Genomic DNA, 54,718 nt, shown 5'->3' with positions numbered 1-54,718 from the left:
GTTCTTTTAGTTTCAATGAAAATAATGATGAAGATCTTAAAGTTATTGATGTGTCCCCTATTAGATCTTTGTTTTGCAATATGAATCTTGATAATAATGGGACTGGAGATGAGTCAACTTTAGTTAGAAGGCGTCCCAATAATTCGGAGTTTTTAGATCTTGATGCTAAATTTGGTAAAAGTGGGATTGGAGAGGTCATGACTTTAAATAGCATTGAACCCACTATCTCGGATTTCAAGGAATTTGATTATGATAATTGTTCTTTAGAAGGTTGTATTTCCTTGTTGCAATCCGTTGTTAATTCTCCTCATGCTTATACTCAACATAAAGCTTTTACCAAATATATCGTTGATGCCTTGATGCAATCTTATGATGAAAAACTTAATTTGGAAGTTTCTATACCTAGAAAACTTAATGATGAGTGGGAACCTACTATAAAGATTAGAATTAAAGATCATGAGTGTTTTGCTTTGTGTGATTTGGGTGCTAGTGTTTCCACGATTCCGAAAACTTTATGTGATATTCTAGGTTTCCATGATCTTGATGATTGCTCTTTAAATTTGCACCTTGCGTATTCCACCTTTAAAAAGCCAATGGGAAGGATCAATGATGTTCTCATTGTTGCAAATAGAAATTTGGTGCCCGTAGATTTTATCGTTCTTGATATAGATTGCAATCTTTCTTGCCCTATTATTCTTGGTAGACCTTTCCTTAGAACGATTGGTGCGATTATTGATATGAAGGAAGGGGATATTATATTCCAATTTCCATTAAGGAAAGGCATGGAGCACTTTCCAAGAAAGGAAGTAAAATTACCTTATGAATCTATCATGCGATCTACTTATGAATTGAGTGCCAAAGATGGCACTACTTAGATCTATGTTCGCTTTTATGCCTAGCTAGGGGCGTTAAACGGTAGCGCTAGTTGGGAGGCAACCCAATTTTATTTGTGTTTTTTGTTTTTTGTTCCTGTTTAGTAATAAATTTTGCATCTACCTTCTGTTTAGATGTGTTTTTATCTTTTAATTAGTGTTTGTGCCAAGTAGAACCTATAGGATAACCTATGATGATAGTTGATTTGATTCTGCTGAAAAATAGAAACTTTGCACGCACAAATTTAGTTTTGTTAAATCACAGAAACGTGCTTTTGCGTTGATTCTTTTTCTGCTGATCAATAGGCAAATTTTTCAGGACTTCCTATTTTGGTAGTATTTTTAGAGTTCCAGAAGTTTGAGTTAGTTATAGATTGCTACAGATTGTTCTGTTTTTGATAGATTCTGTTTTTCGTGTGTTGTTTGCTTATTTTGATGCATCTATGGCTAGTAAAATAGTTTATAAACCATAGAGAAGTTGGAATACAGTAGGTTTAACACCAAAATAAATAAAGAATGAGTTCATTATAGTACCTTATGTGGTGGTTTTGTTTTCTTTCACTAATGGAGCTTATAAGATTTCCTGTTGAGTTTTGTGTTGTGAAGTTTTCAAGTTTTGGGTAAGCTTTGATGGACTATGGAATAAGGAGTGGAAAAAGCCTAAGCTTGGGGATGACCATGGCACCCCAAGATATTCAAGAATAGCCAAAAGCCTAAGCTTGGGGATGCCCCGGGAAGGCATCCCCTTTTTCGTCTTCGTTCATTGGTAAATTTACTTGGAGCTATATTTTTATTCGCCACATGATATGTGTTTTGCTTGGAGCATCGTGTATTATATTAGTCTTTGCTTTTTAGTTTACCACAATCATCCTTGCTGTACACACCTTTTGGGAGAAGCCCACTTGATTAGAATTTGCTAGAATACTCTATGTGCTTCACTTATATCTTTTGAGCTTGATAGTTTTTGCTCTAGTGCTTCACTTATATCTTTCAGAGCACGGCGGTGGCTTAATTTTGAAGAAATTGCTAGTCTCTCATGCTTCACTTATATTATTTTGAGAGTCTTTTAGAACAGCATGGTATTTGCTATGGTTACAAATTTGGTCCTAGAATGATGAGCATCCAAGTTGGGTATAATAAAAACTATCATAGGAAGTGAATTGGATGCTATGATCAATTTGATGCTTGATAATTGTTTTGAGATATAAAGGTAGTAATGTTAGGGTCATGCTAGTGGGTAATTATGAAATTGAGAAATACTTGTGTTGAAGTTGGCATGTCCCGTAGCATGCACGTATGGTAAAAGTTGTGTGACAAATTTGTTGCATGAGGTGCTCTTTTGATTGTCTTCCTTATGAGTGGAGGTCGGGATCGCGTGATGGTTAACTCCTACCAAACCTTCCCTTAGGATCATGCGTAGTAGTACTTTGCTTCGAGGGCAAGTAGACTTTTGAAATAAGTATATGAGTTCTTTATGACTAATGTGAGTCCATGGATATACGCACACTCATCCTTCCACTTTGCTAGCCTCTATTATACCACGCAACTTTCGCTGGTATCATGCGCCCATTATTTACCTTCCTCAAAACAGCCACCATACCTACCTATTATGGCATTTTCATAGTCATTCCGAGATATATCTCCATGCAACTTTCCACCATTCCATTTATTATAACACGTTCCATCATTGTCATATTGCTCTTTGCATGATCATGTAGTTGACATCGTATTTGTGGCAAGGCCACCTTCATAATTTTCGTACATGTCGCTCTTGATTCATTGCATATCCCGGTACACCGCCGGAGGCATTCATATAGAGTCATAACTTGTTCTAGCTTTGAGTTGTAATTCTTGAGTTGTAAATCAATAAAAGTGTGATGATCTTCATTATTAGAGCATTGTCTCAGTGAGGAAAGGATGATGAAGACTATGATTCCCCCACAAGTCGGGATGAGACTTCGGACTTTACAAAAAGAAAAAAAAAGAAAGAAAAGGAAAAAAAAGGCCAAAAAAAGGCCAAAAAAGAAAAAAAGAAAAAAAGAAGAAAAGAAAAAATAATAAAATGAGAGAAAAAGAGAGAAGGGACAATGCTACTATCTCTTTTTCCACACTTGTGCTTCAAAGTAGCACCATGGTCTTCATGATAGAGAGTCTCCTATGTTGTCACTTTCATATACTAAGTGGGAATATTTCAGTATAGAAATTGACTTGTATATTCCAATGATGGGCTTCCTCAATATGCCCTAGGTCTTCGTGAGCAAGCAAGTTGGATGCACACCCACTTAGTTTCTTTTGTTGAGCTTTTATATATTTATAGCTCTAGTGCATCCGTTGCATCGCAATCCCTACTCACTCACATTGATATCTATTGATGGGCATCTCCATAGCCCGTTGATACGCCTAGTTGATGTGAGACTATCTGCTCCCTCTTTTTGTCCTCACAACCACCACCTTATACCACCATAGTGCTATGTCCATGGCTTGCGCTCATGTATTGCGTAAGAGTTGAAAAAGCTGAAGCGTGTTAAAAAGTATGAACCAATTGCTTGGCTGAAACTGGGGTTGTGCATGATGGGAGTATTTTGTGTAATGAAAATGAAGCATGGCCTAACTATATGATTTTGTAGGGATAAGCTTTCTTTGGCTATGCTATTTTGATAGGACATGATTATTTGTTAGTATGCTTCGAAGCATTATTATTTTTATGTTTTATAAGTTTTTATCTTGAATCATTTGGATCTGAACATTCATGCCACAATAAACAAAATTACATTGAGAATTATGCTAGGTAGCATTCCACATCAAAAATTCTGTTTTTATCATTTACCTACTCGAGGACGAGCAGGAATTAAGCTTGGGGATGCTTGATACGTCTCCAACGTATCTATAATTTTTGATTGTTCCATGCTATTATATTACCCCTTTTGGATGTTTATGGGCTTTATTTTACACATTTATATCATTTTTGGGACTAACCTACTAACCGGGGGCCCAGCCCATATTGCTGTTTTTTTGCCTATTTCAGTATTTCGAAGAAAAGGAATATCAAACGGAGTCCAAACGGAATGAAACCTTCGGGAGCGTGATTTTTGGAACGAACATGATCCGGAGAACTTGGAGTGCAAGTCAAGAAGCTTGCGAGGTGTCCAGGAGACAGGAGGGTGCGCCCACCCCCTCTAGGCGCGCCCCTATCTCCTGGGCCCCACAGGCGGCCATCGACGTACTTCTTCCTCCTATATATACCTACGTACCCTGAAAACATCCAGGGAGCCAACGAAACAGAATTTCCACCATCGTAACCTTCTGTATCTGCGAGATCCCATCTTGGAGCCTTCGTTGGTGCTCCGCCGGAGGGGGAATCGACCATGGAGGGATTCTACATCAACACCATAGCCCCTCCGATGAGTTGTGAGTACTTTACCACAGACCTTCGGGTCCATAGTTATTAGCTAGATGGCTTCTTCTCTCTCTTTGGATCTCAATACAATGTTCTCCCCCTCTCTTGTGGAGATCTATTCGATGTAAACTCTCTTTGTGGTGTGTTTGTCGAGATCCGATGAGTTGTGGGTTTATGATCAAATTTATCTATGAGAAATATTTGAATCTCCTCTGAATTCTTTTATGTATGATTGAGTTATCTTTGCAAGTCTCTTCGAATTATCAGTTTGGTTTGGCCTACTAGATTGATCTTTCTTGCCATGGGAGAAGTGCTTCGCTTTGGGTTCAATTTTGCAGTGTCCTTACCCAGTGATAGCAGGGGCAGCAAGGCACGTATTGTAATGTTGCCATCGAGGATAAAAAGATGAGGTTTATATCATATGCATGAGTTTATCCCTCTACATCATGTCATCTTTCTTAATGTGTTACTCTGTTCTTTATGAACTTAATACTCTAGATGCAGGCAGGAGTCGGTCAATGTGTGGAGTAATAGTAGTAGATACAGGCAGGAGTCGGTCTACTTGTTGCGGACGTGATGCCTATATACATGATCATGCCTAGATAATCTCATAATTATTCGCTTTTCTATCAATTGCTCGACAGTAATTTGTTCACCCACCATAATACTTATGCTATCTTGAGAGAAGCCACTAGTGAAACCTATGGCCCCGGGGTCTATCTTTTATCATATAAAGCTTTCCATCTACTTTTATTTGCATCTTTACTTTTTGCATCTATTTTATAAAATACCAAAAATATATTTATCTTATCATACTATCTCTATCAGATCTCACTTTCGCAAGTGGCCGTGAAGGGATTGACAACCCCTTTATTGCGTTGGTTGCGAGTTCTTCGTTTGTTTGTGTAGGTGCGTGGGACTTTTGAGGAGCCTCCTACTGGATTGATACCTTGGTTCTCAAAAACTGAGGGAAATACTTACGCTACTATTGCTGCATCACCCTTTCCTCTTCAAGGAAAACCAACGCAAGCTCAAGACATAGCACCCCCCCTCCATAGTTACACACCTCAATCATACCATCGTAGTGCTTAGGCGAAGTCCTGCCCGGTAGCATCATCATCACCGTCGCCATGTCGTCGTGCTGAAGGAACTCACCCTCGTCCTCAACTGGATCAAGAGCACGAGGGACGTTGTCGAGATGAACGTGTGCTGAACACAGAGGTGTCGTATGTTCGGTACTTGATCGGTTGGATCGCGAAGAAGTTCGACTACATCAACTGCGTTATTGAAACGCTTTCGCTTTCGGTCTACGAGGGTACGTGGACACACTCTCCCCTCTTATTGTTATGCATCACCTAGATAGATCTTACGTGATTGTAGGAACTTTTCGAAATTATTGTGTTCCCCAACACCAGGTTCCGCCATTGGTTATTGACCGGAGAGGTGTATCAGTCATGTCTGCATAGTTCTCGAACCCATAGGGTCCAAACGTTTAACATTCGTTGACGATATAGTATTATATGAGTTATGTGATTTGGTGACCAAATGTTGTTCGGAGTCTCGGATGAGATCACAGAAATGACGAGGAGTCTTGAAATGGTCGAGAGGTAAAGATCAATATATAGGACGATGGTATTTGGACACCGGAAGTGTTCCGGAGGGTACCAGGTACTTATCGGGTCACCGGAAAGGAGTTTCGGGCACCCCCAGCAAAGATACGGGCCTTATGGGCCAAGAGAGGGAACTCACCAGCCCACAAGGGGCTGCTGCGCCCCTATACAGGCCAGCCCTATGAGTAGGAGAAGGAAAGAGCGGAGGGCTAGGAAAGTGTGGAGTATGACTCCCCTTGATTCCCTCTCCCCCCCCTCTTTCCTTCCACCTTGTTTATACAAGGAAAGGGGGGTGCGGGGCAAGGCAGGAGCCTTAGGGGCCAGCGGCCTGCCCTAGGGCGCGCCTGGCTGCCTCCCCTCTGAAAGGATCAATATAGTTGACTAGAGGGGGTGAATAGGCAACTAACAATTTTTAGCTTTTCTTTACCAAATTAAACTTTGCATCAAAGTAGGTTGTATAGATATGCAACTAGGTGAGCAACCTATATGATGCAACAACAACAAGCACACAAGCAAGCAAGGGATACAGCACAAATAAGCTTGCAAAAGTAAAGACACGAGATAACCAAGAGTGGAGCCGGTGAAGACGAGGATGTGTTACCGAAGTTCCTTCCTTTTGAGGGGAAGTACGTCTCCGTTGGAGCAGTCCGGAGGCACAATGCTCCCCAAGAAGCCACTAGCACCACCGTATTCTCCTCACGCCCTCACACAATGCGAGATGTCGTGATTCCACTATTGGTGCCCTTGAAGGCGGCGACCGAACCTTTACAAACAAGGTTGGGGCAATCTCCACAACTTAATTGGAGGCTCCCAACGACACCACGAAGCTTCACCACAATGGACTATGGCTCCAAGGTGACCTCAACCGTCTAGGGTGCTCAAACACCCAAGAGTAACAAGATCCGCTAGGGATTAGTGGGGGCATCAAATTTCTCTTGGTGGAAGTGTAGACCGGGGCCTTCTCAACCAATCCCGACCAAATCAACAAGTTTGATTGGCTAGGGAGAGAGATCGGGCAAAAATGGAGCTTGGAGCAACAATGGAGCTTTGGGGTGGAAGACGTAGTCAACTAGAGGAAGAAGACACCCCTTATATAGTAGAGAGACAAATCCAACCGTTATCCACTTAACTAGCCCGTGACCTGCGGTACTACCGCCCCAAACAAGCGGTACTACCTCAAGGGCTCACGGTACTACCGCGGAGGACCGCGGTACTACCGCTGCTATGGCAGGAGCTAGTCTAGGCCTGAGCCGCAAAGGCTGAGGGCGGTACTGCCGCTGACGCGGTACTAGCGCTCCCCCTTGCGGTACTACCGCAAGATCGGATTGGACTAACCTGGGCAGGGTGCAGATGAATAAAAATACATCCGTGCCTACTTCCACTGGAAAACAAACAGTGCAAAAATCCGGCACGGTACTACCGCACCTGGCACGTGGTACTACCGTGCAGGGAGCGGATGTAAAAAAATTACATCCGCCCATACTTCCACTCGTGCTGCTGTGCTGGACCAGGACTCACAGTACTACCGCGCACATGGGGTGGTACTACCGCGTAGGGAGCGGATGTAAAAAATTACATCCGCCCCTACAGCCGCATGAGCGGCTGAGTCTGGTCCGAGGCCACGATACTACAGCTCCTTAGGAGCGGTACTACCGTGTGCACCTACGGTACTACCGCAAGGGCGTGCGGTACTACCGCATGCCTCAGAACAGCAACACTAGGAATCTTTCTCTTTGCAAAATATGAAGAAAACGGAGGATGCTCCAAAGCGCAAAGGGAAAGGCAGTGCAAAGGGAGTAAACGTGTACGTGATGATTCCACCCGAACCTTTCAAACGCGGATCCCCTCTTAATTGTACGGCTTTCCTATGACTCAAATCCACCGAAAAGAAACGTAGAAAAACGCCGTCTTCAATAGTCTTCGAGGGGCACCAAACCGTCTTGTGCCTAGTGATGAAGCGTCTGAAATACTCAAGGCACACGATTGGTCCGCAAAAGCATTGTCATCAATCACCAAAACACCTTAGGGATAAATATGCCCTTACAATCTCCCCCTTTTTGGTGGATTGATGACAATACGGGATTTGCACAAGGTAAAAAAAAGAACATGAGCAAACCCCACATCTCTAAAATATAGACGAGCTCCCCCTAGATGTGTGCTATCTAGCTAAGTGCTTTGGACTACACGACACGTATACTAGGATCAACACCCCCCCCCCTATATTTTAGAGACAATGCATATCTTGCAACAATAAGGCTAACACTAAACAAGATAGTAAAAATGAGCAAAACATAACTAGCACAATATATCATAAGCTCAATAAGGTACGATATAGTGCATATGTCTTACACCATATGATAGACCAAGTCTCACGAGCAAACTAAGCCAAAGCAAGCAAGGTTCAACAGAACAAACGCGAGCAAAGCAAACACAAGCACGACACCAGAAGCACGACACACGACTCGCAAATCCCTACACTCTCTCTCCCTTTGGCATCGAGACACCAAAAAGGTAGAGAGGACACCTACAACACAAGTGGTGGCTCAAGCGGAGTAATCAGTCGCACGCTCCTCGTCAGACTCGGCAGCGGGAACGGTCTCCTCGTTGTCCTCCTCAGAATCAGTCCACTTGAAGCCTTGTTTCGCCAACCAATCAGCCTCTGGAGTGATGCGGTCCTCAGAACCGCCAGAAACATCCTCTCCAAATAGGCTCATAATCTTCTTGTCGCGGCGGCGACTCTCCTTGGAGGCAACATGAGTCCTGTACTGCCCCTTTGCCTGCATGTAGAACAAGGTCTTCATCTTGTTCTTCGGCCTCTTAGCCCAAGATGGCTCATAGGTGGGAGGGATGAAACCCTCAGAGCTGTGCTCGTCTGTTGTTAGATTGGGCCGAGGACCCCCATGGCCGTATACTCATGGGCCAGTCCGGACAGCTGCCGCATACAAGGAAGATTCCGCAAGACTTGGCGATCAAGACAAGGACTCCTCCCCCACCGGTGTATTCGGCTATGACTCTTGTTATCCTAGGCCTCTGGTGCATTATATAAACCCAGGCCAGGCTAGTCGATAGAGATATACAACAATCATACCATAGGCTAGCTTCTAGGGTTTAGCCTCTCTGATCTCGTGGTTGATCAACTCTTGTACTACCCATATCATCAATATTAATCAAGCAGGAGTAGGGTTTTACCTCCATCGAGAGGGCCCGAACCTGGGTAAAAACATCGTGTCCCTTGTCTCGAGTTACCATCTGCCTAGACGCACAGTTCGGGACCCCCTACCCGAGATCCTTCGGTTTTGACACCGACAATCTTCCTTCGAGAGATGAACTCAGCAAGTGGCATCTCATCCATGCCCGTGATGGGTTCCTTGTCCTTGGTGGCGGTGGTCTTGGTCCTGCGTTGGGGGGGGCACTGGAGCCCTCTGGAGCTTCATCTTGATTTTGCAGATGCTTGGAGCCCGTGTCATGGCTTGGATTGGAACAGCGAGCAGAGGCACCGGAGCCACCACCTAAGACACAAAACACAAAAACACGCACAAAAAGTGAGAAGGATCAATGCAAAGAACACAACAAAGTAGTGAAAAAAGTAGAACTTGCACTTGATAATTGCCACATGAGAGGTTTGATAACAACGGTACCACTGCTTGGTCGCGCTGTACTAAAATTTTAGTGCCGCTCCAAGTCACGGTAGTACAGCACGGGTGGTAGTACCGCGCTTGAGGTGCGGTAGTACCGCACGGTGTCAGATCCGAAACTGCCAATGGATCTGACTACTACCGTGACAACAAAGCGGTACTATGGTCGATCAAATCTACCATGGGGCAACATATCAAGTACTATCTCTATGCATTACTACTCTCCTACACCCTACTCTTGCAAAGATTTAGCCTAAAATCTCAAGAACTGCATGCATCTCCCCAAAAATCTAGAAGCAAAAGAACGAACCAGCAAGAGAGGGATTTGGGGAGAAACCTTGCTCCATGGCAATAGGACATGGTGGGGAACGATCCCACCGGTCGGAATCCGAGGAGAGAGGCCGGAGACGGAGATCCGGCGAGGGCCTCCGGCGCCGTTCTTGGGCAGGAGAGAGAGAGGCGGTGTGGGGAGAAAGAGTGAATGGGTATGGGGGAGTTAGAACTCCCCCGTCCGCTCTTAACTCCCACGCGCTCGCTACTCCTTGGTAGTACCGCGCGTCCTTGCGGCAGTACCGCCCGGGCAGAAGTACCGCGCCGTGGGCGGTAGTACTACTCCACCAGCGGCAGTAAAAAATTACTGTCGTGCTAGTTGCGGTAGTACCGTGGCATGCCACGGTAGTACCATGAACCCAAGAGAATGCAATTTCAACCAAAGGGAAAATCACCTTTGCGCTGAACCTTCAAGCGAACGAACACACCAACGAGCTAACAAACGAGACACCACAAGCACAAGCTCAGCACGAAGAGAGAAAAGCAAGAGACAACAAGGACCAAAAACGAGACACAACCTCTCCAAGGAGAGGGCGGTGGCCGGAGCCACCTATGTTTGAGTCGATTGGTATGGCACCGCGAAGAATTATCCTTGGGCCCATGACCAAAACTCGTCTTTGAAGCACACATACCATCAAAAATGGCTAATGTGAAAGAGTTGATCAATTTATGCATAATGGGGGGAGGGAGAGTTCATTGAGAGAACAACACTCCCCCTATGTCCATGCCTACACCTAAACTAGACAACAAGTTGAGTGTGGTGGGGTGTGCAAGGGTTCAAGTCACATTGCTCGAATCAATGATATTTAGCTCATGCCTTAACTCGTGAAATCTTGCTTCATCCAAGGGCTTCATCAAAATATCTGCAAGGTTATCATGAGTGTTGACATAGTTGAGCTTGATCTCCCCTCGCCTAATATGATCCTGGATGAAGTGATACCGAATCTCAATATGCTTCATCTTGAAGTGTTGCACCGGATTGAGAGAAATCTTGATGGCACTTTCATTGTCACACAAAAGAGGCACTTTGTCACAAATTACACTGTAATCCTTTAAAGTTTGCCTCATCCATAAGAGTTGTGCACAACAACTACCGGTCGCCACATACTACGCTTCGGTGGATGAGAGAGACACACAACTTTGCTTCTTGGAAGACCAACTCACCAAAGAGCAACCAAGAAATTGGCACCCTCCAGAAGTGGACTTCCTATCCACTTTGTCTCCTGCCCAATCAGAATCCAAATATCCAACAAGCTTGAAGTTTGCTCCTCTTGGGTACCATAAGCCAAAGTTTGGGGTATGAGCCAAATATCAAAAGATTCGCTTGACCTCTACAAAGTGGCTTTCCTTAGGTGCGGCTTGAAACCGTGCACAAATTCCCACACTCAACATGATATCCGGTCTAGATGCACAAAGGTAAAGCAAGGGTCCAATCATAGAGTGATATACCTTTTGATCCACCGCTTTACCATTGGGATCAATGTCAAGTTGGCACTTGGTGGGCATTGGGGTGAAAGTCGGCTTGACATCACTTAGCTTGAATCTCTTTAGCATGTCATGAGTGTATTTAGTTTGGTTGATGAAGGTTCCTTCTCTTCTTTGTTTGACTTCGAAACCAAGGAAGAACTTCAACTCTCCCATTGAAGACATCTTGAACTTAGAGGTCATGAGAGCGGAAAATTAATCATTGAAAGCTTTGTTAGGGGAACCAAATATAATATCATCAACATATAATTGGCACACAAACAACTCCCCTTCGACCTTCTTAGTAAAAAGAGTGGGATCAATTTGCCCAACTTCAAATCCACGATCTTGCAACAACTCGGTAAGGTGGTCATACCACGCACGTGGGGCTTGCTTAAGGCCATAGAGTGCCTTATCGAGTTGATACACATGATCAGGGAAGTAGGGATCCTCGAACCCGGGGGGTTGCTTGACATAAACCAACTCATTAATAGGACCATTAAGAAAAGCACTCTTCACATCCATTTGTTGTAACTTAAAGTTGTGATGGGAAGCATAAGAAATCAACAAACGAATGGATTCAAGGCGAGCAACGAGAGCAAAGGTTTCACCGTAGTCGATACCCTCGACTTGGGAGTAGCCTTGTGCTACCAATCATGCCTTGTTGCGAACGATGGTCCCATGAGCATCTTGCTTGTTCTTGAATATCCACTTGGTTCCAATGATATTTAGGTTCCCCGTTGGCCTTGGCACCAATCTCCACACCTTGTTGTACTCGAAGTTGTTGAGTTCTTCATGCATGGCATTGAGCCAATCCGGGTCATCGAGCTCCTCATAAACCTTTTGGGATTCGACACAAGAAACAAACGCATGATGTTCACAATAGTTTGCTAATTGTCTACGAGTGCTTACCCCCTTTCTTAGGCTTCCAACCACATTCTCCATGAGATGACCTTTGGTAGTGAGCTTGGAAGCAATCTTCACAATGACGCTCTAATTCCCCATTGGATGTGAAAAGAGCAGGGGTAACTTGATCATCTTGAGCACCGTCTTGAGCTTGTTCTTGATCTGAAGCTTTCTCTTGATCTTGAACTTGCTCGAAGGGGAGAACTTGACCTTGGGCATCATTTGGTGGTTCACCACCATCTTGAGGTTGATCTTGCCCTTGATCTTGTTCAATAGGTTGAGGGCCTTCACTTTGTTCTTCGGAAGCATGTGGGTCTTGGGTTGGTGATGGCTCCACTTGAGTGGAGCATTGTCCTTCTCCTTCGGCCACAAGGGGTTCCTTAATGGGTAGGATATGACCCACACCCATTCTTCTTATGGCTTGGGGAGGAATTTCATCACCTACATCACAAGTACCACTTTGCTCCACTTGGGAGCCGTTATTTTCGTCAAACTTCATGTCACACGTCTCCTCAATGAGTCCGGTGGACTTGTTGAGAACACGGTAAACATGAGAGTTTGTAGCATAACCAACAAATATGCCATCATAAGCTCTAGCCTCAAATTTAGACAAACGAACACCTTTCTTGAGAATGAAACACTTACACCTGAACACCCGGAAGTACTTGAGGTTGGGCTTGTTACTGGTAAGTATTTCATAAGGAGTCTTGTTCAAGCCTTTGCGGAGATAGAGCCGATTGGATGCATTACATGCTGTGTTGATGGCTTCGGCCCAAAAGTTGTATGGAGACTTGAACTCTCCCATCATGGTCCTTGCCGCATCCATCAACGTCCGGTTCTTCCTCTCTGCGACACCATTTTGTTGAGGGGTATATGGTGCAGAATATTGATGCTTGATCCCCTCATCACTAAGAAACTCATCCAAGGTGTAGTTCTTGAACTCGGTGCCATTGTCACTACTTATTGTCAAGATCTTTGCATCATGTTGACGTTGATCTTCATTTGCAAAGTCGATGATGGTTTGTTGAGTCTCACTCTTACTCTTGAAGAAGTATACCCAAGTGAATCTTGAATAATCATCCACAATCACCAAGCAATACTTTCTACCTCCAAGACTATCAAAGGATGGAGGCCCAAAGAGATCCATGTGATGGAGCTCCAAGGGTCTCTTCGAGTAGATGATAGTCGTGGGAGGGTGAGCCTTCTCATGAAGCTTTCCTTCGATACAAGCACTGCAAGCACGATCTTTGGCAAAACTAACATTTGTTAGTCCACGGACATGGTCCCCCTTGAGAAGACTTTGCAAAGATCTCATATTGACGTGGGCTAAACGGTGATGCCAAAGCCATCCCACATCAACTTTAGCCATTAGGCATGTCGCGGTCTTAGTGGGTCGCTCCGAAAAGTTAATCACATAAAGACCGTTCTCGACATGCCCAACAAAGGCTACTTTAAGAATCTTGCTCCACAAGAGGGCCACAATATCAATATCAAAGAAAGTGGCAAAGCCCATGAGTGCAATTTGACAAACGGAAAGTAGATTGTAAGCAAGGGACCCAACAAGCATGACTTTCTCGATCGTTAGATCATGAGAAATGACAACCTTGCCAAGATCCAATACCTTAGAAGACAAGGCATCACCCCACTCGACGTTGGTGGGCATAGAAGGGATCTTGTGCACGTCCACCACCAAGTCCTTGCTACCGGTCATATGATTTGTTGCTCCACTATTGAGCAACCATGATCCCCCACCGGAAGCAAACACCTACAAGAGATCAATGCTTGGTTTTAGGTACCCATTTTGTAATGGGTCCTTTGATATTAGTAACAAGGGTCTTAGGAACCCAAAAAGACCATTCAATGTACTCATAAGGAGAACCAACAAATTTAGCATAAACATGCCCATCACTAGCACGGCACAACACATAAGAAGGGTTAAAGTCGCCGGCTTTGTTGGAAGGGGTGGCATTGCCCTTTTTGACATCACCACCCTTCACATTGTTCTTCTACTCCTTAGGTGCACCCTCTCCCTCCTTCACAAAAGTTTGCTTGAGAGGAGGAGGTCATTTGGCCTTGTCGTTCTTCTTCTTGTTCTTGGACTTGGGTGCGAACCCAATTCCCTCCTTGGCCACAACTTCCTTTTGATTGCTCAAAAGGTCATTGAGGTTCTTCTCACCTTGTATGCACGTCACAAGGTCTTTCTCAAGTTGCTCCTTCAACTTGGCATTCTCCTACACAAGATGCACATGCTCACAACACGGGTTAGTGGCATTTGCATTATGAATTAATACCATATGAGGAAAGGTGGCTTTTTCTTTGGTTAGCTTCACTTGGAGTAGATCATGGGACTCCTTGAGGCTAGCATGAGCACCCTTCAAGACCTTGTGGGCCTTGTCGAGTATATCAAACTCCTCCTTGAGTCTAGCATGGTCAATGCCAAGTTTAGCCTTCTCAGAAGTTAGCACACGAGACACAACAAGAGCATGATCAAGACCTTTCTTTAACTTAGCTTGGTCATCGTTGTGTGACTCCTCAAGATCCAAAATATGCCCACGCTCTTCCTCATGAGCATTAGAGAGATCCGATATCTCATCGACATAGTCACGACTATGACTGACGGTGTCCTGGACCAGGTGGTACTCACCACGTCATCTCCCGGTCTGTTAGATTGGGCCAAGGACCCCCATGGCCGTATACTCATGGGCCAGACCTCGAATGCAGTCCAGCGTTGGAGCTCAGACACAAGAGGACGTTGCCGCCCGGGAACAACTTCAAACCCGAGGTGTGGCATAAAAATAACAAGGCATTGATAAAGGCCGGACCTTAAAGGGGCTCCTCGGATACCTGATGTGTAAACTTGTCGAATGCATTTCGGCGATCCTCAAGATCGAAGATGAGAAGATTTGTTGAACCAGTTTTCAAGAGCGACGACTGAAGATGAAGAACGGTTCGGAAGAATCGAGGAGCGTCCCTAAACTTGAAGAGCGGTTCAGGGGGCTATTGACGGTGTCCTGGACCAGGGGGTACTCACCACGTCATCTCCTAATCTGTTAGATTGGGCCGAGGACCCCCATGGCCGTATACTCATCGGCCAGTCCGGACAGCTGCCGCATACAAGGAAGATTCCGCAAGACTTGGCGATCAAGACAAGGACTCCTCCCCCACCGGCGTATTCAGCTAGGACTCTTGTTATCCTAGGCCTCTGGTGCATTATATAAACCGAGGCCACGCTAGTCGATAGAGATATACAACAATCATACCATAGGCTAGCTTCTAGGGTTTTAGCCTCTACGATCTCGTGGTAGATCAACTCTTGTAATACTCATATCATCAAGATCAATCAAGCAGGAAGTAGGGTATTACCTCCATAGAGAGGGCCCGAACCTGGGTAAACATCGTGTCCCCTGTCTCCTGTTACCATCCGTCTTAGACGCACAGTTTGGGACCCCCTACCCGAGATCTGCCGGTTTTGACACCGACATTGATGCTTTCATTGAGAGTTCCGCTGTGTGTTCGGCAAAAGGTCGATGGCTTGCCTGCAGATCAACTGCGACTTCGGCGTCTTTGTCACCAGCTTGACTGGTCACCTTGGTTCGACCAAGGACTGCTCCCCACCTCCGATCGTCATGTTCGGATGAGGGCCTTCATCAACATCAACTCCGATCTCTATCAAGATCATGAAGGAATCATCCAGGAAGCCCGGGGGCTCAACGTCAACATTGCCCTCAGGCGACCGTACTGTTTTTCTGGACGGCGGACTTGTGTCTACTGCCGCCGCCTCCTCAACTGTCGTTTTAACGATCGCTTCGGTGGAATTGTGCGGAATTGAGTCTATAACAACCCTGGAAAATTTCGTCGAATTCCGATAGAGGAATCTCTGGCAATCCACGATATACCGGAGCCATGTCAAATCTGGACGGGAATCTGGATGAGTTTAGAGCGTGGTGTCCAGCTTCTAGCTCGGACATCCTTTGGAAGATCCAACCGTTGATCGGCTGCGGAATTCCTATATCTACCATCCCTCAAAATTTCAACTCGATCCGACCGTCCGAACTCCGGGAACCTTCCGATTAGTGCATCACTTTTCGGATCTGTTTTCTGCGCGAAAACGAATCCGACCCGAGTTCGTCTTTTTTATGAACGGGATTTCGGACATCCTTTTTGTAGGAAGTTTCGTATGGGGTATTGTGTTTTTGTTCCCAAACACATCCCACTAACTTTAAAATCTTTTGAACATGATCTTCAACATCATGCTGGTGTCAAACCAGTCCGGCAATATTGCTCCACGATTGCCGACCTGCGCTAGACACGTCGTCACTTTGTTGAGCCAAGCTCAACTTCTTCGGATCATCATCTCGGCAAGCTGAAAAAGAGTCCGGCATCGCGCAGGATAAATCATCACCAACATCGCCGCCCCACGGATTACATGGAGCGGGCATATCGGCATCGCCGCACGGTCGCTTCATCAAGCCGGCATCGACCACGTCACGACCTGCATCGGCAAGGCCGCACTATTTTAGGATGGTGTCCATCACGCCGACCTACTTCGACATCTCGGCTGGACCGGGGGCTTCGCCATCTCTTCATCAACCTACTCCGGACACTTCGGCGTCACTAGCCGACCAGCTCTGTCACGTTAGCTGGACCGAAGGCTTTGCCTCGGCGAGCCAACCTTTGTCAGCATTGTCATGCCATTGTTTTATCGCCCATCAGGCAATGGGTGCACGGATCGAGTCCCAATTTTGGGAATCACCTTCCTTCGGATTTCTACAACAAATAAACCAGGTGCTATTAATCCCAGTATTTTTTGCTTGATTGGGTTCATTTTTCCCAAGGAATTATTACTCTGGTTTGTCCATCATATGTACACAGGTCTATCAAATGGTGGCCGCACTAACGACAGTCGCATGGTGGTTCGGTCAGTTTCCATACATAGTCCGGCGAACGCCGCATCCGGAGCCCGGACCGACTTGTGAATTCAGGCTTTGCCACGTCTTTACCGCATCACGCCGATGCCTTGCATCGACATTGACTTCGGCGCCAGGCCATATTTCTTTTATTACTCACTTTGCATAAATTATTTATTATGCAACGATTTTTTTTAATTATCATTATTACTATTATCTCCGGTTTGCTCCATTTTTTGTGCACAGGAAAATGATCTGGGGACTTCGGCGTCACTCTGTCGGACTGCATTGACCGTGCTATGTCACCACTTCGGCGTGTCGAGCTCTCCGCTCCGCCACCTCAGGACCGGCTTGGGGGATGGAACCTTGTCCCGTATCAAGCTCGGACCGCGTCATCAATACCGAACACATTAACCAGCTAAGTCACTTTCATGCTCAAAGCTTTAATTTCTAACTTGTGTTCGGTTCGACCAAGCAATATACCTTTTTGGAAAAATGTTGCTTGTAAAAAAATTTCTTGTCCAAACTTTGTTTGTGACGCATAAATTCAAATACCCAATTCATTTGGGGGCTTCCTTCATGAAGCTTTTCCTCTTGCATATGATTATACTTGTACTGCTTCGTTCCTTGTTCGTGTATTACGCCACAATATGCACCATAATGACTTAAGCGATTTGCAAGCTGGGTTGCCTCGATCCTGTGTTTACCCCTACGTTCCCGATTGTTTGATTAGGGAGTAAAGGGAGCACCTCTGCGATTGTCACGATCGAGTCATCCGAGCCGGACCTCAGACTGGGTGAAGCCGAAAGCTAGCGCTCTTATAGTTTTCAATGATGGTCGGCACACAACAAAACTCATGAGTACAAAAAAAATATTGCACAAGTCTCATAATAACAATGAGCACCGAAGAAAGGTATCGGTGGGGGTACTATTTTCTTTGAAGATGCTTCTTACACTTCGCAGTAATATAGGATAAGTTCCCTGAGCGCGCTTTGTCTGTTACAGCCTTATGGCCTGATTGCCTGGTTATTGGAAACACCATCGATATTCTCGACAGATGGAGTACATAACACTTTTCGGTCCTTGACAGAAGAGGGAGAAGCCGACGGTCGGTTAAGATGCATTTAAAGTTAGGTTGAACATAGATATGATATAAGTACTTTGGTACATGCAATCATTCTTTTACCCAAGTCACTTGGGGGCTCTTAAATTTATATGAGCCGTTTTATGATAAGTGTTCTTCTGCTTAGTCGTTGCAAAGTTTTATTATTATTATTATTATTATTATTATTATTATTATTATTATTATTATTATTATTATTATTATCTATCACTCCTTTTTTCGATGTGAGCGTGTGGTCACTAGCCGGGGAGCCTAATTTCTCTCTCAAAGCCGCTAGAGTTTAGTTTGCTAAACTGGCTTAATAAGAAGTACTCCGCCCTCGGGATAGGAGGTTGAAGCCGTAGGCTGGCCCGCTTGAAGTCTTGAGATAGGATGTATCATGTTAAAGCACGACAGAAGGCCAATTTTCGGATTGGCACCGAACACTTGATCTCGTTCGGACGTCAAGTTTTTACTGACGTTTTTTTGGTTTTCCAAGCTTATGGCACTTTTTAAACTATTTGTGTGTTTTCAGCACAAGTCTCACAGTGCAACGCCGGACACCTTTAGAGATTCGGCAAAAAACATTCTCGGATATTGCTATATATGCATCGGTTTCGAATTGTGTCTTCGGTCAATAGTTGGGTTGCCCGGCTCCTGCGCTTGCCTCCTACGTTCCGCTTTGTTCGGCTAGGTCTGCAAAGGGAGAACCACTGCGATTGTGCTTCCAGCTCACATGGTTAAGCACCTCAGTGGAGAAAGCCGAAAACTGACTGTCACAATAAGCGTAAACTGGTCAGCGATCTGATGACGGTGTTAAACGACGGGCCATTCATAACAATGGCCGAAGTGTTTACGGCTTGACCTCGACTGTCGCCGAACACTACCGGGGGCTATTAACTGGCCTCCCAAACTAAATCCTTGATATTTTGCTCTTACATTGGAGCTGAGGTTTCATGATCATGCTTAGCATGACAACCCAAAGAAAGGAACCGACAGCGGGACTATTTTCTTTGGAAGACATTTCTTCTGTTAAACAGTAATATAACATATCTCTCCGCGTACCTTTGTTTATAAAACAGTATGGCCAGATTGCCTTGTTTGTTGTAAATCTTTGCCCTCATAAAGGCTTTATAAAGTAGGACAAACACTCCTCGGCTATTGGCCGAGGAGGTGGAAGCCGATGATCGGTCAACAAAGTTTTCTACAATGCGGATCCGAGCATTAATGACGTAAAGTACTTGGATACATAGAGTCATTACACCTAATTTGTGATTTTACTATGGATATCGATCCTTAATTCGGCCTCCCGTGCCTGCATTAAGGCTCGGGGGCTACTGGGCTTCGGGCTTATTATTTACAAATATTAAAGGGGCACATCGATCCCCTGATCTGGTGTTGCCACCCGACCAGTGTCTCAGGGGCTACTGCATTGCCTGTCCAATGCAGAAAATTTTAAGTGTAATACAGTCTCCGAGGAGATTTTGATCCTCAGGTTGGTCGGCCGCACCCAACCTGAGTCTTGAGGACTGAGCATGCCGCTTTTTGTGTCCCGAAGTATTCTGCCGAGCTAGGACTTGATCCTTAGACCAATTTTGCAAATCAACCTGAGTCTCAGCAGCTACGGGGATCAGCGGTCTTATGTCATCCTTCATGGGCATCTCGGGTTTTAGACCGATACCCACCTTGAGGGCTACTGGCTATGTATCTCGACAGAGAATAAATTGCACCAATCAAAAATATTGACAAAAGTCAGCCCACATTCGGGGTGGTGCACCACCTCGGAAGCAGTCCGGCATAAACCCCGGGCGCTAGTGGCTGGCTCCATAGAGGGCATTTCCGGCATTAAGCTCGGTTAAACTCCTTCAAACTTCTTTAAAGCAAGGTGATTTATGACACCTCGGATACAGTCCGGCGTTGGAGCTCGGATACATAGTCTGGCGTTGGAGCTCGGATATAGTCCGGCGTTGGAGCTCGGATACATAGTCCAGCGTTAGAGCTGGGAAGCGGTCCGGCATTGGTGCTCGGCTGCAAAAGATACCTCGAATGCAGTCCGGCGTTGGAGCTTGGACGCAAGAGGACGTTGCCGCCCGGGAACAACTTCAAACCCGAGGTGTGGCATAAAAATAACAAGGCATTGATAAAGGCCGGAAACTTAAAGGGGCTCCTTGGATACCCAACGTGTAAACTCGTCGAATGCATTTCGGCGATCCTCAAGATCGAAGATCAGAAGATTTGTTGAACCAGTTTTCAAGACCGACGACTGAAGATGAAGAACGGTTCGGAAGAATCGAGGAGCGTCCCTAAACTTGAAGAGCGGTTTAGGGGGCTACTGACGGTGTCCTGGACCAGGGGGTACTCAGCACGTCATCTCCCAATCTGTTAGATTGGGCCGAGGACCCCATGGCCGTATACTCATGGGCCAGTCCGGACAGCTGCCGCATACAAGGAAGATTCCGCAAGACTTGGCGATCAAGACAAGGACTCCTCCCCCACCGGCGTATTCGGCTAGGACTCTTGTTATCCTAGGCCTCTGGTGCATTATATAAACCGAGGCCACGCTAGTCGATAGAGATATACAACAATCATACCATAGGCTAGCTTCTAGGGTTTTAGCCTCTACGATCTCGTGGTAGATCAACTCTTGTAATACTCATATCATCAAGATCAATCAAGCAGGAAGTAGGGTATTACCTCCATAGAGAGGGCCCGAACCTGGGTAAACATCGTGTCCCCTGTCTCCTATTACCATCTGCCTTAGACGCACAGTTCGGGACCCCCTACCCGAGATCCGCCGGTTTTGACACCGACAATGACCTTCCATCTTAGAGATAGTTTCTTCATGAGCCTCGATCATGTCATTGGCTTCACCAAGTTGTTCCAAGAGAGCAACGAAGTGCTTCTTGGATTTTCCCTTGAGCTTACTCATAAAAGACTCAAATTCATTTACTTCCTCATTAGACCCCTCACTTTCATCAATCTCATCCGTCAAGGAGGGATTAGTAATGATGGTGGTTTTGATGTTGGGGGTTACCTTGTTGGTCTTGGCGGTGATGTTCTCATTGGGCGAGTCGAAGAGGGACACCCATGGAGTTGTGGCAATGGCAATGGAGGCCATGGCCATGGCTTCACTATCTTCATCATCATCTTCATCCTCAAGGTACTCTTCTTGAACCACCAACCCTCGAGTAGGAGTCTTTTTGGTGAAGTTGTTCTTGTTTGGGAAGGACTTGCCTTTGTCTTTTCGGGTGAGCTTGCCACCATTGTCTTCCCACTTCTCGTAAGGGCAATCCACAACAAAGTGGCTCACAATGCCACAATTGTAACATGTTCTCACACGTTGCTTGCCCTCGAACCCACTTGAGTTGTTCTTGTTGAAGTTGGGCCTTGTGTTCTTCTTGCTCCAAAATTGCCTTGGAGCAAGAGCCATGTTCTCATGATAATCATATTTTGTATCTTCGGGGTTGCTCTCCGCATCTTCCTCTTCTTCCACAATAACCTTGGCCTTCAAGGCAAGGTTGGGCTTCTTTGCTCTTTGAGAGCGCAACATCGCATTGTCGGCGGTTTTGTCCAGGATCCTCATTGCCACAAACTCATCCACCACTTCATTTGAGGTCAAGGAGTGGAAGTCCGGTCTTTGACGGATGATGGAGGATATGGCCTTGTGGTAAGGCATCATTGCTTTGAGGAACTTGCGATTGATCCAATTGTCATCCGTGTCCTTGCTCCCATGATCTCGAAATAAGACCGCGAGTTTGGTTACTCTCCGAAAGAGCTCACGAGGTTCTTCATCTTCTTTCATTGCAAACTCATCGGCTTCATCTTGCACCACTTCATAGTTGGAGTGTTGAATGCTTGCGCTTCCCTTATAGAGGGAGACAACACAATGCCATGCAGCTTTGGCCATGGCGAAGGGTCGAATATGAGGGAGATCTTAGGGTGGGACTGCATCTTGAACAATGAAGAGAGCATTCTCATTGAATTGATTATCCACGGCTTCACTCGGGTGAAGTTGCTTCGGTCATGTGGATGGAAACCTTCTTCAATGATTCTCCAAAGATTAGTATTCACATGATTTAAATGACGCTTGAAGCGATAAACCCAAGAATCAAAGTCCTCATTTTTCACAATCTTAGGAGGAGGGCTGGCATGATTTAAATGAGTAGAGGGAATCGGTCCTCCATAAATTGGAGGTTCCACATTGGCAAAGATGTCGCTGCCATTTCTACCACTAGTAGAAAGACCCTTTTCACTAGTAGCTTCCCCCTTGTCTGAGTTAGCATTCGTCACCTTGTTAGTGGGATCACCCACTTTCATCGGCGAGGTAGATAGTTTAAGTCCTTCTAAGAATTTATTAAACATGCTTTCAACCTCGGTTGTCATGGAGGTTTTCAATGTGTCCAAAGCCACATTGAATTACCCACGAGAAACCATGGTTCCCCCGTCGGCCGTAGACGAGCTCAGATTCACACCAGAGTGCTCCTCCACACCGTCTACGGTGTCAACCATACTCTTTGGATGGCAAAGTCCTTAATAAAGAGACGAGGCAACTAACAATTTTTAGCTTTTCTTTACCAAATTAAACTTTGCATCAAAGTAGGTTGTCTAGATATGCAACTAGGTGAGCAACCTATATGATGCAACAACAACAAGCACACAACCAAGCAAGGGAACAACACAAATAAGCTTGCAAAAGTAAAGACACGAGATAACCAAGAGTGGAGCCGGTGAAGACGAGGATGTGTTACCGAAGTTCCTTCCTTTTGAGGGGAAGTACATCTCCGTTGGAGCGGTGTGGAGGCACAATGCTCCCCAAGAAGCCACTAGGGCCACCGTATTCCCCTCACGCCCTCACACAATGCGAGATGCCGTGATTCCACTATTGGTGCCCTTGAAGGCGGCGACCAAACCTTTACAAACAAGGTTGGGGAAATCTCCACAACTTAATTGGAGGCCCCAGCAACACCACGAAGCTTCACCACAATGGACTATGGCTCCGAGGTGACCTCAACCGTCTAGGGTGCTCAAACACCCAAGAGTAACAAGATCCGCTAGGGATTAGTGGGGGGAATCAAATTTCTCTTGGTGGAAGTGTAGATCGGGGCCTTCTCAACCAATCCCGAGCAAATCAACAAGTTTGATTGGCTAGGGAGAAAGATTGGGCAAAAATGGAGCTTGGAGCAACAATGGAGCTTTGGGGTGGAAGACGTAGTCAACTACAGGAAGAAGACACCCCTTATATAGTAGAGAGATAAATCCAACTGTTATCCACTTAACCAGCCCGCGACCTGCTGTACTACCGCCCCAGACAAGTGGTACTACCGCAAGGGCTCAAGGTACTACCACGGAGGACCATGATACTATCGCTGCTACGGCAGGAGCTAGTCCAGGCCTGAGCCGCAAAGGCTGAGGGCGGTACTGCCACTGACGCGGTACTACCGCTCCCCCGTGCGATACTATCGCAAGGCCGGATTGGACTAACCTGGGAAGGGTGCGGATGAATAAAAATACATCTATGCCTACTTCCGCTGGAAAACAAACAGTGCAAAAATCCGACACGGTACTACGGCACCTGGCACGTGGTACTACCGCGCAGGGAGCGGATGTAAAAAATTACATCCGCCCCTACTTCCGCTCGTGCTGCTGTGCTGGACCAGGACTTACGGTACTACCGCGCACATGGGGCGGTACTACCGCGTAGGGCGCGGATGTAAAAAATTACATCCGCCCCTACAGCCGCACGAGCGGCTGAGTCTGGTCCGAGGCCACGGTACTACAGCTCCTTAGGGGCGGTACTACCGCAAGGGCGTGTGGTACTACCGCGGGGGCCTGCCGTACTACCGCTCCTAGGAGCAGTACTACTGCATGCCTCAGAACAGCAACACTAGGAATCCTTCTCTTTGCAAAATATGAAGAAAATGGAGGATGCTCCAAAGCGCAAAGGGAAAGGCGGTGCAAAGGGAGTAAACGTGTACGTGATGATTCCACCCAAACCTTTCAAACGCGGACCCCCTCTTAATAGTACGGCTTTCCTACGACTCAAATCCACCAAAAAGAAACATAGAAAAACACCGTCTTAAATAGTCTTCGAGGGGCACCAAACCGTCTTGTGCCTAGTGACGAAGCGTTTGAAATACTCAAGGCACATGATTAGTCCACAAATGCATTGTCATCAATCACCAAAACACCTTAGGGATAAATATGCCCTTACACCCTCCCACCTATATATATGTGTGGAGGGGGCGCCACACAAGAGGACACAACATTGTCTTAGCCGTGTGCGGCGCCCTCGTCCACCATTTACTGCCTCGGTCATATTTTCGTAGTGCTTAGGCGAAGCCCTGTGGAGATCACATCACCATCACCATCACCATGCCATCATGCTGACGGAACTCATCTACTACCTTGCCGTCTTGCTGGATCAAGAAGGCGTAGGACGTCACCGAGCTAAATGTGTGCAGAACATGGAGGTGCCGTGCGTTCGGTACTAGATCGGTTGGAGCGTGAAGAAAGTTCGACTACATCAACCGCGTTGTGAAACGCTTCCGCTTACGGTCTATGAGGGTACATAGACACACTCTCCCCTCTTGTAGCTATGCATCTCCATGGATAGATCATTGCGTGTGCGTAGATTTTTTTTGTTTTCCTTGCTACGTTTCCCAACACATCAGAATATATATGAGCATTATATTCCGAAGATGATTCAGCCACAACTTTGAGTGTGTGACTCTTAGAGGTCTCTCTTTTCTTCTACTTGCTCCTCATGAGTGTTCAACCTTTCCATGATATTGTCTGATTCGAGTAGCTTGAAATCAACTCTTTCCCTGATCATCAGAACTAGTGTTCAAAGAAGATATCCACTGATCTGAGCAACTTCTACACAACTTCATGATAAGTGATGTCTTTGGCCCCCAGGCCCTGTAGCTCATTTGCAATGTCAATTAATTCCAAGTTTGCTGGTAGCTTTCATTTTTTATCCTTTTGAAGCGGTTGAATTTGGCACGAAAGTTATCGACACGAGCTTCCTTCTGACTGGACACATCCTCATTGATCTTTTTGAGGATGTCCCATTTTTTTGTAGTGTCAAACTAACGATATTGAAGGAATTGTGCTTGAGACAGATGACCGCAGATACCATCCTTTGCTAGTGCATCCATCTGAATGAGCCTTTTCTCCCATGGAGTGAGATATCTCGGGGTTTCGATCATGTAGCCATGTTGAACAACATGCCACATCTCATCATCAATCGCTCAGAGATGGATCTTCATCTTCTCCTTATAGAAGATAGTCTGTCCCATCGAATATGGGGATCTTCAGAATCAACTGTTGTTCACTAAAGACATACTTAAACTCCAAGGTAGTTAGACTTTAATAAGCAGAGACAAGGAGTACCTAGATCTGATACCAATTGTAGGAACGAAGTATGTCTACTAGAGTGGGGGTGAATGGGATATTTAAATTTTTTTGTCGTGAAACTTCAAATCTCTCAGACCAAAGCAGGGAAAATAACAAAGGGATAATCGGTTTTATACCCTTAGTTGGGTACCACACTCGTCAGGATTGCCCCTACTTTTGGAAAACACGCGTTCTTGCCCAACTCAGTTAGCTTGTCTTGTGCTTTTGCCCTTCCGACACGGCTCCGTCCAGTCAACGCCGTTTGACTGTAAGCGGCGCTAGATTTTGGAAAAAAATTCCCCTATCGGTGCTACACTTAGTACCCTTTAGTCCGTAGTGAGCTCGCGCTGAGCAAAACAGAGGAGCGGAGCCAGTGACATGAGGCCTGACGAGGAAGAAGATGGAGCGGCGCAGCACAGCGAGCTCGGGCTCGTCCAACTGCTCGCAGGCGGCCGGTGAGGTAAGTGAACATGAGCTTGTGCTGCTCCTCCACCCCCAATTCGTTCTAGGATTTTTAGGGTTTGTGTTTGGGGGAAATTTTGACCTTCCATTTGGCTTAGGTTGATGGGGTCGGGATTGTGCAGAATGTCTCCGAGTTCTATCTTCCCGATGACACCTATTGTGGATTGCAGTATAGTTCAAAGCATTGTTGCCCTGGTCACGGCCTTGTTCCAGCCCGCAGTGTTTCCTGGGGAGGGACAAGCACTGGCCGCCGGTTTTTAGGGTGTCCTTTAGACGTAAGAGATTGTGAATTTGAGCATGTTTTAGTTCTTGTTTATGAAAAATCTAATTTTTGGTTAATGTAATGTGCAATCAGTTACCACAGGAGTGTGAGTGGGTGGTGTGGGTTGATCCTCCTCCTCCATTGCGTGTTGCCCTGGCTTTTGAAGACCTGCACGCAGAGGTAGAATAGAGCTGGATCAAAAGTCACAAGTTGAAGAAGGAAAACATGGAGCTGTCAAAAAAGAATCATGTTTTGAAGAAGAAGCTGAGAGAAAGAGATGAGATGATGCTTCTTTTAGCAATGTTGTTTGTAGTAATTTGTGTTGTAATGTTGTTCGTGTTGTAGTTGTATTAGTTTGTGCTTGTTGACCGAATGGTACAACCTAGTATGATGTGTCTGAAGACGATGATGCACTGTTATGGTCAAGATGAACATGCTATTTTGTCAATGCAAACTAGACGATGGTGTGAATGGATGCAAAGTAGATGTTGGTTCAGATGTCCTAAGTATAAAGAAGTGTGCGAAAGTAGATGTAGGTTTTGTCGTCGACGACGTCGATGACAAAACTATGCCAAGGTAGATGTAGGTTTTGTCGTCGACGACGTCGATGACAAAACTATGCCAAGGTAGATGTAGGTTTTGTCGTCGACGACGTTGATGACAAAACTATGCCAAGGTAGATGTAGGTTTTGTCGTCGACAACGTCGATGACAAAACTATGCCAAAGTAGATCAACAACAATCCCAACTTAATAAACACCACAGTGACACAAAGCATTAAGAATAAGAAGTTGATCATCACACATGTACCAAAGACTGGGCATAACTAGTGCATAAAGCATTAAGAAGTTGATCATCACAGTGCACAGACAACAACATCAAGTGCATAAAGCACTAAGAACATAAAAGTACTGGTATCACAGTGCACACAGTAACAACATCAAGTGCATAACAGTTTCAAACATAAAACTGAAGTAACATGACTAAAACTGAAGTTTCTTTCTCCTGGTGTTCTTGACTGGGTTTGGAGCCAGCTTTGCCTTGCTTCTAGTGTTCTTTGCTGGATTGGGGGCAGTGGGTGGAGCTTCAACTGTTGTTCCTGCTTTTTTGGCTGGAGAGACACCCTTGCTGTCAACACTGCTTCCAGTAACTGAGAAAAAAGTAGTTGTTGGTCCATTTTTCTTCTGCTTGCAACACCTTGGAGAAGCTCCCCTCTCTGCTCCTATTTTATAATTCTTTCTAGGACTAAAACAAGTTCAAACATAACACAATTTTAAGATATGAACTAATGAAAACTGAAACAAATTCAATATAAAACTGAAACAAGTTGCTGGCACATACCTCACTACACTAGCTTGTGTAGATGCCTCATGTGAGGTTTCCTTTGGTGGTGGCATATGCTGCTGAAGAACATCAACTTCTGGCTCTTCATCCTCCTCATCATCTCCTACTTGTGCTTCTGCTGGCTCATTAGTTGTTGGATGATCATCTGCATTATCTGTTCCCCAATGTTCTTCTTCTCCAAAGGCTGGATCAACAGATTTTGTGCAGCCTTTGGTTTTGTGTCTACATCTTCCACATCTCTTGCACTTATACTTCCTAGGACCAAGGCCCTTTCCTTCACTGGTAGATCTTATCCTCTGCTTTCTTGGCCTTCCTGGTGGTCTGTTCTAAACAGGAGCACACAACTTGAATCCTGGATCTACACAGTCCCACTGTTGTTTGCCTTTTAGAGCTAGTAGATTCTTAGCATAAGTTGCTCTAAACATCTCAACTGAGTAATATTTGTGGACATACTGATCTATTCCACTAGCTTCACCTCTTGGAGCAGTGATGAAAAAAAGGGCATGGATGCAGGGTTTACCAATGATCTGCCACTGCCTACAACTGCAAGACCACTTCTCTATGTCAACAGTGTACCTCCATTCTCTTTTCTCTCTGCTAGTAGTAGTCACCTCAGCCTTTGTTGGGCTTCTCCTAACTATACTCATCTCCAAACCTTTTGTCTTCTCCATCAAAACCTTCATTATTGCTGGTATGATGTAGTGCCCAATGAAATGGTCAGTGGTAATTCTGTTTCTTAAATCAAATTTCTCCATGATGTATTGCCTAATCTTGTCTAGCAGGTCAACTATGTGAAGACTCTTGTATTTCTTGATTCTTGAGTTGAATGATTCAGCAAGGTTGTTGTTCACATAGTCAACCTTGGACATCTCATTGAACTCTGCTCTTGCCCAGATTTTGTGTGGTGCTCCTCCAGATATTCCTTAACTTTGGGTTTGCTTTTGAGCTGGTTCAGATGATAATTATGCTTCTTGATACAGTAGGTTAGTGAACAAGGCCATAAGTTATCATCAAAGAACTTTCCCTTAAATTTATTACTGAAATTCTGAGCCAGGTGTCTCATACACTCTCTATGTTCCACTCCAGGGTACACATCATCAACAACAGTTTCCAATCCCTTGAAAGCATCAGTATGTATCACCAAACCTTCTGGATGACCTACCATTTTCTTCAGGTTTGTGAAAAACCATGTCCAACTCTCAGTAGACTCCACTTCTAGAACACCATAAGCAACTGGAAACAACTAGTTGTGTCCATCCAGTGCACAAGCTGCTACAAGTTGCCCTCTAAACCTACCATTCAATGATGTAGCATCTACAGGTAGGTATGGCCTGCACCCCTCTAGAAAACCCTTCTGGCAAGCTTTGAAGCAAACAAACACTCTTCTCAAACACTCCTTGTAATACTTCTTGCCTTTCATCTGATACTCAACTGTGTGCCTGTCAAATTCTACAAGACTGCCTAGTGATGCCCTCTCCACTTTAGCTTTGAAAGAATAGAGAAGTTGGAAACTATCACTATACTTGCCATATGTTTGTCCAGTGCAATCTCTTTACCATTGTAGCACCTGTCATATGGCACCTCCACACCATACTTCTCTAACAACTTCATCTGAATTTCCTTAGTACCAATAGATGGATTTTGTCTGATCTAAGGCATAGAAGCATCTGCAATCCACCTTCTTTTTGCAGCTCTCAATCTCTGAGATCTGTTGACACTAGGACAAGTATGCCGGTGTTGGTTCACTTTAATCTGAAACAAAACAACACAACAAACAGTAAGTACATATAACAGTAGTGAGTGCAGAAAATATAACACATTTCAGAGATCACAACATTTAATACCTGAAGTAGTGTGATCCTCCTCATTAAAGAGGCATGTAGCCTCCATTTACACCTGTCATAAGAACATTTGACAGTAAACCTAGATGGGTCACTTTTCAGAATATAGAACTCAGTTTCATCTTTGATTGAGTAGGTTGCAGCTGCATTTCTGCAATCAACTGCAGAAGGGAAGACCACACCTTCCTCAATAGATGGATTTTCCCTGTCATACATCATGACAGGTCTGTCCTCATCTACATCTTCAAAATCTCCCATTTCATGATCCTCTTGCATCTCATCAGCATCTGTATCTGAAAATTCTACAGGGATATAATCTTTGTCTGTTTTTTCTTCTTCATTGTTGTGTTGAACATATCCAGGATAAAGTATCTCATCCTCCAGTCCTGGTGCATCAGGCAATGCCTCCTCCACAACTGGATCACCTGTTTTGTTTGCCTGTTCCTGACTTTCATTCACACTTGGAGTTCCAGGAGCAGCAGAGGTGTCACTTGCTGCCCTGCTTCTACTGCTAGCCCTAGTTCTAGCCCTTGTCCCTCCAGCAGTGGGATTAAAATAAGATGGCCTAGATGCAGAGGGCCTAGAAGTTGATGGATTTTCAAACCTTTGTGCTCTAGTTCTTTGTATCACTGCGATTTCCAAGTTGCATGACATAGTTTGTGCATTACTTGCAAACATCACACCTAACTCTGAATCACACTGTATAGGGATCCAACAAAGGTTGTTACTATCCCAATATCTCATCTCAAAAGCATCAAACAATCCCCATGGATACTTAGCACAAATGGAAGCCCTAAAATCCTAGTATGAAGTAGTGTTCTCCACAAACAATGGAAAAGTGAAGCCACAATCTTTTCCATTAGTACCCGCAGAAACAAGAACAATGGTCTCCATTCTAATAGATACATAGAACGCGGTCGCTGGATCCATCCTACGATAAAAAAACATGCCATCTCCCGTGAAAAAAAAAGAACAAAACCTAGCCTAAAGCATCGTTGAACCAACCCTACAGCAGTAAACACGAGAAAATCTAGGTCTGATACCTACCCCGCAGGAATTTCCCGTGCAAATCTGTTGCCCTTGTCGCTGTGGGAGCCGCCGGCGTTGCCTTGTACGCGCTCACGTGCAGATCCGCTGCCCTTGTCACCGTGGGCGCCGCCAGCGTCACCTTGTACGCGCTCCCATGCAGATCCGGTGACCTTGTCGCCATTGGCTCCAGCAGCATCGCTGCCTCCACATTGAAGTGAGGATGTGGTGTCCCTACGGCGATGGCCGCGTCTGCCGACGATTTCTCCGGTCTCCCCCATCGCCTGCTAATGGATCTGGCGGTGCGGGTTTTGCCGCCGCCGAGCGAGCTAGGGTTAGTGAGAGAGAAAGAGAGACAGTGGGGAACGAGAGAGTGTGAGCTGGTTAGGTCGACCGAGGGCGCGGGGGCAAGACTTGTCCAAAATCTAGCGTCGCTTACGGTCAAACGATGCTGACTGGACGGAGCCGTGCCGGGAGGGCAAAAACACAAAGCAAGCTAACTGAGTTGGGCAAGACCACGTGTTTTACAAAACTAGGGGTATTCCTGTTGAGGGTGACACAACTAAGGGCTCAAATGCAATTAAATGTCGAGGGTGACAAAATAGGAACAAGTCTACTAATGAAAACTACCGAAGGAGAACCAAAGCATGCATCGAGAAACAATCACATAGTCGAAACACAATTCTCAACAAATAACTGAAAGTAAATAGGGTACTGAGGTGACCAGTGATGCTTGATGGCGACAGGGTATTTGTTCGACTAGTTCACTCTTCTACAAATGAGCTACATCTAGTTGGATGGACTTGTCATTAAACACACAAGATAAACTCTCTTCGTCCTATTCTCCTCAAAAACTGATTCATCAACAGTGCCGATTACTCGGGGTAGATGCTTGGGGTGATCTCCAAAGCTTCACAGACTTCTCCTTCATGGACCACAGTTACTCTTGTTCACTGAAGAACTTAACACTTAACCGTCTAGAGAGTTAGCAGCTTTCAAGAGTAATAGGCGGAACATACTAGACTTAGATTCTAGTGATGCTAAACCACTATCTAATGTTTTGGCTCTGGGGTTTTTCTCCTGTTGGATTTTGAACTCAACTCTTTCAGGAGAGGGGTGCTCACACAATCTTCTCAAAATCACACGGAGCAGCCAATGATTTGTTGGGGAACGTTGCATAAAATAAAAAAAATTCTACGTTCACCAAGATCAATCTATGAGTTCATCTAGCAACGAGAGAGAGGAGTGCATCTACATACCCTTGTAGATCGCGAGCGGAAGCGTTCAAGAGAACGGGGTTGAGGGAGTCGTACTCGTCGTGATCCAAATCACCGGAGATCCTAGCGCCGAACGGACGGCACCTCCGCGTTCAACACACGTACGGTCAGCGTGACGTCTCCTCCTTCTTGATCCAGCAAGGGGGAAGGAGAGGTTGATGAAGATCCAGCAGCACGACGGCGTGGTGGTGGATGCAGCAGGATTTCGGCAGGGCTTCGCCAAGCAACTACGGGAGGAGGAGGTGTAGCAAGGGGGGTAGGGAGGCGCCAGATGTCAGGGTGCGTCTGCCCTCCCACCCCCCTCTTTATATAGGGGCCCCAGGGGGGCGCCGGCCCTAGGAGATGGGATCTCCTAGGGGGGGGGGGCGGTGGCCAAGGGGGGAGACTTGCCCCCCAAGGCAAGTGGAGGCGCCCCCTTCCCTAGGGTTCCCAACCCTAGGCGCAGAGGGGGGGTCCAGGGGGGTGCACCAGCCCACCAGGGGCTGGTTCCCCTCCCACTTCAGCCCATGGGGCCCTCCGGGATGGGTGGCCCCACCCGGTGGACCCCCGGGACCCTTCCGGTGGTCCCGGTACAATCCCGGTGAACCCCAAAACTTTCCCGATGGCCGAAACTCGACTTCCCATATATAATTCTTTACCTCCGGACCATTCCGGAACTCCTCGTGACGTCCGGGATCTCATCCGGGACTCCGAACAACTTTCGGTTTGCTGCATACTAATATCTTTACAACCCTAGCGTCACCGAACCTTAAGTGTGTAGACCCTACGGGTTCGGGAGATATGTAGACATGACCGAGACGGCTCTCTGGTCAATAACCAACAGCAGGATCTGGATACCCATGTTGGCTCCCACATACTCCTTGATGATCTCATCGGATGAACCACGATGTCGAGGATTTAAGCAACCCCGTATACAATTCCCTTTGTCAATCGGTACGTTACTTGCCCGAGATTCGATCGTCGGTATCCCAATACCTCGTTCAATCTCGTTACCGGCAAGTCACTTTACTCGTACCGTAATGCATGATCCCGTGACCAGACACTTGGTCACTTTGAGCTCATTATGATGATGCATTACCGAGTGGGCCCAGATATACCTCTCCGTCATACGGAGTGACAAATCCCAGTCCCGATCCGTGTCAACCCAATAGACACTTTCGGAGATACCTGTAGTGCACCTTTATAGTCACCCAGTTACGTTGTGACGTTTGGTACACCCAAAGCACTCCTACGGTATCCGGGAGTTACACGATCTCATGGTCTAAGAAAAAGATACTTGACATTGGAAAAGCTCTAGCAAACGAACTACACGATCTTTGTGCTATGCTTAGGATTGGGTCTTGTCCATCACATCATTCTCCCAATGATGTGATCCTGTTATCAATGACAACCAATGTCCATAGTCAGGAAATCATGACTATCTGTTGATCAACGAGCTAGTCAACTAGAGGCTCACTAGGGACATTTTGTGGTCTATGTATTCACACGTGTATTACAATTTCCGGATAATACAATTATAGCATTAATAAAAGACAATTATCATGAACAAGGAAATATAATAATAATCATTTTATTATTTCCTCTAAGGCATATTTCCAACATGATTCATGTGGAAGGGGGTGGCTATTTGTAGTCGCAGTCTTCCCAAGGGGGAAAAGACCATTTTGGATATGAGAGCTCGTCAATGCGCAATCGGCACGTTGCCAATGACCGGATTTCAAACACACCTGGCAACTTTACTTGAGGAACAAGTAAGGCGACTCCTTGGTCAGAATCAAATCTCTCAAAGCGAAGAAGTATTGTGTCTCTTCCTGTCAAATATTGTTTCAGAGCACAAAGCGATTTCTCTCGACCGTCATATGTTTTGGTTTAGTACCAGAGAAACATAAGTTTTGAACACTATACCCCTCTTAATAGTACCGATGGGGTCCTATGACTCAAGAAAGAGAAGAAGAACAGTGAAAGATAATGCTGCGTCTTTTCTCCGTCTTCAAACTTCTCGGCTGCAGTCAATTCCTTCAGACAGACACCGAATCATTTGCTTTGCATCAATAATTTTGGGGGGTTAATTTAAACACGCATAATCTTCGCTGCCTCACAGGAGATTATCTTGGGAGTTTGTTCTAAACTTCATATGATTCCATGGACTTTTTACTCTGTGTGCACTAGCAAACACATTAGTCCCTCACTGCTTATGAGAACAATCTCCAAAACACAAGGAGGCAAATTATTGCACCAACACCCCTTCCTTGCTGGCTCGGTCGTCCACCTAGGCCAGATCGAGACTCTAGCTTCACGCCGTCAACATGCAACTTTGCCACCTCACCATGTCACCGTGCATGTGGAAACACTCACATTGACATTAACATGCACTATACATGCTGCTCAGACTCGATAAATATTCTACAACTATAGAATGATAAAATATATGTTTGCATGTATTTTGGTTTCAATTGACCTATTGTTAGTTTAAGTATTAATATTTCATACATCCAAATTTCACTCAAATTATTGCAACTCATTCCCGTAGAAAGGCACGAGGTATCATCTAGTATATTTAATTCGAGGGATTAAGATTGTAGGGCTGAAACAGAAGGGATACACAAACACATGAGATAGCTCAGATTCACGAAATATGATGGCCTTAACATATTAGGTCAACCTTGTACAAATAACCATGCTATTGACATAGAAGTTACTGGTGTATGTCTCAACAACTTTTTTCTGAGGTCGAAGTTATCACGGTGTTGTACGTGAATTAGCAGGTAAGCGGTGCGTAAATCATGATAGTATTCATATAGAAATTACCACGGTGATGGTCGTGGAGCGAGACAACACATCTCGTCCTCTCTTCCACAATTTGGCAAGAGGGCGAAAGACTCAGGCATCCTGATCCACTCAACTCCAAGATTAGTTGTTCTTTAGTTTGACCGATTCGATAACAGTTCAGATCAACAGACTGAAAACGAGTTGCCTTCAACCTAAACAACAACTACAATACTTGCTAGTGGATGATTTGGTTGGCTAGCTAGAACCTAGACGAAACGACTGGAGTTCGCTAGCCCCCTCACTGATATCACGGTTTACATTAATTACTTTCCTAAAATCATGGTATACATTAATTACTTCCCTAAAAATACTTGCCGAAATCACGCCTGCATTCGTCCCTCAACAAAAACCGTCCCACCCTTGTTGAAATCACGCCAACGCAATCCGGATCGGACGGCAGCCAATTCGTTCAGTTCTGTCACGAGATTTGGAGCGTTTGCCGTTAACTCTATCAGAAGAAAAAATATCAATTCGCTCACAAAAGAGAAACAAGTTTTTTTTTAGAATGAAATAAGTAAATGTGCGCGTGAAACAAAAACGAGTAACGACACCAAGCAGAGGCAGCGAGTATTGACGGCGGCCCCGCATACTCACAAGACTCACCTGCCAAATGGCCCCACTGTCTAACGCAGAGGCGGGCCGTTTGAAATTTGAAATCCCACCGCAGGTCCCCAGTCCCCACGCTCGCCACGCCGCACTCCAACGTCTCTTTCTCCCTCTAGACTCCTCAAATCCCTCCCTTTCTCTCTCCCTCCCCGCCCCCAAATCTCTCCTCGGCGCATCCACAAATCCCTCCCCCCCTTCTCCTCCCGATCGGCGGCCAGAGAGCGAGCGATGGCGACTGTAACGCCGGGGGTCTTGCTGCGCCTGCTGCAGGCGATGCACACGGACGAGCGGGTCACCGGGGAGCACCGCTCCCCCGCGCTCCAGGTCACGGCGGTCGTGCCCGCGCTCACGGCCTCCACCGCCGACTCCCTGCTCTGCCCCTCCAACGGCTTCCTCCTCCAGCTCTCCGACGGCCTCCACTCCACCTACGTCCAGCCCTCCCCCGCCGACGCCGACGCCCTCCTCTCCGCGCGGCCCCACATCGTCGGACATCTGGTCCACCTCGACCGCCTCCGCTTCGCCAGCCCGATCCCCCGCGCCGTCGGCCTCCGCCCCGTTCCGTCCTCCCGCTCCCTCCCCTGCGTCGGCAACCCTGAGCCGCTCATCGTCCGCTCCGCCGCGTGCTCCCGGGGCTACGTCATCAGGCCGGACTCCTCCCCCGACGCTGCGCCGCCGCTCATGCCATCCGGCTCCGGCGGTGCGCCGCCGTCTGATGCGACGGATGCTGCCGTCAAAAGGACCGTTCTTGCTCCCAGGAACGGCCCCGAGGCCGCGGCGCTGCCAGGCGGTTCGGCCGCGAAGCGGCGGTTCTCGTCTCCGGCGCCGGCCAAGCAGCGAGATCCGTCGCCTGCGGTGAAAGGAGCGTCCCGGGCGGCGTCTCCCTCTGTCAAGGGTGCCTCCAGAGCGTCGTCACCTGCCGTGAGAGGCACGTCCAGGTCGTCGTCGCCGGCCCCGTCGAAGTGTGTGGTTCCCAGCCTTGTTGCGGCCAAGGAGGAGAACCGCAGGGTCGCAAAGGAGCCAGCCATTATCGTGCCATCGAGGTACAGGCAGCCTTCACCAGGAGGGAGAAGGGGAGCGGCCTCTCCAGGAGGCGGTGGCAGGCGGGGCTCCCTCTCACCCGGTTCCCGGAGGCTTTCGGGAGAAGGGGGCAGCAAGAAGAAGGTCGGGGTGTTGGTGTCTGGTATCTCGAAGATGACAGATTTGGGGAGCGGGTCGGCCATGAAGCCGGGGAGGAAGAGCTGGGACGAGTCGGCAATGGCTCTTGCAGCTGCGGCCGCTGGCACGGTGAAGAAGTCCAAGGTCAAGGTGGACAGAGATACTATTCTGAGGACTCAGGTAAGGATCATGTTAATTGCTACATTGTATTGCATTTGGAAATTTCTGATGTTGGAATTAGGCGTAATTGCTGTGTAGGTATCTGCCACTAGTATATGTACTGTTAATTGACCATGCTCATCCATGAGACCAAATGGGGATGTGAAAGAGAGGCATTTCCTTTATTTAGCTATACAGTTGCAACAGTAGCAGCATGCTCAGTTGTTTAGATATAGAGGATGTTAAACTAGAATTAACCTGTAAATAATATTGTTATGTTCCAAAATCTTGTAGTGCTAGCCACTTGTATGTGCTCAATATTGTAGGAGTACTGGACTGCTAGCCACTTACTTAGTTCTGACTATTTCAGTTTCGTTGTCAGAAAATGAATCAAACTATTTGGCTATGATATTTTCATGTGCTTGTACATTGCATAGCCTCATTGATAATAATGTTGTAGACGGGAAAATTATTGATGCTGTGCATCTATTGTATAGAGTTCTTAGTCTACAGTTAATTCCAGTTCTTAGTCTACAGTTAATTCCAGTTCTTAGTCTACAGTTAATTCCAGTTCTTTGTCTACAGTTAATTCTAGTGTATGTGTGAATCAAGAGCATTGTGCAATGGGCATATCTTATTATATGCACTGCTTTATTCTGAATTGCTTAGGTTTACATGCAATTGAAATTCATGTACCTGAGCAATGACAACTGATCTTCTTCTGTAACTTCAGGAAGCAATGTCACGGCGACTTAGTGATGCTACAACAGAGCTATCCAGTAACGATGACTCCTCTGTTGATGAGAAACCAAAACCACGAAAGAAGACAGAGTCTACTGCAGGGAAGGCAAAAGCAGCAGCTCCAAAAATCACACTTCATGATGCTAAATGGACTGATGGCAGCATTCCACTGGTTGCAGTTTCAGATAAACTTTCGAAGATCGGAAAGGTATGCTACTCCCTCTGAGGGAGTATTTCATTTGCTTTTGCAAACAATATCCATTTATTGATCCTCCTAACGCCGTCTTCGTTTTGTTATTGATTTTACAGGAAGCTGCTGAACGGAGAGATGCAGCAGCAGCCGCTGCAGCTGACGCTCTGCAGGAGGCATTGATCACTGATTCAGTTATCAGAAATCTGAGGTAACTTGCAGCAGTCTGGTTTTTGTTTTTCCACCAAAGTCTGTATATGTCAGCAGAGTGTGACGATTGTAACATTGTGTTGATTTCTGCCAACAGCAAGTTCTCTGAACTTTGTTCGTTGTCGAAGACCGCGAATCCACTCCCAACTGTCGATTGTTTCCTTGCTGTCTATGAAGACACTCTCAAGTGGAAGAAAATCGCCGAGTCAATGGCCACCAACGGAGCAGACGAAGCTGCATTCTGGGAGAAATCAGCCACTCATTGGGTTGAGGCAGCATTAGCAACCGAACTGGAGGTCCTCAAGCTGGTCAACAGCGCCACTGGATCCATCTACCAGAAGAACAGCGCCACTGCAGTGGAACCACCAAGAACAAGCCTGTCCAAGAGGCCATCGCTTGGAGCTTCTGCAAAGGTCCAGTCCAGGGCATCACCTCTTCCTGCTGCATGGCCTAAAACTCCGGGCATGAACGAGACAGTTGAGCTTGCCAACACCTTGTGCCGGGAGATGCATGTCTGGTTTCTGAAATTTGTGAACGAGGCCATGGATGTGGGCTTCCACCTGTTTGAAGACCAGAACATTGCAACTAGGGGAAACCAGAGCGGCCATATCACGGTGGTCCTGTCGCAGTTCAAGAGGATCAGCGACTGGCTGGACGGAGTCGGTAAGATCGCCGACGAGGATGCGACCAAGGACAATGTGGAGCGGTTGAAGCGCAAGATCTACCAGTTCGTCATCAGCCGCATGGGGTCTGCCTTCGAGAGCTCGGTCTCAGTTTCAGCAAAGAGCTGACCGGATGCTTCAAGCTCTGAAGTTTCTTTCTTAGCTCGCATTTTCATTATTTTGTCGGAATGAGACCACAATTGTGGGTTGTGGCAATGGTATAGGTCGTTTTCATATGTTCTTGCTCTGTGAATAAGTTAGACTGCCTGTAACCTACAAATGCCTAGTGTGTTTCAGTTATGAATGAAACCCCTTAATTCCGTGGTTATGTTTTCTTGTTGTTGGAATTGTATCGAATATTTATACAAGGTAGATTACAGTTGACCTTAGAGTCGTACTGTGTGCAGATAGGGTACGAGTTGTGTTCGCGTAGAACACTTGTATCTCGGACCTCTTATATAATGTAGGCATAGACATACAATGTAACATATGCCAACATAGCACAGACAAGCAGGGAAAGCCGGCGGCGTGTGCCAGACTCGGGTGGCCGGTTCTGTAGCAGTGTCATGGGAAGAAGCGCTCATAGTCATGCCACGGGAATGTAGCCATGTTGGTGAACCTCGTTAACAAATCTCGATGTCAACGTCGCTAGGTATTACGGTCCCGTCCCCCGTGTCCCTCTCGGAGGCGACACGGGGGAACCCTAGCCGCCCCCGCCGCTGGCCCTCCTCCACCCTCCCTCCCCCTCGCTGCCGCCGAGGGCCACTGCCGGGCAAAGCCCGGGCAGTGCCGGCAGCGGCGAGGCTTCTCCCCTGGCGCGGCTCTCCCTTCTTCCTGGCGGCTCAGGCGCTCCCGGTGGGCTTGGTGGCGCGGCGCTTTGAAGTTCCGACGGCGGCTTGCTCTGCAGCAGGGTGGAGGGTCTGTCCCCGTCCGGTGGTGCTGCCTACACAATGGCTGCGGCCTAGGGATCTTTGACCCCAGATTGGATCTAGGTGGTGCTCGGGTCCGGCCGTGGCTGCTTGTCAGGCGTGGTGGTGGCGATTCTCGCGGCCTCTGGGCACCGTGGAGGTGCCGACGGCTGCGTGTGCTCGGCCTGGTGGTGTTAGTGGTGGTGGCGGCCCGTGCACGAGAGTTGGATTTCCGTCGAACAGATCTGGGTGAAAACTTGCGTTTGGCTACTGCCAAGGCTAGCGGTGGCGGTGCTATTTGCGTCGTTCCCTTCTTGAAGGCATCGTTGTGGAGAAGTTCAAGGCCACTCTTTGCTACCTCTGGGGAAACCCTAAATCAGATGATCGGATGACGACGGCGCTCTGGTGTCGTTCCCCCCTTGGCGTCATTCTTGGAGGTACACGCGTTATTGAGGGACCAGAGGGCGGATTCTTTGGTGGAGCGGTGCTTCATCTCACACATTGATGGCGGCGGATCTCGGCGGCATGACGCTATGGAGACTCGGCGTCCAATGCGCGGAGATGGACTCGCGCAGGAGGAGGGTGATGTCTGGCGTCATGGTGGCGTCGATGGCAGAGAGGCCTGGCAAAGTCGGTGCATTAGTTTCTGCTTTGAAGATGTACTGATGGAAGATGGCGGCGATGACACAGAGAGTGCGTCGGACCAGCTTGTGCCCCAAACCCGGTATGTGGCTTGGTTGGTGCCTCTGGCTTTAGATGTTAGGCATTTTTGCGATGCCTATTTGGTATTAGGCTCGGACTATCGGCACCCCTTCATCAGGTGGATATGAGTAGCGACAGGTGTTGCTAGGATGGTGGCTTCAGACTACCTGATGTACTACTTTATAAGGTCTTTGCGAATAATTAATAAAATGGATGCTTGCATCGCCCAGATGCAGAGGTCGGTGGTAATCCTCCTTTTCAAAAAAAACGCCTCGTGTGATTGCTTTGTCCTCGGTGAATCGACAATACACTTCGAATTATTCTAACAAGTGGTATCATGAGCAAGGTAGGTTTGGAGGTCGTGAAGGAGTTGACCTAGAGGTGGAGCAAAATCATGGTAAAGAACGCCACAAACCACTAGGGTTACAACCCAATTACAATTATCATGCCTCGTAGAGAAGAGGATAGAGGGTTGTAGTGCCATTACAGGGATATAGTGGTTGAAAAGCAACATGATAAAGCAAAATGGTGTTGTATGTTGAACAACGACACAAGAGCGAGGGAGAGACATCTGATGAGCCATCAACGACACAGAGAGACCCAAACCAGTGAACTGTTATCTTTGACAGTGATGGTGGCCCGGCTAGGAGGTCTCTTACCACGTCGTCGCTTGGTCTGGTGGGCAGGCCGAGGACCCCCATTTCGGTTCGAAAGTGGGTCACGTCGGGCGGCCAATAACATATAAACAAAAGGCACCAGAAGACTTGTCATGTATTCCAAGATGTTGGATTCGTTGAAAGCTTTGTTTCCTTGTAAGTAGCCAACTAGGATTTTGTAACCCTAGACCCTTGGTATCTATATAAACCGAGGCGTGTCTCATTGAAAGGACACAACAATCTCAGTGTAGATCATCTGTACTTTGTACTTCAATCCAACAAAATAAACACAATGCAGGTTGTTATCTCTTCAGAGAGCCCGAACCTAGGTAAACCACGTGTCTTTGTTACCATCGTGTCTAATCATCTAGCTTGGGATCCCCTACCCCGAGATCTGCCAGATTTAGCTCATTCATTTGTGGCCCATGATGACATGCGAGGAATCACTAAAAGGTTTCCATTCCCGTGCAACAAGACCAAGACCAGCAGGACGGATGTCATCACCGAGCCCACCACGGTGTCACGACCAGAAGCTTTGCAGGCAAAGACCACCTTTCGTCGGGATAAGACTACTTGTCCCCTTTCAAATTGGCCACTATGGGATCCCTTCCCGCCTTCACTTTGGGGGAAGAGGACCGAGGCCTCTCTCTCTCTGTATATATATATAGGTTAGCCACCATCGTAGGAAAGGGAATCGAATCCAATCCTCAACTCACTCCCTCATCAGAGTAGCACTCCCGAGGTTGTTCTTCCTTTGTACTAGTTCATCCTCAACCCCTCGTGAGGCTAATCCACCAAAAGCAGGAGTAGGGTCTTACACCGCAAGGTGGTCTGAACCTGGGTAAACTGCTGTGTCCATCTTCTTCCTTGTTCATTGAGCTAGGCCGTGGGGGTGACGAGCTGTTGGCTGGAGAGGTTGAGTTCTTCGCACATGTCTTAGAGTTTGAACCTTGCCTTGGGTCTGCGGAGCCCTGAATCCGACAATAGGTCCCGCTAGGCGATCACCGTGATACGATGGGAGTCAATATCCTGCCTGGTATGACCGCCAGTACGAGCGGTGCGGTAATACCGAAGGCCGTCGAACGCAGCTTCCTCTAGTGCACCTCCAATTCCTTCCTCTCTCCCTCCATACTTGTTTCTATCTATGTGATGATTCCTTCCCATATTTATGTTTTTTTCCTACGGAAACATATTAAACAAAAGATTTGACATTCTCTCACTTTTAATAGTCATTAGTGGCAATACCAAAGTGATTTTCTCAAAAAAAATCTGGTATTATCCAGTTTAAACAAAAGTGTGATGAACGCAAAAATATCACTCATCAAAAATCCATAACAACAAATCGGCAACACCACACTTGAAAGTTTATTGATGTGGCACCCCGGGGACCGGCACTATGCCGCTCTAGCAACCTTTGCTAGCCTACACATAATATCGATCCCAAGACTCCACCTTCACACAACGAACACGTGACAAATGTGTCCGCCATATGGTGAAGCGTCGGAATCACAATACAGATTACAAATATTCCGCAACAACAACTATAGTGCATATACAATATCTCATACAAATAGGGTCTTACGACTAAAATCCAACACATACAACATAAGCAAATAAATTTTAAGCAGGTAAGAATACATGTTACCTTAAGAAGGCTCAAAGTAAGGCAAATGACATCCATACATCCATATCCGTGCCCGGACCGCTGTTTGAAGGGCTACCAAGTTAACGTCGTCCATCACCACACCTGTAAGTGTATGTTGTGGCAAGGGTGAGTACAAAGGTACTCGACATATTACTAGGGGTACTGGCACTAACACTACAATTAGGTAGATGATGGTTAAGTGGTGAAGCTACAAGCCCTAAGAATCACACTACAACTTGCATATGTAAGATTAAGATAAGCGTAATCCAAACATCAGGTAACTCCTGAACTAACGACCTACTCACCTGCCTACGCAAACAAAACACTACTTTGTCCTCCTCTTCGTATACCCCATGAATAGGAGAGCAGTCAAGGCACTCTCACGTTGGTTGAGGTTGTTTAACGAACTATTAGTCAAGCTCCAAGTCATCCATAACCACAGACACGGTTTTCTGAAAGATTGAACTCTGCAGGGGAATATACCCATAGGCTTCATATGCACATTGTTCCCAACTAGAATGTACCCATTACACGCACCCATCGAGCTATTACCGAAACTTCTTAGATGACACGACAAAGCTTAGTCGACGACACCAGCTATTGTTCCCCATGACAGGTTGAGCAAGACAATTCTGAACGAATAACTTTCACCGTCACTACGTCCTAGTCTAGGAGACACCCGATCAGATCAACATCCAAATCGAGAGCCGGACATATCTCTAACTCCGACCCAATCATCTACGACAGGGGCTAAAACAACTAGTACCCTACACGGCTACTTGTCGGGTACTCCGCAAGTCTCAAACTACCACGAAATATCTCCTAATGGCCCGACACATAACATAATAAAATCCCCAGGGGATATCTCCTCCGTATGCAAGTATGAGTGGCGTGGCGAATGTAAAACCAGCTTGTGACTCCTGGATAGTCTGTATCTACGGGTAACTAGTCGAGGGGCCCCCATAGAACGCCCACGTATGGTTAGCGTGCTCATTCATAGAGCATAAACAAGATCTCACTCTAGGGGGAGTCAAGTGGAACAAAACCAAGGTATAACGCCTAGCCTCTCACCGTGTCGTTTGCCTACCATTTAATTATCTCCAGAAGCATATCATAATAAGTGACCCATGATAATATAAGCATAACCCAAGTAAAAGCATGTTTAACTTAGAAGGAAAGCATGAATACTAAGCGGGTTAAGTAAGCAGTAACATAGCAATAATAAGGTTTTTTGGGAGATGAAGGTAAAGGCTTTATCGTGGCAAGTAACATTTGACGGTGGATAGGAACAAGATCATCAAAAGCATCACAATCAGTATTGTAAGTAAAGTTAGTACAAGTATCCAAGGTAATGATCATTCTTGCCTTATACTCCGTTTGGTAGAAGAGTAGACCGTGCACGTATCTTGCATCATCTCTGAGTTCTATCTGCGAAGAAGCAAAGAATATTGGAACACAAACAACGGATGCAATCTTACTACTACGTGGAAGAACTAACATGTTCATAATATGCAATGCATGACAATGGCGAGACAAAAGGGAGTTGTGGCTAGAGGCCCTGCCCCCCGATCCTATTCGTGAATAGTACTTTCTTCAAATTTGTGACCCTGTTTGAAAATCCATGAACTTTTCTCCGATTTCTTGAACATTTTCTCAGTTTTTGTGAAAAAATTGAAATAGCGAACTTTTCAGAATCACAAACTATTCATTTCATGAACTTTTTCAAATTCGTGAATTTGTTATTCAAATCTTATGAACTATTTTCCAAATTCATGATTTTTCAGATTCATGAACCATTTTTCAAAATATGATTTTTTTTCTAATTTGTTTATTTCATAAACCTTTTCAAATTTGTGTACTTTTTTATCTTCATTCTTTTAAAATTTTGTGAACTTTTCAGAAAAGTCACCCGGTCAACATGGTCTCTGGTCAACGCCTCAACGGTCAACTGAGAACCGGCCAAAGCAACTGAATCAGGAAATAAAAAACTGATGAACTAGAACCCCTTTCTTTACGAGCGAGCGAGTTCTCCTGAGTGTTCTCAAGTTCTTATTGGGCGGGAGGTGGCGAGAGCCAATTCTCCTAACCGGCGGCACAGATTAGGGAGATCAACTAACTCAAGGTTATCCCTTGCGCGGATCTCCACATGTCACTTCTTTTAACATGGTATAGATGCATACACTCGTACATACGCACATATGCTCACCCCTATGAACACACACGCACATGCAACCCCTCTACGCACCTCCGAGAGACTAAATCGACACGTCATCTTAAGATTGATGAAGTCCACAGACGCCTTCATAGTCGATAGGAACGTCTCTTCCCACTAAACACACATCATCGAAAAGTTTGAAATAAAATCAGAAAAATACAAGTACCAATAATGTCAAGTCTAGGACTTGAACTTTGATGGACTAGCGATATCGCTGTCCTCATAACCATCCAACCTTGAAGGTTCATTTTGATGAGCTTAGAGCACGCCGACTGATGCGTGCAACCGTCGTCACATGTCTTATGCCGGACGCTCCTTTTGGATTTGATTTTTTTATTCTTCTATATGTGTTTTCAAGTTAAATGGGTTTTCTTGCGGGGCTTTTGGGGTTTTCAGTTTTTTCTAGGTTTTGGAGAGAGAAAATGCACGAAAAAATTGCATGATTTTTTATACTTCCACGAGAAGTACATATTTGTTTCTCGTGGAGGCAAAGATTTACTTCCACAAGAAGCACAACTCGAAATAAAAAAAAATTGTGCTTTCACAGATATCACAGATGCTTCTCGTGGAGTCACAGATATTGATAGATGAATAAAACTATTGCTTGTATTATGTTTAGCACAGGGTACATGGCTATACATATTGGTACAAACCGACTTAGACTAGATATTACAAACCGACTTGGACTAGGAAACATGTGATCTAAGGAACAGTCTAACATCCCCCCGCAGTATCAACGGGAGGCTCGATGACGTTGAGACTGGAACTTATGTCTTGAAATGGCTTAGTAGAAAGTCCTTTGGTGAAGATGTCAGCAAATTGAGCCGTAGTAGGAACATGGAGCACCCGAACATGTCCAAAAGCCACCTTCTCTCGAACAAAGTGAACATCAATCTCAATGTGTTTGGTCCGGCGATGCTGAACAGGATTTCCAGACATTTAAATAGCTGAAAGATTATCACAATATACAATAGTAGCCTGCTCGATAGGTCGGTGCAGTTCTGAGAGCAACTGACGAACCCAAATAGTATCAGCGACAGCATGTGCCACAACACGGTACTCAGCTTCAGCGGATGAGCGGGAAACCGTAACCTGTCTTTTTGAGGACCAAGAAATCAAATTGTTACCCAGAAAAACACAAAAACGCGATGTGGATCGTCGAGTGTCTGGACAAACAGCCCAGTCTGCATCAGAGTATGCGGTGAGAGAATGAGGAGTGGACTTATTGATGTGAAGAACATGATCAAGAGTACCTTTCAAATACCTAAGAACACATTTGACATGATTATAACGCGGAAGTCATGGATCATGTATATGGAGACATGCTTGTTGAACAGCAAAGGAAATTTCAGGACGAGTGATAGTGAGATATTGGAGAGCCCCGGTTAGACTACGGTATAGAGTAGGATCATGGAAAGGTTCTCCGTCAGCGGATAGTTTGAAACTAATATCAACAGGGGTGCGAGAGGACTAACAGTCAAGCATGCCAGCACGATTAAGAAGATCAAGAGTATACTGGCGTTGGGAAGAAAAGGCCGGAAGAATCATGAAGAACAACAATGCCCAAAAAGTGATGAAGAGTACCAAGATCAGTCATAGAGAATTCAGAATGAAGAAGGGTAATAATATGATCTAAAAAGGTTTGGGAGGATGCGGAGAGAATGATGCCATCTACATAAAGAAGGAGGTAGGTAGTTTCGGAATTGTGGTGGTACACAAAGAGAGAAGTGTCAGAAAGGGAAGAAGTGAACCCTATCGTTTGGATGAAAGAAGAAAAATGTTCAAACCAGGATCGTGGAGCTTGTTTGAGACCATAAAGAGATTTCTGGAGAAGACAGACATGATTTGGATAGGAAGATTTTTCAAAACCAAGAGGTTGCTGACAATAGACGGTCTCTTGAAGAGAACCATCGCTGAAAGCATTTTTTACATCTAGTTGATGGATGGGCCATGCGGAGGAAAATAGCGATGATAAGAACAGTACAAATGGTGCTAGGCTTGACAACAGGAGAGAATGTTTCAACATAATTAATGCCATGTTGTTGAGAGTAACCACGGCAGACCCAGAGGGCTTTATAGCAGGAGAGGCTCCCGTCGGAGTGGAATTTTTCGTGAAAGACCCATTTGACAGAAATGATATTTGTATTGCAAGTACAAGGAACTAACTACCAAGTATTGTTTTGAATTAAAGCATCGTATTCTTATTTCATGGCAGCAACCCAATTCGGATGAAGAAGAGTAGTTTTGTAAGTTTTGGGGATGGAAGAGAGAGATGTGGTAGCATGTAGGTTGAGGCGATATGTGGGCTGATGAAAACCTGATTTGGCGCAAGTACGCATGCCATGATCATTGACAGGGGTGACGGTAGGAACAACTTTAGCTGGTAGGATGGAAACGGGGGTGTCTGGTGTAGGAGAAGATGCGGACGGTGGGTGGGGTGGTGCTGGATTGTGTGGTTGCGGGTTGGGTGATGGTGGGTTTGTTGGGGAATGTAGCATGCAATTGCAAAAAAAATCATATGCTCACGCATGATCTATCTAGGAGATGCATAGCAACGAGAGGGGGAGAGTGTGTCTACGTACCCTCATAGACCAAAAGCGGAAGTGTTTGACAACACAGTTGATGTAGTCGAACTTCTTCTAGCTCCGACCGATCAAGTACCGAACGTACGACACCTCCGAGTTTTGCACACGTTCAACTCGATAACGTTCCTCGCCCTCTTTATCCAGCAAGGTGTCGAGGAAGTAGATGAGTTCCGTCAGCACAATGGCATGGTGACGGTGATGGTGAAGTGATCCGTGCAGGGCTTCACCTAAGCATCGCGACAATATGACTAGGGGTGTAAACTGTGGAGGGGGGAGGGGGCGGTGCCGCACACGGCTAATAGTTGATGTTGTGTGTTGTAGGTGCCCCCTTCCCCACATATATATAGGTTGGAGGGGAGGAGAGGCAGCCAAGGGGCGCCCCAAGTAGGAGGAATCCTACTTGGGGTCCTCTCCCAATTCGGCCAACCCCCTCTCCTATTCCTATTCGGAGTAGGAAGGGAAGAGGGGGAAGGGGGAATCTTATTCCCTTTTTCCTTTGCTCCTTCCCCTTTCCTTCTCCAATTTGGCCAGCCCATGTGGGGGGGGGGGCACCAGCTGATGGGGTTATGTACCTAGGGTAGGGTCATGGACCTGATCCAAGTAACTTACCCCAGGACATCCTTAGAAGAGGTCGCCTTCCAGTCGACCAACGAGGATTCACTCGACTGGTCTGAAGGACTCGACCACGAAGACTCACTCGACCACCAGGAGGTCAAGAGGCACTCTGCACTGCAACGGCCTGTAATCAAGTAGACTTTATGATAGTAAAGGCCTTTATGTGGGGCGTTACCAGTAACGCCCCAGACTTAACTCACCTTAAACCCTCTCCTACGTGGGCTGGCTGGGGTCCTGGCGCACTCTATATAAGCCACCCCCCTCCACAGGCAGAGGGGTTCGGCACCTTGTAATTCACACATTCATAATCCACTCGACCGCCTCCGGGCTCCGAGACGTAGGGCTGTTACTTCTTCCGAGAAGGGCCTGAACTCGTACATCCTTTGTGCTTACAACCTCTCCATAGCTAGGACCTTGCCTCTCCATACCTACCCCCCACTCTACTGTCAGGCTTAGAACCACGACAGTTGGCGCCCACCTTGGGGCAGGTGTTTTAGCGATTCTGTGGAGAAGTTGCGATTCTTCCGAGTACTCTCATCATGGTGTCTGCTGGAGTTTTGGTCAAGGGTCAAGAGATCCGTCTCGACACCCTCACCTTCATCGCCGACGACTCCGCATGGCTCCAGGAGGCTCCACTCGACGTAGACGCGCTCCCCGTCCGCGGTGCGACGCATTTTCGCGCATGTGTCCGCGGCGTTCTGCTACGGCAACCGTCGACCCAGTATCGGTCGGCTCCTCCATCGTCCACCCTCCCGGTCTCCCGCCAGCGCAAGCGCTCGGGCCGGTCGAGGCTTCAGCGATGGGTGAGTCACGCGGTGGCTCGCCAATCGGCCACTACACAAGTTGCGGCAATCGAGCCCAACGAATCTCTCTACGGCTTGTTCGATCAGTCGACTGGCTCCGGAGAGACTGCATCCGAGTGCGGAAGCAGTGATCCAGCGGCGGAAATCTTGATGGTCGACGGGCCCCACAGCCCTCCTGGCTTCGCCCGTGGTGGTGGAGCAGGTGACGGCGGTGACCCTGCACGAGACTACGAAGAGTACCAGCCCGAGCCACTCGACTCTCTGCAAAGAGAAGAGCTTCGCCGCAGGAACGAGGATCCCCTGCGTATTCCCATCGCAGGAGAAACCCCCGAGGCTCGTGCCTTGGAGGAGGCGCGTCTGGCCAATTTGGCCGAGCGCACTCGACTGGAGAACCTTCAGCGAGCACTCGACGAGCGCGCGCGGCAACGAGTTCCCGACACCAGTCGACGTCAACTCTTCCCGCCGACTCAGGTATATCGAACCCCAATTCAGAATTTAGCAGCTGCGACCCGTATAGCAGAGTCCATTCAGCCTTCGCAGTCGGAAGCTGGCAGAGGTTTGCTGCAGATCAGGGATCTGCTCCGGGCAGTAGGAGATCAGAATTCAGCCGTGTCTCAGTCGCGCAACAGAATTCACAGTCGATCTGTCACTGTGAATACGGTTCAGTCGGCTCACAGCCCCAGATCGCCTCCGCGGCGCGAAGGGCGTGAGAATCGGCGAGATCAATATGGCGACAGACTCGACCGAGATAATAGGCGTCGAGTACCCTATTCCCCTCCGAGGGGTGGGTCTTACGCTCCTCGGCACCCAGATGATAGGCGTCAGTACAGTACAGGGCGTAGGGTTCCAGTTGACCCCAGAGAGCCAGGCTTCGACGCGCGATCCATTATCGTGCAAGGGTTGGTCGACCGGAACAGAGCCCATCGAGGCGCACTCGACAGAGATGTACCCACGAGCAGTCGAGTACATGTTTCTGGTCCTGAATGTTTCAGCAGAGCTATCAGAGCCGCAGTTATCCCCCCCAATTTCAGGTTGGCAACAGGAGTCAGCAAGTTCACTGGTGAGTCTAAGCCTGAAACTTGGCTCGAAGACTACCGAGTGGCAGTTCAGATCGGTGGTGGGAACGACGAGGTGGCCATGAAGCATTTGCCCCTCATGTTGGAAGGTTCTGCCAGGGCATGGTTGACTCAATTACCTCCTAGCAGCATTTACACTTGGGAAGATCTGTCCCGAGTGTTCGTCAGAACGTTTGAAGGGACTTGCAAGCGACCAGCGGGGTTGACAGAGTTGCAAGTCTGCGTGCAGAAAAATAATGAGACTCTCAGAGAGTATATTCAGAGGTGGATCACTTTGCATCACACTGTGGAAAATGTCTCTGATCATCAGGCAGTATGCGCCTTCAAAGACGGCGTCAAGAACAGAGAACTGAGTTTGAAATTTGGTCGAACCGGTGACATGACCTTGAGTCGGATGATGGAGATTGCTACCAAGTACGCCAACGGCGAAGAAGAAGACCGACTCCGAAGCGGCAAGCACAAGCCGAGTCAGTCGGAAAAAGGAAACACCAGTCGGAAACAGAAGCGGAAGGCTGAACCGGCAGCTCCTGGAGAGGCTCTGGCCGTGACTCAAGGAAAGTTTAAGGGGAAACCAAAAGGATCCTGGAACCCCAAGAAGGTAAAGGATAAATAAGGGAATAACGTGATGGATATGCCATGTCACATTCACACGAAGAAAGATGAAGAGGGGAATATCATTTACCCTAAGCACACCACTCGCCAATGTCGACTCCTGATCCAGCAGTTTCAGGGAAAACAGTCTAAGGACAAGGAGAAGGATTCAGACAAGGCCGAAGACAAAGAGGACAGTGAGGGAGGATATCCGCATATCAACTCCACTCTGATGATCTTTGCAGATGTGGAAAGCAGAAGTCGACTGAAAGTGATTAACCGAGAGGTGAACATGGTTGCCCCAGCAAAGCCAAATTATCTGAAATGGTCTCAAACACCCATCACATTCGACCAATCAGATCACCCGACTCATATTGCCACCCCCGGGAGGCAAGCTTTGGTGGTCGATCCAGTTGTCGAAGGCACTCGACTGACAAAGGTGCTGATGGATGGTGGAAGTGGGCTGAACTTATTATATGCAGACACATTGAAAGGTATGGGCATTCCGATGTCCCGACTGAGCACTAGTAACATGAGCTTCCATGGAGTTATACCAGGGAAGAAGGCCGAGTCACTCGGCCAGATAGCTTTGGACGTAGTGTTTGGTGATTCGAAGCATTTTCGCAAAGAAAAGTTGACGTTTCAGGTCGTGGATTTTCAAAGTGCATATCATGCCATTTTGGGGAGACCAGCCTATGCACGGTTCATGGCTCGACCATGTTACGTGTACCTCAAACTGAAGATGCCCGGTCCCAAAGGTGTGATCACTGTCACCGGTGATAGGAAAAAGGCAGAGGAGTGCTTTCAGAAGGGCTCCAAGATTGCCGATTCCCAAGTGACAGCGATCGAGTTCGAAGAATACAAGAAAAACGCAGATCCGAGTGACTTGCTGCGATCCAAGAAGCCCGCCACAGAGTCTGCATTCCAGTCGTCCGGTGAGACGAAGCCTGTTCACATTCACCCGACCGACCCCGAAGCAGCTCCGACCCGCATCTCCACAACACTCGACCCAAAATAGGAAGAAGCGCTCATCCAGTTCCTCCGTGAGAACTGGGACATTTTTGCATGGAAGCCCGCTGACATGCCAGGTGTTCCCAGGGGACTGGCTGAGCATCACCTAAGAGTCGACTCGTCTGCAAAGCCAGTCAAAGAGCATCTTCGGCGGTCCGCCATCCAGAAGAGAAAGGCCATTGGTGAAGAAGTGGCTCGACTGTTGGCGGCAGGATTTATCCGAGAGATCTACCACTCCGAGTGGCTCGCTAATGTCGTCATGGTTCCTAAGAAGGACAAGTCGCTCCGAATGTGCATTGATTTCAAGCACATCCACCGGGCCTGCCCAAAAGATCACTTTCCTCTCCCTCGCATAGATCAAATTGTTGACTCGACCGCGGGATGCGAGAGGTTGTCTTTTTTAGATGCTTACTCCGGGTACCACCAGATCCGTCTGTACGGGCCCGATGAGGTAAAAACAGCTTTCATCACTCCATTCGGGTGCTTCTGCTATATCACCATGCCATTCGGCCTCAAGAATGCCGGAGCCACATTTATGCGAATGATTAAGAAGTGTCTACTCACCCAAATCAGTCGGAATGTGGAAGCTTATATGGATGATATTGTTGTCAAGTCACGAAAAGGTTCCGACCTGCTCGCTGACCTCGCCGAAACATTTGCCAACCTCAGAAGGTATGATATCAAGCTCAATCCATCAAAGTGCACATTTGGAGTTCCTGGTGGCAAGTTACTCGGTTTTCTCGTTTCCGAACGGGGAATCGACGCTAACCCAGAGAAGATTGGCACTATTCTCCGAATGAAACGCCCTGTGCGAGTGCACGATGTCCAGAAGCTTACCGGATGCTTGGCCGCATTAAGTCGATTCATCTCACGACTCGGTGAAAAGGCACTGCCTCTTTACCGACTGATGAAGAAGGCTGACAAGTTCGAGTGGACTCCAGAAGCTGATGCAGCGTTTGCCGAGCTAAAAGCTCTGCTCTCCACCCAGCCGGTGCTTGCTGCTCCAATCAGCAAATAGCCTCTGTTGCTCTACATCGCAGCCACAGGACAAGTTGTCAGTACTGTGCTAACGGTCGAGCGGGAAGAAGAAGGAAAAGCTCTCAAAGTTCAGCGCCCAGTGTATTATTTGTCTGAAGTCTTGACTCCATCCAAGCAGAGATATCCTCATTATCAGAAGCTTGTGTATGGAATATACATGACCACAAAGAAGGTTGCTCATTATTTCTCTGACCATTCCATCACAGTCGTCAGCGACGCTCCACTATCAGAGATTTTGCACAACAGAGACGCAACTGGTCGAGTGGCCAAATGGGCGATTGAACTTCTTCCCCTTGATATCAAGTTTGAGGCAAAGAAAGCCATTAAGTCCCAGGCGATAGCAGATTTCCTCGCCGAGTGGATTGAACAACAGCAGCCGACTGAAGTTCACTCGGAGCATTGGACCATGTTTTTCGATGGCTCTAAGATGTTGAATGGTTCCGGTGCTCGGGTTGTCCTGGTTTCCCCCAGAGGAGATAAGCTCAGATATGTGCTCCAGATTCACTTTGATTCCTCCAACAATGAGGCAGAATATGAGGCCCTCCTATATGGGTTGCGCATGGCCATTTCACTCGGCGTCCGTCGCCTAATGGTCTATGGCGACTCGGATTTAGTGGTCAATCAGGTGATGAAAGAGTGGGATGTGAGAAGCCCAGCCATGACTGGATACTGCAGTGCAGTGAGGAAGCTGGAGAAGAAGTTCGAGGGGTTGGAGCTCCATCATATACCCCGACTGAAAAATCAAGCAGCTGATGATCTAGCAAAGATAGGTTCCAAGAGAGAAGCCATTCCGAGTGGTGTGTTCTTGGAGCATATACACACTCCGTCAGTCAAAGAAGATCCTTTCACCGAAGAAACTCCGCAGCCCAAGAGCGCCACAGATCCGACTGAAGTTGAAATCCCAGCGGTGGTCGACTTGATCATGGAGGTTTTGGTGGTCATTCCCGACTGGACGATTCCGTATGTCGCATATATCTTGAGGAAAGAACTTCCGGAGGATGAGGAAGAGGCTCGACAGATCGTCCGTCGATCTAAGGCCTTTACCGTAATCAAAGGACAATTATACAGAGAAAGCGCGACTGGAGTCGGTCAGAAGTGCATAACACCAGAAGAAGGTCGACTCATCCTCAATGATATTCACTCGGGGACCTGTGGTCATCACGCGTCCTCTCGGACCATCGTGGCCAAAGCATACCGAGCCGGATTTTACTGGCCCAAGGCGAATGAGATGGCAAAAGAGATAGTAGATAAGTGCGAGGGATGTCAGTTCTACTTGAATATGTCGCACAAGCCTGCGTCAGCTTTGAAGACCATCCCGCTCGTCTGGCCTTTTGCAGTTTGGGGGCTGGACATGATCGGTCCTTTGAGAACAGGACGAAGTGGCTTCACGCATTTACTGGTGGCAGTCGACAAGTTCACCAAGTGGATCGAGGCTAAACCAATCAAGAGCCTTGACACCGGTACTGCTGTTAGCTTCATCAGGGAACTAATATTCAGATATGGAGTCCCGCACAGCATCATTACGGATAATGGGTCGAACTTTGACTCAGAGGAATTCAGAGCTTTCTGCGACTCCCAGGGCACACGGGTCGACTACGCATCAGTCGCCCATCCGCAGTCGAATGGACAAGCAGAGCGAGCTAATGGACTGATTCTCAAGGGACTGAAGCCTCGACTGATGCGTGATCTCAAACACGCGGCTGGAGCTTGGGTCGACGAACTTCCATCTGTACTCTGGGGACTGCGGACCACGCCTAATCGGTCGACTGAAAGAACTCCATTCTTCTTGGTCTATGGAGCTGAAGCGGTCTTGCCGAGTGATCTTCTTCACAATGCTCCTCGAGTTGAAATCTACAATGAAGCAGAAGCTAAACAAGCGCGGCAGGACGCAGTCGACCTTTTAGAGGAAGAAAGGGAGATGGCTCTGATCCGGTCGACCATCTACCAACAAGATCTGCGGCGTTTCCATGCCCGAAACGTGAGAGGTCGAGCCTTCCAGGAAGGGGATTTGGTTCTCCGAGTGGATCAGCACAAACCACACAAGCTTGCTCCTTCTTGGGAAGGCCCCTTCATCGTCACCAAGGTTCTCCACTACGGGGCGTACCGTCTTTACAACGTCAAGCATAATATCGACGAGCCCCGAGCTTGGAACGCGGAGCTACTCCGCCCGTTTTACACTTAAGCTTTATCACTCGGATGAGTTGCAATAAAATACTTCTGTAGTTCATGGACCTCAAAATAATAAGCGTCATAGTTCCTCCATAATATCTGTCACTTTTTATTTTTTGTCCAATGAAATTCCCCTCAGTGGGTGACTTAGCTGCGAATCCGTTTCGCCTAAGTTTGTAAAAATCCTACCGAGTGGTGAGCCAGACTCCCACTCGGAGGCTTAGCCGCGAATCCGTTTCGCCTAAGTTATCAAAATCCTACCGAGTGGTGAGCCAGACTCCCACTCGGAGGCTTAGCTGCAGCCTCGTGCTCGCCTAAGTTAT

The 54,718-nt window shown here is 46.9% G+C and overlaps 1 protein-coding gene across 1 annotated transcript; it reads left to right on the top strand.

Annotated features, from left to right (window-relative positions):
- The first annotated feature begins 35,375 nt into the window (after positions 1-35,375).
- LOC119295522 (translation initiation factor IF-2-like) lies at positions 35,376-38,709 on the top strand. Its single transcript, XM_037573952.1, has 4 exons — positions 35,376-36,599; positions 37,312-37,527; positions 37,629-37,720; positions 37,817-38,709. Exons 1-4 carry the CDS (start codon positions 35,493-35,495, stop codon positions 38,508-38,510), a joined length of 2,109 nt encoding a protein of 702 aa, XP_037429849.1. The 5' UTR covers positions 35,376-35,492; the 3' UTR covers positions 38,511-38,709.
- Positions 38,710-54,718: the final 16,009 nt, after the last annotated feature.

Source organism: Triticum dicoccoides, chromosome 4B (genome assembly GCF_002162155.2).
Source record: "Triticum dicoccoides isolate Atlit2015 ecotype Zavitan chromosome 4B, WEW_v2.0, whole genome shotgun sequence".
Taxonomy (NCBI): Eukaryota; Viridiplantae; Streptophyta; class Magnoliopsida; order Poales; family Poaceae; genus Triticum; species Triticum dicoccoides.
The sequence above is the reverse complement of the archived record's forward strand: the minus strand, read 5'-3'. Positions and strand labels throughout refer to the sequence as shown.

Coding starts and splice junctions, on each gene's coding strand:
- LOC119295522 (XM_037573952.1), top strand. CDS start 35,493: ATGGCGACTGTAACGCCGGGGGTCTTGCTGCGCCTGCTGCAGGCGATG. Junction 36,600..37,311: donor ATACTATTCTGAGGACTCAG/GTAAGGATCATG, acceptor CTGTAACTTCAG/GAAGCAATGTCACGGCGACT. Junction 37,528..37,628: donor AACTTTCGAAGATCGGAAAG/GTATGCTACTCC, acceptor TTGATTTTACAG/GAAGCTGCTGAACGGAGAGA.